Source organism: Nicotiana tomentosiformis, chromosome 6 (genome assembly GCF_000390325.3).
Source record: "Nicotiana tomentosiformis chromosome 6, ASM39032v3, whole genome shotgun sequence".
Lineage (NCBI taxonomy): Eukaryota > Viridiplantae > Streptophyta > Magnoliopsida > Solanales > Solanaceae > Nicotiana > Nicotiana tomentosiformis.
The window spans coordinates 89,745,053-89,817,141 of NC_090817.1; the positions used below are offsets into that span (position 1 = coordinate 89,745,053).

Genomic DNA, 72,089 nt, shown 5'->3' on the forward strand with positions numbered 1-72,089 from the left:
GCCATGAGCATCTAGAATCTGAAAAAAATAAAATTAAAATGCATAGCCTACGAGGGCATCCCCGGAAATAAAATAAACGTAAAAAATATATATAAATAATAGTCTGAAAACGGTCCGCTACCGCTGGGGTGAATCAACGGAGTCTGTAAACTAAATCTAGAATATCTCCTCTAGCCACGTGCCACGTTACCTGCGTTTTCAATACATGCCACACGACGTAGCCGACCCAAATGGGCTAAGTACCACCAAAGGATACCTAGTAAGTCTCATTGGCTACCTCCTTAAAAGGCGGAGCGAGACCTTCTGAAAAATATAAGAAAGAAAAGGGATATATGAAAAATCATATAAATTATATAAAAGTTTACAACCAAGTAATAAGCTGGAAACTGTAACTGTAACTGTAAGATGAAACTAAAACTTAACGTAGAAATTGAGCCCATAACTAATATCTGAAATAGAAACTGAGTTATATATATATATATATATATATATATATATATATATATATATATATATATATATATATATATATTAAGATGTATTTACAAAGTTAATTGTTACGCATAATGACCCTGCGTAAGTGAGCATCTGGGAACACGTAGGGGGGGAGGGGGGCTATCTCCCCAACAAACAGTTGGCACCTGCGAGCGTGGGGTAGGTAACCCTGATATTATAGCACTCACGCTGGGGGAGGTTGGCCACTTCTCCCTAGTGAATGTGAATATCACAAATAAAGGCACATAACAATTAGTAATACACATAAGTATGTATTCATGTCACATATAATGTCGTACTGGATAAGAATAAGTGAACTGAGTATTGGATCACGAGAAGACATGACCTAGTTTTATCTAAAATATGGAGCACAAGAGTTATAATGGAATTTCCTACTAGGAAAGTAAACCTCAACTCACCTCAAGTCTTAGCTTCAATTCGTCCTTTCAAACTTCACGTGAGTTCAACAATTCACGATCTACAAATATTTTGGCTAGGATCATTAGGATATACTCAACAAGTTCAATTTACCACCAATTGAACTAGTTTCTAAATCATGAATTACTCAATATAATCGACACTTAATGTGAAAAAAAATGTATTTCTTAATCAAGCTTGCTGCTACAATATCCTTGATCACTTGGTATATGGAAAGGAAGAAACATACTTTAGTATCAAAAATATTAAATGTCCATACTTAAATAACACTATCCAAAACCTATGACTCTAATAATAATCCAAAATACTATAGCAACGTTCAAATCTGATCCTCACTTTACCCTTAAAGCTTTGTCCATTACTAGATGAAAATAATTTCTCTATTATTTTAATATTTCTAATCATGTTCCCAATCTTAAAAAAACTTGGCAGCAACTCAAATGGGTTTAGAATTTATCAAATTGCTTTCAAATTACTTCTTGTCATCAATTCTAAAGAATTTTATATCCACATCAATCCTAATGTAATCCAAGGCATATTACATGAATAAAATTATATATCTACATACCTGGTTGTTGGTTGAATTGCACAAGAAAATTTTTAAGCTTTCTAGTTCTCTGCTCACACCAATTATGTATCCTCAAACTCCTCAAACAATAATGACCCAAGCAACAAATCAAACAATTGTTCTTCCGCAACTTTTTTTTCTTAATTTGATTCCAGAGCTAAAGAGGTTTTTAAACAACTTTTCATTAAGTCATTCTAAGGTTCTACAAAGTAGGGAAACACTAAGAAGTGGGGCTGACCCACTTATTTTTTCCTTTATCTAAAGTATTTTTTCCCCACGTAAGTCATGCTAAGACTTTGTAAAGTAAGAACACTAAGAAGTTGGGTTGGCCCACTTATTTTCTTCTTTATCTAAAGTATTTTTTTCTTATGTAAGTCATGCTAAGACATTGTAAAGTAAGAACACTAAGAATGGGGTTAGCCACCTTATTTCCTCTTTTAATCAAAAGTTTGGTTATTCTATCCATAAAATCTATTTCCATACTTAAGATTAAATTAGTCCAAAAAAACAAATGACGGGGTATTACGGTTCTACAAAGGGATCATTGTACTCCACCTTCATTCTTTGAGTAGTTTAGTCGTACTAATAATTACCTTAAATTACCTAGTTAGTCACTCCATTCTTACTTTGCATGTGCTCTTCCAAAAATCCACAGGAATTTTGTCAGTCGGATTGCTCTTTCCTTTCTCATCTTGCAAATTGGCCCCTTAACCTCCTTAAACTTCATGCACCTAAGATACCTAAAATTTTGACTGTTCTCGAAGTATTCTAAATCACCCAACACAATTTTCATGTCCCCTTTTGCTTTTATGAATTTATAAAAGTATGTCTACCTTCTTTATTTAATATGTCTCTTTCACTAATACTTTGCCATCCTCATATTTATTGCATCTCACTTGATGTAGGTGGTGAGCCTCTTCTCTCAAAAGAGATCAAGAAGAAATACGATCAACATTAAGACGGGATGTCATAGACTCATAGATGTGCACTTATTAACGTAAGTTCAAGAAAAGAGGTGAAGAAGTCCAGCATTGGTAATCTAACAACAATAAAGGTGATGCCAAGCAATATAGTATTTCTTCTTATCGGTTACTTTTTTTTAGAGTTAATTGAACTAATTTTTAAAGTTAAAATGAATTAGATTAATTTAATATTTTTAAATTAAAATTTGAATAATCGAAAACTATACGAGTAAGTATTATAATTTGCAATTCATATCAATATGGTGAGAAATACATGCTAAAATATTGGTTAAAGTTTATATAATTTAAATCTCGAATACAAGTAATTTGGAACAAATATTGTAGTATAATAGAATTTGACTATTATCAGTTTAAACAAAAATACTACTACTTCGCGTTGTGAAAAATTAAATTTTTTATGCTGTTAAGGATATAAATTATTTTCGCTCAGTTTTTCAAGTTAACTTTTGTTGTTAAAATCCCATTAATAGATTAAGCATTACTCACTTATTACTCAGAATATTCAATTACACCGCATAAGGTGTTTCAGATGGCCAAAAGGTTGACCAACTGTTAGTAATGGTACAGTTTGTTTTGGTAGAAAGGTGAGTAGCGCCAGAAATTGGAACAGTTGAGAGACTTCCATTTTCATTTTCCTTTTCTTTTTATATCCTTTCATTTGGATCATGAACAGTTGGGTTTTATTTAACAATTTTAATTAATAATAACAAAAGATAAAAACCACTTGTTTAAAAATAAAAATAAAAAAGAGAAAGAGAAGCGGAGGGTAAAACTGAAAAGTCAGTGAACTGTGAAAGAGTCTAAAATAAGCTCAAAACTTGACTATAAAACTTCCCCCTTTCCCTCTCTTAGTTACTCACTCAACACACACAATACATATTCTCTTTCCTCCGCACAATGCCGCAATACTTCTCTTTCCCTCTTCTATCTTAACATAGAAAAAAAGATAGAGGAATATTTCTTTGGCTGAAACTAGAAAATAGAAAAGGAGAAAGCAGAGTTCTCTGTTTTGAGCTAAAGAAAGAAGTGGAGAAATGGCAGAGGTTTCTACAAATGCTTTATTACCAGACACATTTCAGGGGACAGCAGCAGATATAGCAGGGCAAATTGGGTTAATGTGGGAATTAATTAAAGCCCCATTGATAGTTCCATTATTGAGAGTTGCTATATACATATGTTTAGCTATGGAACTTATGCTTTTCATTGAAAGGCTTTATATGGGTATAGTTATTATTCTTGTAAAACTGTTCTTGAAAAAACCAGATAAAAGGTACAAATGGGAAGCAATGCGTGAAGATTTGGAGATTGGGAATGCAGGTTTTCCTATGGTACTTGTTCAAATCCCCATGTTCAATGAAAAAGAGGTGGTTATTTCTCCTTCTCTTTCTTTATCATTTGTGAATTTTTGACTTGCAAAAGCAGAGTTCTTTTTTCTAAATTTTTATGATGTTTGAGACAGGTTTACAAGGTTTCTATAGGAGCTGCATGTAACCTATCATGGCCATCTGATAGACTTGTGATTCAAGTTCTTGATGATTCTACTGACCCTCTCATTAAGGTATAAAAAAAAGTTCTTTGGAAATTTGAATTTTAATGCTATTTCATTTTTACTTTGATTAAGAATGTGCCAGCTTAGCTTTTATTAATTATTACACATTTTCACCCACCAAAACCGACATTTTCCCTTCAGCTATTTTATTTCATAAGTAAAATAATGAAGGAGTATTTATTAATGTTGAAGGATTTGGTTGAGAAAGAATGCCTAAGGTGGGCAAGCAAAGGCATTAACATTAGATACCAAATCAGAGAGAGCAGAGGAGGCTACAAAGCTGGAGCTCTTAAAGAAGGATTAAAGCGTGATTACGTCAAAGATTGCGAGTACGTTGTCATTTTTGACGCTGATTTTCGGCCTGAACCGGATTTTCTCCGGCGAGCTATTCCTTTCCTTGTACATAACTCAGAAATTGCACTTGTTCAAGGTCGTTGGCGTTTTGGTAAGCCTCGAATTTTAACTATGATTAAGCTAATCATTTATCAATTACTGTATATATGAAAGTGTCGGTGCTCTTACTCCAGCTGTTATGTTAACTAGTTACTTTTACTGCACGTTAAACTTATGCATTTTAAAAGATTTTATGCACATATTCACTAGATTAAGAAAAAAGGAAGTTTCTACTGATATTGCAATCTTTCGTCACCGTTGTGGAAACCTTTTCTTCTCTTTAGGGAAATAAACTTTAGGATTTTTCTAAAGATTGGTGCATTATTATTGAGTGGGTCCATGAAAAATCCGTCAGTCAAGGGTGGTGGGACCAACCATTCTAGCTTCCCCACCCACCGAGTCAATTCCGACTTGCCACCGTGTACCTTGTGCTTAGACCATAACAATTCCACGTCAGCATCTACACTATTTTTTTCCCGTCCGCAACAAATACATTACGTATATCTCAAAAATAATACAGTACACACCATTAATCACTCTCCAATTCTTCTTGCATAGGCCCTTTTTTCAATAAACTTTTTACTATTATATAAAAGGAAGAAGAGAAATAGGGTAGATGGTTACAAGTGAGGAATTGTAAATATAATGGAAATTCAAATAACAAAAAACTGAGCTACTCTAATTCCCCTTCTTGAATAGGTTCAATGTTGTAGATTGACTTGTGCTGAGCGGTATTTCATATTCTTGTTGAATAAAAAGGGAGCTTATTAGATTTCAAGAGTATAATAGTTTAACCTTAGATTTGTCTATTGTGTGGTTGGTGTTATCATGCTTTTGGTAGTATCTTAGTACAATATTACCCAACAAAAGATCATATTGTAGCCTCAGTACGGTATGATTTATTTATCTAATAAGATTATTTTCATACTTAAAAGATTAGTCTAAATAAAGATTTCCAATTTAATTCTTCTAGGCAAATAAAAATCTGTGATGACTTTGTCAGAGGTTTGTTTATTTGGATATCAGTAACGACAGCAAACAGTGGGTAATGACGTTATTATCCTGTCTGTTTGTTGAGACCAATTCAAAGACCCCGCAGCTACCGGCGAGAAACTGCTATATATCTGGGATAGGTTTGTCATTTTGTCGATTATGAGGTCAATGGAGGGGGTAGATTCGTCATTTAAAGTGTCATTATACGCTATTATGCTTTACATTCAGAATGTGGTGGACTTCTTTTCTTCACTCTCTACAGTTCTCGCCGACACTTACATTCGACAAACATGTAGATATATAAGTAAATTAATGAAACGACATAAATTAAAATCGAAAATGAAAGTGATTTTTCCAGGATGTCTGATGACGTGGATAACTTTCATTTTGAGTCGCGTGATGTCAGAAAAGTCAGGTCCACTTCTTTTCCTCATGATTGATACTAGGGTCTGCCCATTTGCGTTTAAGCTTTATTCACTATTCACTAATTATAATTAAGTGAAGGGTTGATATATTTGAAAAAGAAATTACGTAACTTGTAATTTAACAAAATTCAGCAGAAAACTTAATTTTTTAATAATTAATTACTATGAAACTAACTGAGCTAATCCTTTGTATACTATTATACAGTGAATTCAAATGAATGCTTGTTGACGAGAATGCAAGAGATGTCACTAGATTACCATTTTACAGTGGAGCAAGAAGTGGGTTCATCTACTCATGCATTCTTTGGGTTCAATGGTAAGGGAGATATTAGTACTTAATTAGGTCGATCTGTAATGCAGTTGTTTATGTAACAAAAAATGTAATTATTAATGTTTACAGGAACTGGAGGGGTATGGAGAATAGCAGCGATTAATGAAGCTGGTGGATGGAAAGACAGAACAACTGTGGAGGATATGGATCTTGCAGTTAGAGCTAGCCTCAAAGGCTGGAAGTTTCTTTACCTTGGTGATCTCCAGGTGTTTGATAAATATCCTCATAGAACCATTCTGTTTGCCTAATTTTACTTCCAAGTTTACTAAACGGGATTTTCTTCCAAATGTAGGTGAAAAGTGAACTTCCAAGCACATTCAAAGCATTCCGTTTTCAGCAGCATCGTTGGTCTTGTGGCCCCGCCAATTTATTCAGAAAAATGGTGATGGAGATTGTTAGGAACAAGGTATGCAATGTAGTGATGTAATTCAATCTAGGTGAAAATGAATGCTAAAGAAGTTGAATTGTTCTGTGTTGTGTTATGTTTGCAGAGAGTGAATATTTGGAAGAAGTTTTATGTGATCTACAGCTTCTTCTTCGTCCGAAAGATCATAGCTCATATGGTCACTTTTTTCTTCTTCTGTGTTGTTCTTCCATTAAGTCTTTTAGTTCCTGAAGTTGAAATCCCTGTATGGGCTGCCATCTACATCCCCTGCATCATCACAATTCTCAACTCTGTTGGAACTCCAAGGTCAATTCATCTGCTTTTCTACTGGATTCTCTTTGAGAACGTCATGGCTTTCCACCGAACCAAGGCTACATTTATTGGCTTGCTCGAAGCAAAGAGGGCTAACGAATGGGTTGTCACAGAAAAACTAGGTGATGCTCTCAAAAACAAAGATAAAACCAAACAAACCAAGAAACCTCGAGGATCTCTATTCGGAGATAGGTGAGAAAACTTCCTTCTTGAATGAAGCTTTATTTTCATATTCTTGATAGGATAACACATTAGAATGCACCAGTTTGTTAACCATAGGCTGGCCTAATTTGTACAGGATTCTTCCACAAGAATTGGGATTTGCACTTTTCCTTTTCTTCTGTGGATGCTATGATGTTCTTTATGGGAAAAGCCAGTACTTCCTTTACATTTTCCTCCAAGTTGTTACCTTTACAATTGCTGGATTTGGCTACATTGGTACCATAGTCCCCTCATAATTTAATTGCACAAACAAGAATTTTTCTTGATGTATATAATGCCTCTTCTACAAAGAAAATATAAGTACGAGTCTTGCAACCATTTTCAGAGGCATAACAACTCGAACCTCCAGAGAAATATTTTCTTAGAGATGCAATGCTGATAAAAGGGATGAAAAGCAAAGAGATATTTGTATTAGCACAGAACACAGAAGAAGCAGACAAAGCAGATGCATTAGTTGAATAGATAGATTGTATTTTTCTTCTATTGAAGTGTTTTAGTTGTGTGACATTGTAATTCTTTAGCTTGCAAGTCATTTTCTTTCTTTTTACTTTGTTTCCTTGTTCCCTTGGTGGTTTAATGGTTTTCAAGGAGAGACATAAGCTGAGGATATGGCAAAAAGCTTGTCATTCTAGTTCCAATTCTTTTTCTTTTGATGATCGGTGTATTATAAAGAGTACACCATCAATATACAGGTAATAGAAGCAAGTGATTTTAAATAGCTTCAGTAATTTTCTATTGCCTCTACCTGAAAGTTTTCCTATAGAATTGAATTCTTCTGCAGTTTTATCAAGAACCAAACAGCTCTATTTCATGAGATGAGTAAGCCATGTTGAACTTCCACTTGAGCAAATTGGCAGATTTTTCCCTTAACCTTCAAATGAAGTTTGTGAATCTGCTTCACAAGGGCTTGCAGTTTCAGCTCTTTAGCCAGATACATCCACATTGACAATTATTTGGTAGTTTCACGGTGGCAAAATGGTTAAAAAAATATAGTTATCCATCCATATTATCCATTAAAAACGAGTTAGATAATAAACTTTTTAAAATCGGGTCGAATATGGATAAGAACCATATTATCCATTTAGAAAATGGTTAATCAAATTGATAACCAATGGATAACTAATGTGTTTAACTTTTACATTTGTAAAGTCTTAAATTGGGGGTTCCTCAAGTTTGAGATACTAGAAATTCTACCATAAGTGATCATATTCAAGAAGCCATGGATAATATGGATATCCATATTATCTGTATCCGCCAGATAACCCGTTTTTTATCCGTCTCAAATACGGGCCAGGTCGGATAATTTATCCATTTTTAAAAGGATTTTTACCTTCATATACACTATTTGACCGAGGACATGACCCTTGATAGGAAGGTATGGAGGTCGAGGATTAGGGTAGTAGAGTAGGTAGTCTATGGTGTTCATAACAGTAGTATTGACACGCAGTCTTGCTTTCTGTCGATAGTAGGTTTTTATGACTAACCATTGCTTTCTTTCATTGTTGATCACCTTGCTGTCTTGTTGTTTTTATTCTGCTTTTATATGATTTTTTGGTACTGTCCCTTCTTGTCTATATTTTCATTAATGTGGTGCTTATGCTTTCCTAAGCCGAGGGTCTATTGGAAATAGTCTCTCTATCCTCACAAGGTAGGGGTAAGGTTTGCGTACACAATACCCTCCTCAGACCTCACGGTGTGGGATAATACTGAGTTTATTATTGTTGTTGGTCATATACAATTTACTAATTATATACAAATAAGTTTTAAATAAGTATCCCTTTATATTAGAAATTGAATAAGGAATATCAGTTATTTCCTTATTCCTTTATACTTGCTCTCTCTCTCTCTCTCTCTCTCTCTCCGTCTCACTACTCTCCTTCTTTGTTTTTTCCCCAAATATTTCTTCATTTGATGTTCTTTATTTTTTATGCTTTCTTGTTGTATAGAGTTTTAATGGAAGTAATCAATGGATTTAAATCGTTTTAACTTAGCAATTTCCTTTCAGTGCACAATTGGTGTTCAAATTGAAATTGTCAATCAATAAATTTTGAAGGTGTTTGACTCTCCACCATTGACAACTATTAAAAAGTTTTGAAGCTTTGAAATCGAATTTGGGTTTTCAAAAACTATTATTTGTTTGGAATTGGTGTTGTTGCAAATAATTGAGAATATTGTTTTGAGTTCATATCTCAATTTTGAAGGTGTTTTGGTGAAGATTAGACTTGATTTTGGCTGAATAACATATGATATACAATATACTTACGAAATTGTAGTAAAATTATATTATAAAGTTATAGTAAAATTATAGGTAAATTATATTCTGTTGTAATTATATATATATATTTTTATTTGAATTTTGTATGAAAGTTGAAAAATAGTTGTATAATGTATGAATCATTGTATAAAATTTATATTTAAGTTATCAATACTATCTTTTTACATAAAGTTATTGATATGTATCAAAATTGTATTAAGAGAGTAAGTTTTGATTGGAATTTTAGAGAGAAAGAAGCACACACCACAGACAAAATATATACAAATAAGATACAAAGTATATACAAAGACATATTGTATAAAATTTGTATAAAAATTATATTTAAGTTGTATGATATTGTAGTTGTATATAACTGGGTAGAAATAATGTATGAAAGTTATAGATAAGCTGTAAATAAGTTGTATAATATATAATTAGTTATATGAAATTTATTTTTAATATGTATATTATTGTAGATATTAAAATTTGCATTAAATAATTACGAAATTTATTTTTAATTTGTATGTTGATGTACCATATATTGTTCTTTTCTCAGTTGATTTTATCTTCTCTAAAGTCTGAGGAGATACTAAATTTTGTTCAGCCGCAACATTCGATATAGGTTTTTCGTCGCCTGCTTTTGGAGACATTACCTTCTTACTATGCTTACTATGCCTCGTTTATACTATATTCAGGTGTGACAGTGCCCCCCGATTATTTCTGGTAAAATTATTGACTAAATTGATGGTTCATCTTATTCCCATATAGAAAAGGGTAAAAGAAATTTCTAGAAAAACATTGTCTTCCAACTTCAACTGAACCGTTGCCTAATGGATAGTACTTTCATGGAAATAACAGGGGACCGTTGGGAGCTGGGACCAAATGACGAATCTTCTCATCCAACTAGACCGTTTCCATAATTAAATATAAGTTCGATCTAGAGAGAAGAGGGGAGAGAGAAGAGAAAAAAGGAAAATTGTGTAACTAAATCCCTTGATTGAAGACACTAATAATGGATTGGGACCCTTTAAGGTGGAATGTATATAATTTGTAAGTAATCCTTGTTTAGGGCGGGTAATATACAAAATTAAAACTTTTTTGGTAAATAAGTTTCAAATATTGTATAGAAACGAAAAAATTCCCTTTTTAAATTACCCATTTTCAACCCGATCCACCCGTTTGCCACCCCTAATTTCACTTAATAAGTTTTCGTTTCTTTTTTAAATTTCATATCCAATCAAACACTATCATTAAAAAAATGAGACAGAGGTGACATATTTTCTTTTTGTAGTCTTACCTTTAAGGCCCAAAATAGAACATAATGGCTGCAATTGTAAGTACAGTACTGCAGTTCATATGCAATAACTTTACTGCATGCCGAAGTTTTCTCTATCCTCCTTTTTTAAAAAATAAATAAAAATACTGTAATTATTATATACCTGCCACATGCTATTTATTTTTGACTAATTTGAAAAGAAATTAATCCTAATAGTTGCCTATCTTGAGGCTAGGGTTGTCAAATTTGGCACAAGCCCAAATGAGGCGCAATTGATCAATTTATTAAACTAAGCTCACTTTGGCCCAACTCATCTCAACCCTTTTAAAGTTGGGTTGATTTTTAATCCAAATTGATCCATGCGTAACTTTTTCAAAATATCTTAGAAATAATTTTTTTGTTTTGTTTGATATGTTATATTTGACCATAACAAAGAAAATAAATCTTTTTTAGTAATTATTCAATTCATAAGAAAATAATACATATTAATTAAAGTTTGGTAAGAGTTGGACGGGTTGGGTTATGATCCAAATTTTAGTTTATCTTGACCCAACCATCTCAGTTCAAGTAACTTTTGGACGGGTCATTTGATCCGCCAATTTATTGACTCAATCTATTTTGACCCGCTCAAAATCGGCCCAACCCACCCATTTGACACCTCTGGTCGAGGCGTTTTAAAAAACATATCTAGCTAATATGTACACTTAGACAAGGTACTGTGCCCCTTCGTTATCCAGCAGATTGTGGACATAAATTAAATGATGTGCTTTGCTTCTATTACAAGAATACTGATATTCTTAGCTTTTCCTAATTGCATGCAATAAGGAATAGAGAAGGAAAATTTGTTATTTTAATGTAAGATTGTCCTACCATACATATAGTAATTAAGATGCCAACAGTTGAATCATTTGTTGATTTGAGATTTTGGAAATTTCTATAAGCAAAGTCTATGTCATAGGCTGTGCTGCTTCGGTGAAATTCATTTTTTTAAAAGCTGATGGGGTCACAAAGAAGTTTCATTACCAAAAATCAGCAACCATATATTTGTAGTATACTAATCTAACACTTATAAAAGTCGTTCATAAAGTATGAGTGTCAATCTATAGTTATATAAAGTTAACTTAGGGAATTGCAAGGAAAAATCACTCTTGTATTATATTATTATTACTCATAGTTAAATAGACAAAAACTAAACAACCAAGATCTATTCTACATCATTCTGCCGACAAATTAAAGATGAATTCACCATTCCTAAAAGTCGTTTTGTTTCTTTCCCTTCTTTCTCATCGTTACAAGCAAAAGCCAAAAGATACATATTCCACCCCTTATAATAGAAGATGAACAACTTTTAGCATTCTTTGCTCAAAACGTGATAATGCTGACACATAAAAATTAAAGTACCTCGCATATGTCTCAGAAAAAGGTTAATTATGACATAGTACCAAAAGACAAGCAATTAGTTGAGTGTCTCAGGATTTGGATGAATGGTATATTAATTATTGTTACCATTGTTTAAGGATTTGATTACAATTGGAAAGTAACCATGAAACAGTACAGCATCTTTTGTGTTGTGAAACTGACACTTACAAGATTCATAAGAAAGCTAATTATTAGTGCTGCGGGCATTTTGCACTGTGTAACTTTTTTTAAGTGGACAACCCAGAGACTTAAATTTTTACTCCCTTATCCATAGGCCTATCCAAGTTGAGGGATATGATTAGCGTGAACATATACTATTTCTCTTAATTATGTATAATAATATTATATTTCTTCAATACTATTTAAATATATGTGCGTGAACTCATGCTCAAAGACTATGGTACAATTATTATTGGGTGTACCTCAACGAATAAAATTGACAATTCAAATCTCAATCTGAACGCTTTTGTTTTCGGTACGGAATATAAATATATATGTGAAAAATACTAAAATTTCAAAAATAATATAATTTTGAATCTATAATTTTAAAAGTATAGTGGGTCATGATAAGAGACTAAAGTTAAACCAATCAAATGTAAATTCTAAATCTACCTCTTCACAATAGTTCATCCATCCTCTTGAAATTCTGGATCCGTTTCTACTTTATGCGGCAATCGTGAAAAATGATTATTTGAAGTTCAAAGTTCGTATTAAAAGATAACAGCGTATGAAAAAAAATAACTAAAATACCAAAACCTCCCACTATCGTTAAAAAAAATTGAATCGGTTTTCAGGACTCAATCCTGTTATTTTTTGCATTTCAATCTTATTATGCATTTCCATGCATGGCAACAAACATGAATGAAAACCAAAAAAAGGGGGAAAAGAAAATGAGACGGAATTAAATATGAGAAGGCTAACAGCACACTGGCAAAAATGATTAATTTTACATGCTAAAGAAAGACTATATGCACGCGATTCCCTTAAATAAATTGTCTTCTTCTACACTTCACTCCCTAAAGTTCAATGCATAAAAGAGATGGAAACAAATAATTGTCTCTAGAACTGACTCTTGTTTTGGTATTTTTGGATTTCTTATTTGAACCTTTTCCTTGAATTAAGCAAAAACAAATAAATAATCAATCTAGTTATATTACTTGCTATCACGGAGCCACCCTTGTCTGAGGTATGTCAATTGACATTCTTTTCGCTGAAAAGTTAAGCCGTCTAGCTAGATAGCTATTAGCTTTATATATATATATATATATATATATATTGAATTCTCTTGATTTTGTTTTTTTGCATATTTACTTCTTAATATTTTGACTTTTTTTAGTAAAATTTTTGGCTCTTCCATCTACTGGTTGAGCCATAAATTAAAGTCGAGTAGGCTTGATAAATAGTAATATCTGAATGAAAACCCCTAGTCGACAACAGAACTTTTTGAAGGGTTTTTTTTTTCTAGTAATAAATCTAGGTTGAGTAAAATCTTTGATGACTTCCTTTAGGGTTTAGCTACAAAAGTTAAGTCACATGGAGTTTTCTTCTTCACCTTGCAATATGTTTTTGTAAAGGAAGTAGTAACATGTTTTCTGGAGGTTCTGTCTCTGCCTCACATTGATATGAATGGCAGATTAATCCACAAAAGTCTCCACCTGGAATGGTCCGCCATATACATATATCTAAGGTGGGGCTCAAGACCACAAGAGTATATTAGACAATTAAAGAAAGACTGACTTTCTTTGTTGGTTGAGAGGTCTCCCTCATTTTGCTGTCTTCTTTGTTCTTTGCATTACAAACTAAGTATAGTTGGTACTTATCCTTCATTTAAGATAATGATTGCTCCAACTCTAAGACCGTACGTAATTACTCCCAATGGGGAACTCCATTAATGCCATAAACGGGTCACTCTTTGTTGCTATATTTGCCCACAAAATATTCTCTTTTTAATTATGATTGAACATAATTCTGAAACTTTAACTTCCAATTTTTTGAATGAAGGAAACTATAGACTTTCACATAGTAATGGAATTTATAGAGGTATTGCTAACGACCCGATTTGTAGTTTTGAGAATTAGCGCTCCGTATTATGTGTTATGATGTGCGTGCGTAGACAAATTCGGACTTCGGATGATTCATGATTGATGTGGAAGAATCATTCGTATTTTAGAAACTTAAGTGGTAAGAGTTGACCGGAATTTGACTTCCGTGTAGTCGACTCAGGAATAGAATTTTTATGGTTCGAATAGTTTCGTTTCGTGATTTTGGACTTAGGCGTGCGTCCAGATTTGGATTTGGAGGTCCGTAGGGCAATTTGAAGCATTTCGGCGAAAATTGAAAAGTTGATGTTTTTGGAAGATTGAGAGGTTTGACCGAGAGTTGACTTTGACGATATCGGGGTCGATTTCGATTCCGAGAGTTGGATTAGCTTCGTTATGTCATTGGAACTCGCATGCAAAATTTGACGTCATTTTGGGTTGATTTGGTATGTTTCAGCACGAGTTTTGAAAGTTAGAAGATTTGGAATTTCATAAGTTCGATTCGAGGTGCGGTTCGTAATTTCGACGTTGTGTGGTATGATTTGAGGCCTCGACTAAGTTCGTATCGTGTTTTAGGACGTGTTGGTATATTTGGTTGAGGTCCCAGGGGCCTCGAGTGGATTTCAGATGGATAACAGATCGGATTTTTGGACTTAAGAAATGCTGAAGGGTTCTGGACTGGTGTCCTCGCACTTGCGATGGATTTGGTCGCAGGTGCGCGACCGCATAGGTGAGGCAGTGATTGTAGAAGCAAAAGGGGAAGGACTGGGCAGTGGTCGCAGGTGCGAAGTATTTTTCATACCTGCGTGATCACAGATGCGAAGATGAAGACGCAAGTGCGAGAAAGGATGGGCTTGGCAGTCTTCGCAAATGCGGAAAATTGGTGCGCATCTGCGGTTCTGCAGAAGCAGAATATTGGACGCAGAGGCGAGCTGCAGCGCAGAAGCGATATGGGGGTTGCGCAGAAGCATAAAGATATCCGCAGGTGCGAGAGGGAAGCTGGTTAGTGGGCTTTGCAGGTGCGGTTCTTTTATCGCGAAAGCGATGTCGCAGAAGCGGCTAATTATGTTGCAAGTGCGGTCATACCTGGGCAGAATCATATAAGTCGAGGGTTTGGCCATTTTTAACATATTTTGAGTTGTAGACCTCGATTTTGGGAGATTTTTCGTGGGTTTTTAAAGCAAATCAATGGGGTAAGTGTTCTTCATCCGAAATTTATTATATTCCTTGATTCCGTCTTTATTAATATTTTATAATTAGTGTTTTGATTTGAGAAAAATACTAATAGGGCCAACATTTTAGAACTACTATTTTTATTTTTGCAACTACATACTTTCCTGGAATAAGAGAGCCTGAAGGTGACTTAACTACTTTTTGTTCATTTTTTCTAGTCTGCCAGGCGACCGAGTGCTCCATGGAAATTTTTGAAAAAATCTTTCAAAATATAAAATGATGATTTGAATGACGAATTGAGGTCGGAAATTGATAATTTTGGTATGGTTGAACTCGATATAGAATAGGTGTTCAGTTTTTATAACTTTGGCCGGGTTCCAAGATGCGTGTCCGGGTTAACTTTTTGGAGCGATTTTTCAATTCTTAGCTAAGTTCATTATTTCATTATTTAATTTAGTTTCCTATAGTTATAATTTTAATATGAAATTGTTTTGGCTAGATTCAAGTCGTTCGGAGTTGGAAATCGAGGGAAAAGGCCTACTAATTGATTGATTGAGCGTGGTTTGAAGTAAGTATCTTGCCTAAATCTGTGTGGGAGAAACTACCCCTTAGGAAATTGAGTCTTTGGTGCTAATTGTGTCATGTGAAGTCTGTGTACGCGAGCTGACGAGTACGTGCTCGGGCTTATTTATGGAAAGTTGACCTTTTAGGGCTCTTAAGTTCTTATGCTCATTAGATATGACGTTGTTTTGTTATGTCAAGTTTTTCATTTACTAGTTTCACCTCTACGTGTCTTAATTAGAATTAATTTCTTTCATATTCTACTCTTATTGCTTATTTGACTCTTGTGTGCCTTAACTGAAGTTGTTGCCTCTTCGATTGCCATGCTATCCTTTCCTAATTGCTTATCCTTAATTGAAATTTTTATTATCTCTTGTGTAATTGTCTATCCTTAATTGAGTTTATAATTATCTTTTCTATTGCTTATCCTTATTTGGAATTATTGACTCATGTTATCTTCCCCGATGTCGGATTGTACTTTTGTGGAATCATTTGTTACATATCATTTCTCCCTTGTTGAGTTATTCTTATTGAAACTAGTATTTCCTATTGTGTTTATTCTTTGTGAGCTCGTTCTACCACTTCTTTGTGATCCAAAACTCTTGAGTTGATTTATTTGTCGTATTCTCGTGCTATTATTGTTGTTGTTCCTATTGTACTTAGTTTGTTGAGCCCAAGGCTATGTGTGGTTGTGGTATTGAAATGTTGTGAAATATAGGCACATGTTGTGAAAGTAATTCTATTGTGATGTTGTGTTTTTGGCACGTGATATTGTTGGGAGGTTTTGTTCGGGCGTTTGCATGAGGTTTCTTCTGTGTTGTTGTTACTATTGATATATGCACATGCGGCGTGACAAGACAGGCTATATATATGGGTTTATGCACGTGACGGGACAAGGTGGGAATATTATTATGCGCGTGCGGCTAGACAAGGCAGGTATTTATTTTATTATTGTGCACGTGGTGAGACAAGATGGGCTATGTCAGGGATTGATATGTGATGACTTATGATGGCCTGGGGGCATTGTTGTTGTTGATATTTGTGTAGTAGCGTGCCTAACCTATGTGAGTTTTACTTGGTGCAAATTTGTGGGGATCGTTCCTTATATGTCGTTCATTTTCTCTACTCTTATTCGTTGGCCCGAACTGTGGTAGAACACTTGCACAAGCATACCCGTACTTTATCACCCTATCAATTTAAGAAGATGAATACTGATACTACAATCATTTGTATGTACTCCGTCTACTTGTATTATATGTGAGATTGGTGTTATTGGCATGGGTCGTTAGTGCAAGTGATTAGGGTTCATGAATTTTGGACCTGTGAATTGTGTGAGTTTTTAGGTTTGATACCTCGTGAGGATTATTGAATACACTTGGTGCGAAAGTAGTTATTCTTATCAAGTTGCTACTTATTTTTCCTTTATTATTTTTTACCGGATTTAAAATGTGTCCAACTTACTCTATTGTGTTATTACTTGTGGTGTCCCGCTGCAAATTGTTGCTTCTATTTCCTACTGCAAGCACCGTATTATTGTTGTCATTATGCGTAGTTCTGTAGAGATATCATACTCTGTTATTTCTATACCTATACTTGTTCAGGTTATCTAGTCCAGTAGGTGTCTTGATTGTCACTAATCACTACTCCACTGAGGTTAGTCTTGATACTTACTAGGTACCGTTGTGGTGTACTCATACTATACTTCTGCATATTTTTGTGCATATCCAGGTAATTCAGAGTCATTCGATCGCTAGCTAGCTGTACAGATCTTGCTGTGGAGACTCAAGGTAAACCTGTTGTTGCGTTCACAGGCCTCAGAGTCACATTCTGTTATTGTACTTGCACTGTTTATCTCTAATTCAAAACAGTTGTATTTAGAGGATTTAGTAGCAAACTCGGTAGAGCTTATGACTTGTATTACCGATTTTGGGAATTATAAGTTGTGTAATAAGGTTCTACTTCCTAATTATTAATTATTGGTAAAATTTATCTATTAATTCATTAAGTGTTAGGCTTACCTAATCTTAGAGACTAGGTGTCGTCACGACATTCTACGGAGGGAAATTTGGATCGTGACAAGTTGGTATCAGAGCTCTAGGTTCATAGATGCTACAAGTCATAAGTGAGTTTAGTAGAGTCTTGCGGATCGATACTGAGGCGTCTGTACTTATCTTTGAGAGGCTACATAACTTTTTGGACAATTTCACTTCTTCACATCCTATCATGCGAGTTTATTGATTCTGAAATTTGAGTTTTTACCATTCTATTCTCTCACAGATGGTGAGGACACGAGCTGTAGTTACTGATGATGCCGCCCCCGGGACAGCTGTCACTAGGGGCATAGGTAGAGGTCGTAGATGAGCACGTCCCGCAGCTAGGGCACCTACTAGAGCAACAGTTGAAGAGCCACCAGTAGCTCCGGTTGGGGGATAGGTAGCGGAGGCGCCTACTGTTAACCCTAAACTTAGCACAGGTTCTGAGCATGTATGGCACATTGGCTCAGACAGGGTTGATTCCAGTTGCACAGCTTCACAGATCGAGGGAGGGACACAGACTCCCACCTCCCGTACTCCACATCAGCGAGTCCACATTGCTCAGGTTCCAGGTGTCGTGACGACTCAACCTGTGGTCCCAGTTTAGCCCATGGTTAGTGCCACAGTATCTGAGGAAGAATAACTTGAACTTTCGAGGTTTAAGAAGTATGACCCTCCTACTTTTAGTGGTTTAGCTTTAGAGGGTGCACATGGTTTTCTAGAGGAATGCCACTGCATTCTCCACACTATGGGTATTGTGGAGACGAGTGGGGTTACTTTTACTACGTTCCAGCTTAAAGGAGATGCATATCAGTGGTGGCGAGCGTATGTGTTGGGTAGCCCCGCCGATGCAGCTTCACTTTCATGGTTTCTATTTTCAAAGATATTCGTGGGAGAGTTTGTTCCTCAGACCCTTCGGGATGCATGGCGCGCGGAGTTTGAGCAGCTGCATCAGGGCGCTATGTCTGTGTCAGAGTATGTCATTAGATTCAGTGATTTTTTCAGACATACACCTGCTTTGGTCACTACAGTTTTTACCATTTTATTCTCTTACAGATGGTGAGGACTCGAGCTGTAGTTACTGATGATGCCTCACCCGGGACAGGTGTCACTAGGGGCAGAGGTAGATACCGAAGATGAGCACGTCCCGCAGCTAGGGTACCTAGTATAGCAGCAGTTGAGGAGCCACCAGTAGCTCCGATTGGGGGAGAGGTACCGGAGGCGCCTGCTGTTACCCCCAAACATAGCACAGTTCCTGAGCATGTATGGCACATTTGCTCAGGCGGGGTTGATTCAGATTGCGCAACTTCGCAAATCCGGGGAGGGACACAGACTCCCACCGCTCGTACTCCAGAGCAACGAGTCCACATTGCTCAGGTTCCAGGTGTCATGGCAACTCAAACTGTGATCCCAGTTCAGCCCATGGTTAGCACCGCAACATCTGAGGAAGAACAACTTGAACTTGCAAGGTTTAAGAAGTATGACCCTCATACTTTTAGTGGTTTATCTTTAGAAGGTGCACAGGATTTTCTAGAGGAATGCCACTGCATTCTCCATACTATGGGAATTTTGGAGACGAGTGGGGTCACTTTTACTACGTTCCAGCTTAAGGGAGCTGCATATAAGTGGTGGCGAGCGTTTGAGTTGGGTAGCCCGGCCGATGCAGCTTCACTTTCATGGTTTCAATTTTCAGAGATATTCCTGAGAGAGTTTGTTCCTAAGACCCTTCGGGATGCATGGCTCGCAGAGTTTGAGCAGCTGCATCAGGGTGCTATGTCTGTGTCAGAGTATGCCATTAGATTCAGTGATTTGTCCAGACATGCACCTGCTTTGGTCACTACAGTTAGAGAGTGTGTCCGTAGATTCATTGAGGGGCTCAGACATGATATCCGGTTCAACATGGCTCGAGAGTTGGAGTCATATGTTCCATTTCAGCAGCTGGTGGAGATTGCCCGCAGATTAGAGGGCATGTGGGACCAGGAGAGAAGAGGGCCAAGAGAGAGAGAGGATAGGCGGGGTCAAGAGAGAGATGACAGAGAGGCTAAGAGGTCTCGCAAACCGGAGAGATCTATTGTTCCTTATTTTGGATGCAGGGTATGACATAGAAGAGGTTTTGTGGGTCAGCCAGTTCAGTTTGCACTTCAGGCTTCACATGGTGTTTCAGGTACCCATGGGTCTTAGAGTACCCATATTGCATAGTTTTGAAAGTTGCGTCAGCAGAGAGGTTGCTTTGAGTGTGGAGATACCAGCCACATGGTGAAATATTATCCTAGACTCTAGACAGATATGTCACAACGGGGTATTCAGGCAATGAGTTCGGTTCCGACTGCTAATATCCTTGCATCGTCAGCTTGAGGTACAGGTCAGGCGAGTAGAGGGCGCCCAAGAGTGAGAGGCCTGTCCCGTTGATATGTTTCCTACAGTATGCCCGAGTCTTCTGCACCAGCTGATGACATACATGTAAGATTTCTATTTGTTATAGAGTAGTATCATTCGTATTTTATTTCGGTTCTGCTTATCGGGCTGATTCCTCCTATTTTTCTTCACATGTGACTGAGTTTCGTGAATTAGTACTCTATTTATGTGTTTATACCTGCAGGGAGACTCTATAGTGGTAGCTCGTGTCTACCATTTTGTTTTTATTTATTATTGAGAGTTATGAGATTTTGAGTGACTTTTTGTTCATTATTTTGGTAGTTTTTATGTGATTTATGGGTGATGGGCTACTATTTGTGATTTGGATGCTCTAGTGATATGAGAGTTCAGTATGTGTTGTGAATTTTGTTGGCGGAATTGAATTAGTGGAAGGTTTCGGTTGGTATGATGTGTACGCTACCTGCAATTCAGAGCTGAGGATGGGATCCTCGCGTCTTTATGTGATTTGATACGTTTGAACCGGGCTGCGTGCCATAGTGGAGTTATATCAGGATGAGATCCTTGTGACGTGTTCATATATTTTGATTCTTCCTTATTAAATTGATTCGTAGAATGGTACTGATAGGGAGTTATGCTTGTCGGGCTTGTTTGATAGCTCTCTCGTGTGTTTCTATTTACATATTCAGTCATATTCGCATTGTGCTTATTGTGTTTTAGCTTGCGAAGTGTGTGCCCAAGTGGCGCTAGATGTAATTTGTTGATTCGGGTGAATATTTGTGAGGCCTTCATGTTTATTGCATCGTTGCTAGTTTTGTGAAGATTTGAAACAAGGTTCTAATGGATGTGAGGCTAATTGTCGGTGCTGGATTTGATTATGGGTAGTTGTTGTTGCTAGGGATGTTGTTAAGGGCATATGTGTGATATGTTACGCCGTGTGATTGTTCCCTGTGGGCATATGCATAAGTTGTCGCAGCTGGTTGTGGTTGGTACCGTGTGTTGATGTGGGAATCAGGTCTTTTGGGAATGATGAGAGGATGATAAATTTGGTTCTAAGGTTTATTAGTACTGGAGGAAGGGGAAAATATCAGTTGAGATAGTGTCGTCATGCCTATGTGGATTGGGGTGACGTGGGATCACCCGTGGGTGTATGTAGGATGAATACATTCAGTGATTTGATGACTTTTTGATGATTCTTGGCACGTTCGAGGACGAACGTTTGTTTAAAAGGGGAGAATGTAACGACCCGACTTGTTATTTTGAGAATTAACGCTCTGTATTATGTGTTATGACGTGCGTGCGCAGTTGAATTCGGACTTTAGATGATTTGGGATTAATGTGGAAGAATGACTCGTGTGTTTAGAAGCTTAAGCGGTAAGAGTTGACCGAAATTTGAATCCTGTGTAGACGACTCCAGAATGGAATTTTTATGGTTTCAATAGTTTTGTTTGGTGATTTTGGACTTAGGCATGCGTCCAGATTTGGATTTGGAGGTCTGTAGGGTAATTTGAAGAATTTCGACCAAAAATGGAATGTTGAAGTTTTTGGAAAGTTGAGAGGTTTGATCGAGAGTTGACTTTGGCGATATCAGGGTTGGATTTCGATTCCGAGAGTTGGATTAGCAAGTTAGAAGATTTGGAATGTCATAAGTTCGATTCGAGGTGTGGTTCATAATTTCGACGTTGTTTGGTGTGATTTGAGGCCTCGACTAAGTTCGTATCGTGCTTTAGGACGTGTTGATATATTTGGTTGAGATCTCGGGGGCCTCGGGTAGATTTCAGATGGATAACGTGTTGTATTTTTGGACTTAAGAAATGCTGAGGGGTTCTGGACTGGTGTCCTCGCACCTGTGATGGATTTGGTCGCAGGTGTGCGACCGCATAGGCGAGGCAGTGATTGTAGAAGCATAAAAGGAAGTATTTTCCGCACCTGTGTGATCGCGGATGCGAAGATGAAGACGCAAGTGCGAGAAAGAATGGGCTTGGCAGTCTTCGCAGATGCGGAAAACTAGTGCGCATCTGTTGTTCCATAGAAGGGGAATATTGGACACAGAGGCGAGCTGGAGCGTAGAAGCTATATGGGCATGCGCAGCTGCGGTTGCGTAGAAGCATAAGGATGTCCGCATGTGCGAGAGGGAAGTTGGTCAGTGGTCTTCGCAGGTGCGATTCTTTTATTGCAGAAGCGGCTAATTATGTCGCATGTGCGGTCATACCTGGGCAGAATCATATAAGTCGAGAGTTTGGCCATTTTAACATATTTTGAGTTGTAGACCTCGGTTTTGTGAGATGTTTCATGATTTTTTCAAGCAAATCATTGGGGTAAGTGTTCTTCACACGAAATTTATTATATTCCCTGATTCCATATTTATGAATATTTTATAATTAGTGTTTTGAGTTGAGAAAAATGGGAATTCTTGAATAAATCTTTCAAAATATATAATGATGATTTGAATGATGAACTAAGGCCGGAAATTGATAATTTAGGTAGGGTTGAACTCGATATCGAATGGGTGTTCGGTTTTTGTAACTTTGGTCGGGTTCCAAGATGCGGGCCCAGGTAAACCCTTTGGAGCAATTTTTCAACTCTTAGCTAAGATCATTATTTCATTATTTAATTTAGTTTTCTATAGTAATAATTATAGTATGAAATTGTTTTGGCTAGATTCAAGTCGTTCGGAGGTGGAAATCGAGGGAAAAGGCCTACTAATTGATTGATTGAGCGTGGTTTGAAGTAAGTATCTTGCCTAAATTCGTGTGGGGGAAACTACCCCTTAGGAAATTGAATCTTTGGTGCTAATTGTGTCATGTGAATTATGTGTACGTGAGGTGACGAGTACGTGCTCGGGCTTATTTGTAGAAAGTTGACCTTTTAGGGCTCTTAAGTTCTTATGCTCATTAGATATGAAATTGTTTTGTTATGTCAAGTTCCCCATTTACTAGTTTCACCTCTACGTGTCTTAATTAGAATTAATTGCTTTCATGTTCTACTCTTATTGCCTATTTGACTCTTTTGTGCCTTAACTGAAGTTGTTGCCTCTTCGATTGCCATGCTATCCTTTCCTAATTGCTTATCATTAATTGAAATTATTATTATCTCTTATGTAATTTTCTATCCTTAATTGAGGTTATGATTATCTTTTCTGTTGCTTATCCTTATTTGGAATTATTGACTCATGTTATCTTCCCTGATGTCGGATTGTACTTTTGTGAAATTATTTGTTACATATCATTTTCCCCTTTTTGATCTATTCTTATTGAAACTAGTATTTCCTATTGTGTTTATTCTTTGTGAGCTCGTTCTACCATTTCTTTGTGATCCAAAGATCTTGAGTTGATTTATTTGTCGTATTCTCGTGTTATTGTTGTTGTTGTTATTGCTGTTATACTTAGTTTGTTGAGCTGAGAGCTATGTGTGGTTGTGGTATTGATATTGTTTAGATAAAATATTGTGGAATAGGGGCACGTGTTGTGAAAGTCATTCTATTGTGATGTTGTGTTTTTGGCACGTAATATTGTTGGGAGGTTTTGTTCGGGTGTTTGCACGAGGTTTCTGCCATGTTGTTATTACTATTGATACATGCATATGCAGCATGACAAGGCTGGCTATTTATGTGGGTTTGCGCATATGGTGAGAAAAGGTGGAAATATTATTATGCACGTGTGGAGAGACAAGGCAGGCATTTACTTTATTATTGCGCACGTGACGAGACAAGATGAGCTATGTCAGGGATAGATTTGTGATGACTTGTGATGGTCTGGGGGCATTATTGTTGTTGATATTTGTGTAGTGGTGTGCCTAACCTGTGTAAGTTTTACTTCATTTTCTCTACTCTAATTCATTGGTCCGAACTGTGGTAGAACACTTGCACAAGCATTTACGTACTTTATCACCCTATCGATTTAAGAAGATAAACCCTGATGCTACCAATCATTTGTACGTACTCCGTCTACTTGTCTTATATGTGAGATTGGTTCTATTGGCATATGAGTCGTCCGTGCAGTTATCAGTTGTAATGAGGGCACGAGATGCCAAATGATTAGGGTTCATGAATTTGGGACCCGTGAATTATGTGAGTTTTGAGGTTTGGTACCTCATGGGGATTATTGAATAAACCTGGTGTGAAGCAGTTATTCTTATCAAGTTGCTACTTGTTTTTCCTTTATTTGTATTTTATCGGATTTAAACTGTGTCTGACTTACTCTACTGTGTTATTACTTGTGGTGTCCCGCTGCAAATTGTTGCTTCTATTTCCTATTGCAAGCACCGTATTATTGTTGTCATTATGCGTAGTTTTGTAGAGATATCATACTCTGTTAGTTCTATACCTATACTTGTTCAGGTTATCTAGTCCAGTAGGTGTCTTGACTGTCTCCCGTCACTACTCCACTAGGTTAGTCTTGTTACTTACTGGGTACCGTTGTGGTGTACTCATACTACACTTCTGCATATTTTTGTGCAGATCCAGGTAATTCGAAGTCAGTCGATTGCTAGCTAGCTGTACAGATCTTGATGTGAAGACTCAAGGTAAACCTGTTGTTGCGTTCATAGGCCTCTGAGTCACCTTCTGTTATTGTACTTGCACTGTTTATCTCTAATTCGAAACAATTGTATTTAGAGGATTTAGTAGCAAACTCGGTAGAGCTTATGACTTGTATTACCGATTTTGGAAATTATAAGTTGTGTAATAAGGTTCTACTTCCTAATTATTAATTATTGGTAAAATTCATCTATTAATTTATTAAGTGTTAGGCTTACCTAATCTTAGAGACTAGGTGTCGTCACGACATTCTACTGAGGGAAATTCTGATCGTGACAAGTTAGTATCAGAGCTCTGGGTTCATAGATGCTACGAGTCATTAGCGAGTTTAGTAGAGTCTTGCGGATTGGTACAGAGATGTCTGTACTTTTCTAGAGGCTACGGAACTATTAGGACAGTTTCACTTCTTCACTTCCTATCCTGCGAGTTTATTGATCCCGGAGTTTGAGTTTTTACTATTTTATTCTCTCACAGATGGTGAGGACACGAGCTGCAGTTACTGATGATGCCCCCCGGGGGGTAGGTGTCACTAGGGGCAGAGGCAGAGGCCGAAAAGGAGCACTTGTCGTAGCCAGGGAACCTACCAGACCAGCAGTTGAGGAGTCGCCAGTAGCTCCGGTTGGGAGAAAGGTACCGGAGGGACCTACAGTTACTCCCAAACTCCAGGAGCCTTTAGCACAATTTTTGAGCATGTATGGTACATTGTCTCAGGCGGGGTTGATTCCGGTTGCACCAGCTACTTTGCAGATCGGGGGAGGGACTCAGACTCCCACCGCCCATACTCCATAGCAGCGAGTCCACATTGGTCATGTTCCAGGTGTCATGACGACTCAGTCTATGGTCCCAGTTCAGCCCATGGTTAGGCCTGCATCATGTGAGGTAAATGGCTTGGACTTGCAATGTTAAAGAAGTATGACCCTCCTACTTTTAGTGGTTTGGCTTCAGAGGGTTCATAAGGTTTTGTAGAGGAGTGCCACCACATTCTCTGCACGATGGGTATTGTGGAGACGAGTGGGGTTATTTTTATTACGTTCCAGCTTAAGGGAGCGAGAGAGGCCTATAAGTGGCTTAGTCATGATATCAGCAAGTTGGTCAGCACTAGCAACATTATGAAGTGAAATAAAACCAGAAATGAGATTATCCCGCACATAATGACAATCTATCTCGATGTGTTTGGTGCGTTCATGGAATACCAAATTCTTAGCAATGTGAAGAGCAGCCTGGTTATCACAAAAAGTAGGAACATGACCAGAGATGGGTCAACCAAAATCACCAAGCAGTGTGATTAACCATGAAACCTTAGCAACCATTTAACGAAGGGCTCTATATTCATCCTCAGTAGAATAAAGAGAGACGATTTGTTGTTTCTTACTCTTCCAAGAAACTAGGCAACCCCCAAATGTGATAAAATAGCCAGAAACACTTTTCCTGGACTGAGCACTGGTTGCCCAGTCTGAATCAGAGTAAGCGTTGATGGAAAAATGATCACCAGGAGAAAGAAGAATCCCTAAATCAGGTGCAGCAGACAGGAACCTTAGAACATGGATAACAGCAAGCATGTGAGGAACTTGGGGAGCCTGGAGAAACTAGCTAAGGTGTTGCATTCAGAAGGCAATGTCAGGTTGCGTGTGTTGGAGAAAATTAAGCTTACTGATAAGTGGTGATTTTACCACTTATTCTAGTCTATTTTCTTTAGTTTTTGTGTCCTTTAATTATAAAATGAGGTGATTTATAGTATGCATTACTAGAATTTCAGGTAATTGAAGTCTCGAAGAGAATTGAAATTAAATAAAGTGGAATCGTGCAAAAAGAATAAAAGAAGGGAAAAACCTTCGAGTGAAATCGCTTATGCGAAGACCAATCTCGCATCTACGAGAACTGGTCCGCAGATGCGGCACAAGGCATACAAGGCAGAACTCGCACCTACGAGTGGAGAACCGCTTTTGCGGTTATGCTTCTGCGTGTAAATATTCGCATTTGCGTCTGCACTTCTATGCTTGAAGGTCACTTATGCGGACACGATTTTGCATGCTTTGGACCGCTTCTGCGGAACATCAATTTTCCACCATCATCGCTTCTGTGAGTAGGCATCCGCACCTGCAAAGATTCTTCCGCAGGTGCGGTCAACGGGCTTCAGACCTGGACACTTATGTCATTTCACATTTTCTTCATTCCAAACCCACAAATACACGACCTAGCTGATGGAAAACAAATCTTTTAACTTATTTTCAGTTTCTTGACTAGAGAACACAAGTATTGGAGCTAGGGTTCATGCACACACACTTGGGACTTGAAGATTTGAAACTTTTGGTTGAGAATTTCTTACTCATTTATGTTTATTTCTTCATTTCTTTGCTTTGTATTGTATATCTAGGTGTGTAGTATTTTTTCCAACAGTTGAATCTTGTTTATGGGAATATTCGTATTTAAAGTGGATTAAATATCTTGTTGTGCTTATATATTGAATGATTTTTATTTATTATGAAGTGAGTTATTTTTTCTTTAATTATTCTTGTTCTTTAATATTTCCAAAGGGATTAGATAACCCTAGGACTCGCCCATTTACTTCGAATTAATTTTGGAAAAGATAATTTAGGGTTGGGAAAGATTAATTAACAAGAACTTGAGGCGTTAACCCTCATTTTATAGATTCTACCTAGGGATAAGATTGAACTACTTGTAGCCATATTCGGGTGTGCTTAATCTCTTAATTGTTTTAGGAATAATTCAATTAGGAAGTATTTCTAGTCTTCGGAAGAAGCTAATATAGAATTATTACCCGAGGCTAGTTAACATAAACTCGCTCATATTTGTAAAATCATGAAATACATTGGATCGTTACTTGAGTGTAATTCCCCATGTATCCGTGCTTGTAGCCATTGATCATTTTACTTGCTTTCTAGGTTAGTTTACATTTTCACAATTAGTTATTAAATATTTTATCAAAACTTTTCTAAGAGTTTGGCTTAGCATAATAAGTGATAATTCTCTTACACGCCTAATCGCCTACATGTTGTTCTCTATGAGATTCGACCCCGACTCATAGTTGGGTAAATTATATTGCATGCGACCGTGTTCACTTACTTTTTAGTAGTGGATTTGGACGTCATCACTTACCAACTATCATTCTATAAGTGCTAGGATCAGATAAAGGCTCACCCATATCAGCTAATAACTTGACAGAACCATCTAGAGGAGTGACCACTGGAGTAAAATTCTGGCAGTGAAACAATGAAAGAATATCAGAGGTGAACTTGTGTTGACTCATGAGAAAATTTGCAGGACACTTAGTAACTTCTAGTCCCAAAATATAGTGGATGGACCTAGGTCTTTGATCTTGAACTGATTATCAAGGAAAGCTTTGACATTATCCAGTTCAGAGATATCATCACCGGCTAGGAGAATGTCATCAACATATACTGCCAGGACTATGAGTGAATTAACATAATACTTGAGGAACAAAGAATAGTAATTTTTACTTGTAATGTAGCCTCTACTGAGCAAGGGCTCATACAACTTAGAAAACCATTCTTTGGAGGCTTGCTTAAGGCCATATAAAGACTTTCTGAGCATGCAAACCAATGGAGAAGAAGAAGATAGCTGCAATCCAGGTGGGATTTTCATATAGACCTCCTCATAGAGATCATCATGTAAGAAATCATTGTTGACATCAAGTTGATAAACAGTCCAATGCCTCTTGGCATCAATAATGAGAAGGCACTTGATGGTGGTGAACTTGACCATAGGAGAAAATGTTTCAGGGTAATCAATGACTTCTTTCTGAGTGTCACCCTTTATCACTAGTCTAGCCTTATACCTTTCAATGGACCCATCATACCTCTGTTTGATCTTGTATACCCACTTGAAAGGCATAGGCTTCTTGTGAGGAGGAAGATGAATAATATCCCAAGTGTAGTTTGCATCTAAGGCTTGAAATTCAATTAGCATGGCCTCCTTACAAGAAGGGTGGGATGCAACATGTTGGTAAAACTAGGGCTCATGCATGTGCAGTTCAGCTGAGGTGACTTTAGAAGCAAGGTATACAAAAGGCACTGTGCAGTTCAGCTGAGGTGACAATAGATGGGCAGATATAGTCTTTTAAGTGAGGTGTAGGATTACTAATTCTAGATGAATGTTTGATAAGAAGAGAAGCAGAAGGAATAGGATGTGCAGTAGGTGGAGAGGGAAGAGAGGAATTAATAGCAGAAGAAGGAACAAGATAAGGAGTAGGCACAAAGGAAGGAGAAGGAGCAGGGGGGGGGGGGAAGTCTACAAAAGGAGTAGGAGAAGGTGGAAAGATTTGTGAGGAATGAGAAGAATAAGGTAACACATGTTCATGGAAGACTACATATCTAGAGTAAAGGACAACACGATTGGAGAGAGTGAGTAACTTGTAGCCTTTCTTCCCACAAGGATAGCTAAGAAAAATGCAAGGAATGGCTCTTGATTGCCCGGATTTGGCTGAAGTAGAATAACAAAGGCACCCAAAGGATCTAAGATGGTCATAGTGAGGGGGATGACCATTGTCAAGACCCAAAATCCACTATAGGTCATGATGGCGCCTAACACCGCCGTCAGGCAAGCCAACAGTGATTGATCAATTTGATTACTCATTCTAGTAATTTAAAATCATAATTTTTACTAATTAAATAGCATAAAATAGAATTTTCACGAACTACAATAATGGACAACCCGTAGGAACCCCCAAAACCCGGTATCACAAATGCATGAGTATTTTTCTAAGGAGTACAATAATAATACAACATATGTCCCGAATGTACTAAGACAGAATAAAATAAATAGTGCAATGGAGACTCGGTGGTCTGCGATGCGTAGCCTAGAGTGCAGCTCACGTGAAGTCTCCTCAACAGGTGCGCCTACGCACCAAGGTGATCATCAATGAACCTGTCAAATCCTGCACATTTAGTGCAAAAGTGCAGCATGAGTACATAAATCAACGTGTACCCAGTAAGTATCTAGCCTAACCCCGGAGAAATAGTGACGAGGGGCCGATATCAACACTTACTAAAGGTCCAATTAAAGCAATATAATAAAACTTAAGCAGATATGAGGCATGCGACAATGATGGGGTAAAGCTGTAAGTTACATAATCTTCCAATTACTTCTTTTAAAGAATTTTTTCTAAATCTTGTATTCTACATTAACATCTCAGAAAATATCATTAATAAGGAATACCATATATATGTCAGGCAACAGTAGAGAGATTAGATTGTGAATACTCGGACTACTAGCGATATAACGCACGATTCTGCCGAGGGTCGTGTGACACGAACCATAGATGCATCTATATACTGCCGAGGCGTTCAGCCCGCTCCATAAGAAAAAGGAAGGAAGTTACCGAATTACGAGATACGTGTTTACGATACAGTACATGAACACATAACAAATATAATCTTTACGATTCTCAAATAAATCGCCCACAACTCAAAGTGTTAGGGCTCGGCCTATTATACATACATATATATATATATATATATATATATATATATATATATATATATATATATATCTCAAATTGAGTTATAACTTTAATTAATTAAGCCAGCAAAAAGAGTTCAAATAACTAAAATATTACAGGATGAGATCCTAAGTCTACCCGTACATAAACATGCTTTAGCTACATACAGACTCTCGTCATCTCGTGCGTACGTAGCACCCATAACTAGTTTCACATAATAATAATTATCACACATGAGGGTAGTTTTCCCCTCACAAGGTTAAACAGGAGACTTACATCGCTCCAAAGTTCCATAACCGACTCCAAAGCCTCTCTAACACCTCGAACCAAAGCCCGTCGACCCAAACTATTCAAACTACGTGCAACCTAATCAAAATGTATTCTAATACCCATAATTAATCAATTTAAACAATTCCCAACTCCGCTAGAAAAGTGGATAAAGACAACTCTCGAGCCCACGTGCCCGAATTCCGAAACTATTCGAAGATAAACCTTACCCATAACACCGCTAACTCAAATATATAATTTATCCCTAATTCCATGCCCAATTTCGTGATCAAAATCCAAAAATACCAATATTCTAGGTTTTTTACCAAAAATCTCAATTTCAACAAATTCTCATTCTTAAATCCGTATATAACCTATGTATTTAACTCACAATGTGAAGAAAACACTTACCCCATAATAGTTGATGAAAATGGCACTCCAAAAGTGCTCCAAAATCGGCTCTGATGGACGAAATGATGTGAAATTGAGCCAAACCTTCGTTTTAAAGAAACACACTGCCCAACCCGACCTTCGCACATGCGGTCCAATAGCCGCTTCACCCCTGTGGAAAATCCATCCCAGGTGTGGCTCTAACTCAATCCAGCAGCCTCATCTTTTGCGGCCCAAATAGCCCTTTTGCGCTTCCGCTTCTGCGGACAGCAAACACTTCTACGCTCACGCACTTGCGTGCCAAAGTCCACTCTTGTGGCCCCATGCCTTCTTGGCCAATTCCGCTTCTACGGTCTCCCCTACGCACCTGCGGCTTTGCGGGTATAGACAATTCCTCGCACCTGCGCTCCTGCCCAGCTCACCCAGAATCACTTCTAGACCCCCTTGGCCTCTTCTGCGGCTCCGCACCTGCAGCCAAAACCTCGCAGGTGCGGCTATACCAGATGCCAGTTGCTTCAGCATTTCTCCCAAGTCCAAACTCGATCCGTTTTCAATCTGATTCGCTCCCGAGGCCCTCAGGACCCCGTCCAAACATACCAACACATCTCAAAGTAAATACAAACTTAGTCGAAGCCTTAAACCACGTCAAACAACATCAAAATCATGAACTTACTGCTCGAATCAAATTTATAAATTTCCAAATTTCCAAATTCTATATCTTATGCCGAAACATATCAAATCAATCCGGAATGACTTCAAATTTGACACACAAGTCATAAATGACATAACGAAACTATTCCAAGGCTCGAAATACCAAACGGACATCAATAACATTAAAATCCACTTCAAGTCAAACTTAAGAATTTCTTAAACTTTTAAAATACCAACCTAATACGCACCGAAATGCTCACGGGTGATCCGATACTCCACCCGAACATACTCCCAAGTTTGAAATCATCATATGAACCTATTGGAACCTTCAAACCCCGATTCCGGGGTCGTTTACTCAAAAATCAAATCTTAGCCAATTTTTCTAACTTAAACCTTGCGAAATTAGAATTTTCTTTCCTAATCAATTTCGAACTTCCCGAAATTTGATTCTGACCACACGTACAAGTCATAATACCTAAACTGAATCTACTCTAGTCCTCAAACCTTTGAACGTCGCGCTAGATCTCAAAACGACTGGTCGGGTCGTTACATTCTCCCTCACTTAAACATACGTACATCCTCGAACGTGCTAGGGACTGCTCTGGAGTTGTCCAAAATCACGGTTTAACATATCGTGCACCTACCCGTGCCACCACAATCCAGCTGGACACATTAGCTCGAGTTAGACTAAAGATCCTCCTTTTTATTTTGTTAATAAGCCTTAGAACCAGATTCTAACCTCTGAATTCCTCTACAAGACCTGATTCTAACGTACGAACACTGTACCAATCACTACACACTTTACCAAAACATGATCATGCACCTATGCCAAAATCAAACCATGCACCACATAATTCGATTGCCCATAATAACATCCCCCGACCACGATAGCTGTAATTTCATGAATCTGATGCCCATAACGCACCCCATGACATATGTAAGTCCTATTTCAACTCTCGTAATACTGCCACGACAAAAGAGACGTGAAGAAACTCATACCTACCTGCCGAATCAATAGTTCATGGAGTCTCTCCTCCTGACAAGAACCGTTACCTCATTCTGAACTGAATAACGATATTTCCTCTTTAATGTACCTTATATAATTTCGATTGCATTAATTTAAGGTCCAATAATCTCATCTCACCCAGAACAAGTTGCTCAGGCAATAAGCCACCTCAAACACTGACTCAGATCCCATATGACGCCATCAATTCGCCGACAAGCTACAACTCGAATATGACGCATAAGGTGGAACGAACTCTGGAAAATAATTACCCAGTACGCGTAACGAATAAAACGGTCGAACAGATGTTATGAACCCTTCTCAGAGGACGAGAAACAAAATATGCAGGAATAGATATAGGGAACCATACTCAACGTAACACTATTGTGGTATGCAACCCGATCCAAACATGATACCGTTGCGGCATGCAACCCGATCCAAATAGCGTACCCGTGGCGGCGTACCATCCGATCCACTCATAACCATAAATAAGGACATACCCATCAAGCCAAAATGCTTCTACCTACGGAGTACCGAATATCATCCACAAGCACGCCAAGTGCAAAAATACAACTCTAGAAGACGGATAGTGCCATACGCCACAAATCCCAAGAAATACTAAGGTGCGATAAATGACTCGCATCTCGAGAACCATCCTGCTCATATGACACCACAAGCTACACGGGACCTCAACACATGTGTGAATAATCAATCTGTCTCAATCCGGCACAACCCCTACAGTTTACAACCAAAGGAATAGAGCGCCTTCCAGTCATAAACTGTCACATTAACGATAACACCAAAAATCTCCGTACTTAGTTTCGATATTTAACAATCAAGTGACTAGCATGTCACACTCATACAATTTCCCCATGGGGTACGCTCCCACAACCTTCTGTCCAGGTAGCGAAGTTCGTACATCTATACCACCAACCGTAGTAATTCTGTAAAGCAGATCAAGAATCCGCAAATCAATACACAATGCTCCTTCTATAGAACACCATTCCCAGGCGACACTAGGATAATGTCAACTTACTCTGAACATCTAATTCTTCCCAGCTCATCCGAGCTTGTGACATTCTTGTCAACACCGAACTGCAACCTTGGTCCTCAACTTTCAAATTCCCATGCCGCTCACTGCACCTATCATGCCGCTATGCGAGAATACACGAATTAACCATAACCCCTGAACTACCAGTAGAATAACACTTCATTGGATAGAAACCTTCCACTTAGCTCATTTTCGAAGGGCCTATGCAACACGCAATTGAATTCCCAAACCGCAGAAAATACAACCTCAAGTCGTGATCTAAACCGTCATAACTCTTTCGGAATCCATTTACAAAACAAAGCCATTGGAATTAAATACTTCCCAAATAAATCAGGTCATGGTGGTTGTCAAGCTCGCACGTATAACCACAAACCACATGTATAACTTCACACACCGAAGGAACTGATCATTACCACAACCATGCCGATTTAACATTACTAACCGGCCCAACTTCTTTCAATGTACTCTTGACATGACTTAGAAATAATAATAGCTCCATTCACAACATAACTAACTCAATCTGCACTCATCCCGAGTGACCCTAATCGTGAGACCACATCGTCTCAATGCCCATGAATTATCTCATACCCTTTTCAAGCGCACAATAACATCTCCAACTGGTACACCCATTTTGCAAGACCTTCTGCCAATCCAAAGCTATTTCGTACTTTACTCCAATACTGCACCGCATGCCCAACGATGACATAGAACATTCCAAGTTCCGTTCGCAATCCAATGCGAAGACTCGGTCCTTAACCACACAACGGACCTAAAATCCTTAGGCATTGCACTTTAATTCTTGAACCCACTACGGTCGTTGCTGAGAGCCACCCACTTTGACCCGATATCGAACATAACCAAACTCCCATGCTTTGTTAGCGTATGAACACCCTCTCGAAGAAGCAACCGGCTGAAGTTTTTTCCTTGTACATCACATCCACAAAGCATAAACTCTGAGTCTTCCCAAAACCTATACATGAATCGATACTGCGGAATATAGCACACATTTATCAATTTCCTTGCTAGACTTACCCTTGATGTTTTCCCTTTATTAGTCATAAATAATCTACCATTGCACCGATAACTAGAAGATGCACAAGCCGGCAACCACGCGATCCAATCGTAGGCGGTGGAGCTCCCCCACTTAGCTTTTAGCTACCATCACATAATGTAGAGTCCACAATGAATCCTCCTTCTCATTTACCATGATCACGCGCAGTTAACCTACCAAATTTCTCGAAGTCCTTTGCTAAGATTTTCATGAACATTCTGAATCATCAGTCATAGTCACACACTCGACCTCTTATTGGGTAGCAAAGTAGTATTCTTCGCAGAAGCTTCATCAACATCATGCAACCGCTAACCTACTCATTGAGATAACCCATATGTGGAATTCCTAACCGATATCTTCCAACGACGCTGCACTGGGTACAACTACCATGAAATCAGTAAATCCTCCTGAGCTCATACTCGCCCACCAATTGTATAAGTCTGCACCTTCCCTATTGACATCAACTGAAAGTTCAACAATATCTTCTGAACACAAGTTATATTGCATCTGAAACGATAATCAAATCTTCACACCCATCTTCATTTCAAGCAACTCCTTTCTGCCATATTCAATCTTTCTTCGTACAGTGACCACCATTCAAAATAAAATCTATAGGCCAAATCGCCTTCCATCACTATTCCCAAACCGTTCTACACTTTCTCAAGGCACGCGGCTATCCTACCACAGAATCCATATGCTAATCTGCCACTCTTACTTCGGTTAAACCATCTCCTTTAAGCAACTTCTCAGTCTCTTCTTTTCATACTTGACCTGCTAGTAATTCAACCACTGCGAAACACTTCCGCCATATCCCGCCTCATACTTTGCTGCCCAAATGTTGTATCAAATCAAAATCCATATCTGTAGCACTTGAACCAATAAATTGTTACCGACTCTAAGCCTCTTCAAAGATCATCTCTCTCAAGCCATCAACATTAGAAATACCAATTTGATTCTGAATCGCCGCACACCGCTATCTCTGACAACCGCCCACATGCATTATTTCACAACACCCTGCCCCGAAGGAAAAATCAAAGAAGACTATAACATCGGCGAACCGTAATGCGTTCAAACAAGGACGATGACACCGCATCACAATGAGAATTCCACCATGCTCGAAAATACCAAGTCTCGTTACTCCATCAACCAAAACTTGAACATCCATAGTTGGATTGCCTTTCTTTCATTGGAATTAAATGTTGAACCCCTAAATCATGCACTGAGAAATTCTCTCTTCAAATCATTCACTGCCTCAACACATAAATGAGCACCCCACCATTACATCACTACTGCGTGATAACGACGCATGACCATCATAGCAATCCATGTATAGCCTCAAACCATCGAAAATACAGCTACTGAGCTGAAATGACAGAACATCCTTCTGCAAGACGACGATAATAGCATGCCCGAACACGCAGGGAAAATATCCTGCACTACATCTGTAGTGTACCATTACAACTCCTGGATGTCCAACAAGTGCTTTATCTCACATAAGATTGAGTAGGAAGGAAATAAAGGCACAAGCCTCAATGGAATCAAACTGCACGATGAGGAAATCACGGGAAGTGCTCCTAACAACCCTGTAGTCTCTTGAAGATAAGTACAGACGTCTCTGTACCAGTCCGCAAGACTCTACTAAACTTGCTCATGACTCGTGTAACCTAAGTGAACCTAACGCTCTGATACCAATCTGTCACGACCCAAAATCCACTATAGGTCATGATGGCGCCTAACACCGCCGTTAGGCAAGCCAACAGTTATTGAACAATTTGATTACTCATTGTAGTACTTTAAAATCATAATTTTTACTAATTAAATAGCATGAAATACAATTTTCACGAATTACAATAATGGACAACCTGTAGGAACCCCCAAAATCTGGTGTTACAAGTGCATGAGCATTTTTCTAAGGAGTACAATAATAATACAACATTTTTCCTGAATGTAATAAGACAGAATAAAATAAATAGTACAATGGAGACTCGGTGGTCTGCGTTGCGTAACTTGGAGTGCAGCTCACATGAAGTCTCCTCAACAGGTGCGCCTACGCGCCAAGGTGATCATCAATGAACCTGTCAGATCCTACACATTTAGTGCAGAAGTGCAACATGAGTACGTAAATCAATTTGTACCCAGTAAGTATCTAGCCTAACCCCGGAGAAGTAGTGATGAGGGGTCGACATCGACACTTACTAAAGTTCCAATTAAAGTAATATAATAAAACATAAGCAAATATGAGGCATGCGACAATAATGGGGTTAATCTGTAAGTTACATAATCTTCCAATTACTTCTTTTGAAGCAAAAATTTCCAAATCTTGTATTCTACATTAACAACTCAAAAAATATCAAGTGTCATTATCAAATTAATAAGAAATACCATATATATTCCGGGAATCAGTAAAGATATTAGTTCGTGAATACTCAGACTACTAGAGATATAACGCACGATTCTGCCAAGGTCATTTGGCCCGATCCGGAATAATATGTACATTGCCGAGGGTCGTGCGACATAAACCATAGATGGCTCTATATACTGCCGAGGTGTTCGGCCCACTCCACAAGAAAAAGGAAGGAAGTTACCGAATTACGAGACACATATTTACGATACAGTACATGAGCACATAGCAAATATAATCTTTACGTTTCTCAAATAACTCGCCCACAACTCAAAGTGTTAGGGCTCGGACTATTATACATATATTTATTTCTAAATCAAATTGAGTTATAACTTTAATTAATTAAGCCAACAGAATGAGTTCAAATAATTCAAATATTATAGGATGAGATCCTAAGTCTACCCGAACATAAACATATTTTAGCTACGTACGAACTCTCTTCACCTCGTACGTATGTAACACCCATAACTAGTTTCACATAGCAATAATTATCACCTAGGAGGGTAGTTTCCCCCTCACAAGGTTAGACAGGAGACTTACCTCGCTCCGAAGTTCCATAACCGGCTCCAAAGACTCTCTAACACCTCGAACCAAAGCCCGTCTATCCAAACTATTCAAACGGTGTGCAACCTAATCAAAATGTTTTCTAATTCCCATAATTAATCAATCTAAACAATTCCCAACTCCGCTAGAAAAGTCGATAAAGACAACCCTCGGGCCCACGTGCCCGAATTCTGAAATTTTTCGATGATAAACCTTACCCATAATACCACTAACTCAAATATATAATTAATCCCTAATTTCATGCCCAATTTTGTGGTCAAAATCCAAAAATATTAATTTTCTAGGTTTTCTACCAAAAATCCCAATTTCTACAAATTTCCATGCTTAAATCCGTATATAACCCATGTATTTAAATAACAATGTGAAGAAAACACTTACCCCATAATAGTTGATGAAGATGGCACTCCAAAAGTGCTCCAAAATCGGCTCTCATGGACGAAATGATGTGAAATTGAGCTAATCCCTCGTTTTAAAGAAAACACACTGCCCAGCCCGACCTTCGCACTTGCAGTCCAATAGCCGCTCCTGCAGCTCCTCACCTGTAGAAAATCCATCGTAGGTGAGGCTCTAACTCAACCCAACAGCCTCCGCTTTTGTGGCCCAAATAACACTTCTACGCTACCGCTTCTGCTCACAACAAGCGCTTCTGCGCTCACACACTTGCATGCCAAAGTCTGCTCCTGCTGCCCCATGCCTTCTTGGCCAATTCATTTTCTACGATATCCCCTCCGCACCTGCGGCTTCGCAGGTGCAGACATTTCCTCGCACCTGCGCTCCTTCCCAACTCGCCTAGAACCGCTTCTACGACTCCACACCTGCGGCCAAAACCTCGCTGGTGCGGTTACACCAGATGCCAGTTGCTTCAGCATTTCTCCAAAGTCCAAACTCGATCAGTTTTCAAACTGATTCGCACCCAAGGCCCCCAAGACCCCGTCCAAACATACCAACACATCCCAAAGTACCATACAAACTTAGTCGAAGCCTTAAACCACGTCAAACAACACCAAAATCATGAACTGACTGCTCGAATCAAACTTATAAATTTCCAAAATTTCAAATTCTATATCTTATGCCGAAACGTATCAAATCAATCCGGAATGACTTTAAATTTCACACACGAGTCATAAATAACATAACGAATCTATTCCAATGCTCGGAATACCATACGGACATCGATAACATTAAATTCCACTTCAAGTCAAACTTAAGAATTTCTTAAACTTTTAAAATGCCAACCTTCCATAATACGCACCGAAATGCTCCCGGGTGATACGATACATACTTCCAAGTCTGAAATCATCATATGAACCTATTGGAACCTTCAAATCTCAATTCTGAGGTCATTTACTCAAAAGTCAAATCTTAGCAAATTCTTCTAACTTAAAGCTTCCGAAATTAGAATTTTCTTTTCAAATCAATTCTGAACTTCCAGAAATTTGATTTCGTCCATACGTACAAGTCATAATACCTGAAGTGAAGCTACTCAAGGCCTCATATCGCCGAACGATATGCTAGAGCTCAAAACGACTAGTCGAGTCGTTACAACCATGTCGTTTTTCATAAGGGGAGATGTTATTTAACATGGTGGAAAGGAATCTATTTATGAGGCATGTGATTGTGAGGACACATTCTCCCCAATAAAAAAAAGCAAAGCTCTGTATGTTTCTAACAAGTATTTATGTTTTCTTTCCATAACACCATTCTGTTGTGGAGTGTGAGGAATGGTTGTTTGATGTAGAATACCTTGAGTTGGAAAGAAAGATTTGGATTCAGAACTGGTGCCCAATTCAAAGACATTGTTAGACCTAGAACTTTGGACTAAGGTATAGAAATGAATAACAAACAGGGCATTGCTTTTGCAAGAATGGAGATGTGTCCAAGTTACTCTAGTATAGTCATCTACTAGAGTTAAGAAATACTTGAAAAGGACCAATTGAAAAGGAGTTGAAGAATGGATGGTGGTGTCAGAAAAATATAGTCTTTGTTGTCTAGCCATGGGACACACATGGAATATAAAGGATTGTTTGGAAGAAACTTTATTAGATATGAAAGAACAATTTTCATTCTATGAAAGGGCATGTGCTCCATTCTTTGATGCCAAAAATAATCTGTTTTATTTAAATCAATGTATGAATTACAAGAGAGATTGAGGGGAAGAGGAGTGTTAACATAAGTTGAACTAGTACAAGTAGAAGCAACAAAACTAGAAACATTATATTGTGAAGGTTTTTAAGGAGAAGACAGAACATCATCAGCAAGATGGAGAAAATACAGCCCATTATCAGTTATACTATTTTTCAGTGGCCTCTTCAAAGAAGGGCCCAGTAAAAAATAATTAGAAATGGTAAGAACTGCATAACATTTAAACTGTAAAAGCAGATGATAAATGAAAATTAGGTTAAATTGGAAAAAGAAGAACATTGTATAAAATGATGTCAAGAGCTATTGGAAACAACCTTTACCTTATAGCCATTTGGTAAAGTTATCAGGTAAGGTTTAGGTAATGGTGTTCAATTGTGAAGTAGGTATTTGTGAGGGGTTATGTGATTGGTGGCCCCCGAATCTAAGATCCAAGTGTCTACAGTGATTTGAGAGGAAGCACGAGCATGAAAATCCACAGATTTAACTACAGAATAAACCAACAAAATAGACATAAGCAGTATTTTCTCCAGAAGACACATTATTATTGAACCCAGGGTAGATATGAGATTGTTGTAGGAGACTCATGAGAAGTTGATATTGCTCATGAGTAAATCCATACGCTGAAATATCAAGAGATAAAGGAGTCTGTGTTGTAGTTGATGATGTACAGAAGAAACATCAACATGAATACATGAGGTTGATCTCTTATTCTAATTGAACTTGAAATCAGAAGGAAATCCATGAAGCTTATAGTACTTCTTAATGGTGTTTCCATGTTTCTTATAATATTTGCAAGATATTGACTAATTATGCCTCTTTGTCTCAAATTGAATCCTTTGATTGAAAGGACTTTGACCAGTAAAGGGAACAGAGGAAGCATAGAAGGAGACATATTCAGCAGAAAAATCAGGAGAAAATGATTTCTCTCTGTTTTTCATCATGTTTTAAAATGAAATATGCTTTGCTAATAGTTTGCAGAGGACTGATCATGTGAATGTTGCTCTTGACTGTGGAGTAGGAATCATTTAGACCAACAAGGAACTAGAATAACTTGAGTTCTTCTAAGAATTTAGGAAGAGCTCCACAAGAGCACACATGTCTGACATGGGTTGTATTCACTTCATCCCAAAGACTGCGAAATCTGGTGAAGTATGAAGCTATGTCTGATATTCATTGGGAGATAGAACCAATTTTCCTCTGATGCTAAATGAATTTGGACCCATTGAATTGTCCAAATATCTCATTTATGTCTAACCATATTTCTCTAGCAGTGTCATACCTTAAAACACTGGTAGAAATCTCCCTAGACAGTGAATTGGTGATCCAAGCAATCACCGTGTCGTTACACCTTTCCCAGTAGGGATAATAAGGAGAATCCTTAGTAGGTCTATCGTGTCGACCATTAATTAGACCTAATTTGTTCTTGGAAGAAATAGACACTAACATGCTCTTCCTCCAGGCCACAAATCTCGTACCATCAAAAGGAGGAGATACTAGATGGGTATTGGGACTGTCTGAGGGGTGGATATATAAGGGGTGCGAAGGATCTAGGGTGAAATACGAAAATCCCTATGAAGAATTAGTTTCCTCAATAGCCATCTACAAATCTCATATTTTATCTTATACTGACAAATATTGAAAGCTAGGAAGAATATTGAAAGATGTAGAAGCAAAACTTAAAAGGAAGATACCAATTTTGCTCGAGCAGCTCAAAACTATGCAAAAACCTTCACCACATATCCGAATAACCACTACGAGAAACCTTGAGCGATAGAATATATCGTGAAAACTCGCCGGAGATCTCACCTTCTTCAGAAACTAGGGTTTCTTAGAACATGTCGAAAAACACGAAATCTGACATTGAGGGTAGGATCGCATGAACGAGGAGAACGATTAGAGTTTGTTAACCCACTCTCATACCATGTTAGAAGCACATAACGAGCTCATGCAATAGGATTTCAATGGTGGAAAACCCTGATTTTGCGATAAAGAGAAAAAAGGGGAAAAGGGAGAAGGCATCGAACAAATATCTGAAAAATGTAAATGAACCTTCTACCCTTTATCTTCAGATAGTACAAGTATTTATAGTTGCAATATATTATGGCTACAATTATAACTACTAAAGTGGCTTAAAATACAGTGACTACTTGCTATATGTGTTGACTTGTGTCTGAGCCGCTAGTGGAAGGTTGGGCCTTATCTGAAAGTGTGTGGACCTGAGGCCCAATATGCTCAACAGTTACTAATGCTGATTTCAGACCACTTAGCAAGATGTTCCTGATTTGAGTTGGATCTTTCTTTTAACAATTTTAATCTTGTAACAATTTAGTGGATCATATGGGCCAGTACAATTTTTCTTAAGTATGTTACAACTCTGAGCCTTAATCCAATTTTGTTCATTGAGTGGGCTACATTTTTATTAGTAGTCTTAGGCCTTTGGACATTGTTAAGTCCATGGTTTAGGTTACATGGAACACCAAGAAACCAAAGTAATCTGGGGGTAGTTTTTACTCTTCTCCTTTAGCATGGCAATATAGAAGGGAATATACTTCTATACCCTATCAGGCAAGATTTGACTCAAAAAGAGACGAGGAAAGAAAATAAGAATTTAACCAAATTTGAGATTTAAAAGTTACAAAAAATGTTCTCATTTCATGCGTCCAAATTGCGAAAGAAGTTTCAGAATATGTACCTCTGAGCATGAATGAATCCGAAAAAGTACTCTTTTTGGATTTCTTTTCAACATTGAGAAGAACAGTTTACAAATTAAATTACACCAAATATACTATATTTGATTAAACTAAAATATGTTTCAATAACAGCGTTTGTAGTCCAACGGTTAGGATAATTGCCTTCCAAGCAATAGACCCGGGTTCGACTCCCGGCAGACGCAACTTTTTATTTGTATGTACTTCTTCCTGTAGAACAAATACAACGAAACTTGAGGATACTTTCAATTTATCTTTTTAAACATTGCTTTGTTGCCAATTCTTATTTTTCAGTTTTTTTTTGTTTTTGTTCTATAAATAAGAAGGAAATACAGAAAAGTATAAAACCTGAAAGCACTCCTGCTCTTCCGGGTATCAGTCTTCTAAGTGCATGTAACTTGCTAAGTTTAGGTTGTACCAGCCTAGAGTAATTTTCTGTAGTCTCCAAAAAGAGGACTAGAAAAGTAACAAAAGAAAATTAAAATTAGAATTAGAATCAGAATCTAAAAAGAGTAATTCAAAATAATTTCCATAAAAAATTCTCCCTATAAAATAGAGGAGGAGAAAAGTTATTGTGTTTGGAGAAAGAATTCAAAAGAAAAAATATGCTGGCTGTGGGGTTCGAACCCACGCGCACTTATGTGCAGAAGATCTTAAGTCTTCCCCCTTAACCTCTCGGGCAAACCAGCAACTCTGTTAAACCGAGATTTCTATGATATATTTATTAATGCCTTAGAGGTGACTCAATGAAACATTCCAATTGTGATGGGCGGGGAATTCATATCACCTACCAAACTGTTTATATTTATGAACTACTTGATTGACTGATCAGAAGTTTATATTGAATACTGTTTAAGGATTCGACCCAATTCTAGCTTTCTGCCTATGAAGTTTTCGAGGAACAATCAAGTAGAAAAATAATCCCTTTTTATTGGCATTATAATAGGAGTAAACGTGATTCGGGATGTTTTATGATATGCGTACTTTGTATTTATCGGTTTTCAGAGACAGATCTAGGATTTGAACCTTATGGATTTCCAGCATTTGAGAAAAAGTGATACTTTAAGCAAGTGTGAAATTTTTGTAATGTTGGCCGGTCAGTTTTTAAAAGAAAAAGAGAAACAAAAGGTGCCTATGGGTGTTTGGTGAAAAAAAACAAAAGTGATGTTAAGAAGTGTTCAAAGGGATTCCAACCCCCACCAAATATTCAAGAGTATAGCTTAAGTTTGTTCCTTCGTTTGCCACTGGACCAACATCTGATTTTGCTAATAGGTTCTAAAATAAAAATACTTATACATTTAATAAATTTATCAATACAGATACAAGGCTCAGGTAAAAGTTACTGGATTCCTGAAAACCACACCCGATACTATGGATCCGCTCTTGTTGGCCATTGGAATCGCAAGATCGAAGTTGCATGCTATCTACCAATACAAATATAGGCCTGGACTACTAGTATTTTACGTAAAACCTGTGCGTTAATGCATGTGGGCATTGCTTATATTCAGTTTATAAGAGAGGGAACTAGCCGCAATTGCACTAAAAAATTTACTTGAAGCATTCTATGCTGCAACGGATTGGAAAAACAAAAAAAGGAGAAATTTTCTATGCTGGTAATTTTTCCATATTATAATTATTGGATAAAGATATGGAATATATTATGATTAAACCTCTCTATAACAACATCCTTATATAACAACACTTCACTATAAAAGCCAAGCTTTTTCGGAAATAAATTTTACATGTCTATCTTGTACATTATATTTACCACTCCCCCTCAAGCAAAGCACGGTGTGGAAGAGCACTGAGCTTGTCACGCAGAAACAACACCCTCGGAGATGGAAGAGACTTTGTTAATAAATCAGCAAGCTGGGTTTGAGCACGGACATGTTGAACTTGAATTACTCTGGAAGCAACCTTTTTCCGTACAAAATGAATATCAATTTCAATATGTTTTGTCACGACCCCAAATTCCCTCCGTAGGATGTCGTGATGATACCTAGTTTCTAAGACTAGGTAAGCTTATCAATACGTAATAATAATAAATGTCTGGAATAATTAAACTACAATTCAAACAATTTCAACTCTCAAAACCCGATAGAAATAAATCACAACCTTCTAAGAATTTTTTCTCAATGTCTCTATATAACAGAGTCTAAAGAAAATAAGGAAGCAACATAACAAGAATAGAAGGGGACTCCGAAGTCTGCGGGCACTGGCAGATATGCCTCGAAGTCTCCTCGTACAGCTAGTTTACTGATGTCTGGTTTGATAAGATGTACCTGGATCTGCACAAAAAGATGTGCAGAAGTGTAGTATGAGTACATCACAACGGTACCCAATAAGTGCCAAGCCTAATCTCGGTAGAGTAGTGACGAGATCAGGTCAGACCCTACTGGAGAATAAATAATGACATGGTAAAAATGTTTAAACAATATAATAAGATAAAATGACAATGGAAATGAATCAAGTAGTATGTCACATTTAATTACACCAAATAATGGCAAATAAATACCTCGTGCAAACAAAACTGGATTTCTTTTCAAATTTAAGAAAGATCACAACAAAAATCAAAGGCAACTACGGCCATAAATCAATATCAACAAGGGCACTCCAGAAGTACCGCCTCGTAGTCCCAAATTATAAATAAATTCACAATATCTCATTTTCTTATCTCACCGAAGGAGCCTTCACAATATATTTTAAAGAAAACATTTTTCCCGAAATAGCATTTCGCGTTTTAGCCATCCTTATCACACCGCATGACTTCTAGTAGTTCCACCTACTAGCCACGCGTATCAAGCCACCCTTATCTCACCGCATGCGTTTCAATACCCAGACTTTATATCACCGCATGCGTATCAATATTATAATATATCACAATTTGTACCCCAAGTACTCAAATAATTTAACTTGCCAAAATAATTCAACAACAATATTTTTCCATAATAAAGAGCTCACGGCTCATGCCAAAATAAATCATCAATAATATTTTTCTATAATAAAGAGCTCACGACTCATACCAAAATAAATCATCAATAATATTTTTCCATAATAAAGAGCTCACGGCTTCATCACAATGAGTACGAAAATCTTACAAAAATATTCACGAGTAAATAATTCAGAAAAAATTATATTTTAAAATCTTTAATACGTTGCTTCAATATCAAGTTTAAAAATGTCAAATACTTCATATTAATAATATTTAATTTAAATAAAATCAACCTTCAAATAATACAAAGAATAAAAGAAATCAATTTTCAACTAAACAGGTCAAACAAATTTGAAGTATACATCTCAAATCAATGATGAAGAATATAACAAGATAAAATAATTTAATAAATGCGCAACAATGATCTACACAATTTTAAAATATAATCTATCACATTTAGCTCATGTACACACTTGTCACCTCATGTACACAACTTTCAACATATTTCAATAATCACATCAATACCAATCATATTGAAAATTTTCCCCACACAAGGTTAGACAAGTCACTTACATCGACTTGCTTCAATTTAACCAAGTATTATGCTTTTTTCTCGATTTTCCTACTTCGATCGACTCGTATCTAGTCATAATTAATTCGATACAGTCAACAAAAATTATAGTAATCAATTTCGTAAGAAAATTTTATATTTTTCAATAAAATCCGAAATTAGCTCAAACATTGCCCGTGGGGCCCACATCTCGAAATATGATGAAACTTATAAAATTCGACAACCCATTCAATTACGAGTCCACCCATATTACTTTTACCAAATTCCGATAACAATTCGACCTCCAAATCTTAAATTTTTGTTTTTGGAAGATTTTGCAAAAATCTTGATTATTCTTCTATAAATTCACGGATTCATAATGTAAATGAGTATAGAATCATGAAATATAATCAATATAGGATAAGGAACACTTACCCCAATGTTTTTTCGTAAAAATCGCCCAAAAATCGCCTGACTATTTTTGGCCCTTAAGTTTCTGCTCATCCGTCACTAAAAGTCCACCAAAACTTGCTTGTACCAACCTTCCTTCAATCGACCATAACTTAATTTAACTATGTCCAAATGATAAATGATTTTACTTTCTAGAAACTAGAATCAAACGACTACAATTTTCATGTTTTGAAAATTTTCTGATTCCTTATGAATTGCGAGATATAAGCTTCTAAAATGGGCATTAGAAAGTTCTAGCGAAACTGCTCTACCAGCCTTAATTTAATTCATCATAACTTTCTGTACAAATGTCTAAATAATGAATGGTTTGACTTTCTGGAAACTAGAATCAAACAACTACAACTTTTATGTTTTGAAAGTTTTCGGTTTCTTATGAATTGCGAGATATAAGCTTCCAAAGTTGGCTTCACGCACCAGAAATTCTGCAACAGAAATTTCCAACAACCATCTTTGTCTGAAATCCATTCCGTTTACCTTCCGAAATCCACCCGAGACCTTCGCGACCTTAACCAATTATACCAACATGTCCCAAAAAATAATACAAACTTAGTCGAGGCTTCAAACCACATCAAACAACATCAAAACGACGAATCGCACCTCAAATCAAAATCTACTTTGAACTTTCAAATTCTATATCTTGTGCCGAAATACATCAAATCAAATCGGAATGACTTCAAATTTTGTACACAAGTCATAAATGATATAACAGACCTATTACAATTTCCAAAATCAGATTCCGACATTGATCAAAAAGTTCACCCCCGGTCAAACTTCCCAAAAATTCAACTTTTGGCATTTCAAGCCTAATTCCACTACGGACTTCCAAATAAAATTTTGATCATGCTCCAAAGTCCAAAATCACCATACGGAGCTGTTGGAATCATCAAAATTCTATTCCGGGGTCGTTTGCACATAATTTGACATATGATCATTATTTGAACTTAAACTTTTAATTTTTTTATCAAAATTCCATATCTCGGGCTAGGGGCCTCGGAATTTGATTTCGAGCATACGCCCAAGTCTCAAATTATGATACGGATCTACCGGAACTGTCAAAATACTGATCCGAGTCCGTTTGCTCAAAATGTTGACCAAAGTAAACTCAGTTAAGTTTTAAAGCTCTAATTCATATTTTAATCTATTTTTCACACAAAAACTTTCCGAAAAATTTTATGGACTGCGCAAGAAAGTCGAGGAATGATAAATAGTACTTTTCGAGGTCTTAGAACACAAAATTAATAATTAAATTTAAAGATGATATTTTGGGTCATCACATTCTCCACCTCTAAAACAAACGTTCGTCCTCGAACGGAGTTAGAAAAAGTACCTAAGCTGGTGAATAAGTGTGGATAACGGCTGCACATATCATGCTTGGTCTGCCAAGTAGCCTCCTCGACCGGATGACTCCTCCACTGAACCTTCACGGAAGCAATGTTCTTTGACCTCAGCTTTCGAACCTGCCTATCTAAAATAGCCACTGGTTCCTCAACATAAGATAGATCCTTGTCCAACTGAATTGAACTGAAGTCTACCATATGAGACGGATCGCCGTGATATTTTCGAAGTATAGAAACATGGAATACCGGATGAACCGCCGAAAGACTAGTTGGTAGTGCAAGTCTATAAGCCACCTCTCCAACACTCTCAAGAATATCAAAATGCCCAATATACCTAGGGCTCAACTTACCCTTCTTCTCGGACCTCATCACACCCTTCATAGGCGAAACCCGGAGCAATACCCGCTCAGCAACGATGAATGCAACATCACGAATCTTTCGATCCGCATAACTCTTCTGTCTAGATTGGGCTGTACGTAGTCGATCCTGAATCAACTTAACATTTTTCAAGGCATCGTGAACCAAGTCTGTACCCAATAGTCTAGCCTCAATATCAAAAAGTCAACCCCCGGTCAAACTTTCCAAAAATTTAACTTTTGGCATTTCAAGCCTAATTCCACTACGAACTTTCAAATAAAATTCTGATCATGCTCCTAAGTCCAAAATCATCATACGGAGCTGTTGGAATCATCAAAATTTTATTTCGGGGTCGTTTGCACCTAATTTGACATTCGATCACTATTTGAACTTAAACTTTTAATTTTTTAATCAAAATTCCATATCTCGGGCTAGGGGCCTCAGAATTTGATTCAAAATATACGCCCAAGTCCCAAGTCACGATACGGACCAACCGGAACTGTCAAAATACTTATCTGAGTCCGTTTGCTCAAAATATTGACCAAAGTCAACTCAGTTGAGTTTTAAAGCTCTAATTCATATTTTAATCCATTTTTCACATAAAAACTTTTCGGAAAATTTTATGGACTGTGCACGCAAGCCGAGAAATGATAAATAGTGCTTTTCGAGGTTTTAGAATACAAAATTAATTATTAAATTTAAAGATGATATTTTGGGTCATCACATGTTTAGTACAAGCATGTTGGGTAGGGTTATGAGCCAAGTGAATGCTACTAATATTATCACAAAAAATAGTGTAAGGAGAAGAAAAGGGCATATGTAAATCTCATAAGAGAGATTGCACCCAAATAATCTTAGCAGTAGCATGAGCAACTGATTTGTATTCTGCCGCAGCACTGGAGCGAGAGACAACACTCCGCTCCTTAGAAAACCAACAAGAAACAAGCAAAAGGCTGAGGTAGATCGTCGAGTGGTAGGGTACTAGCCTAATCTGCATCATTATAACATGTCAAACTATCAATAGAACTATCAGTAATGAACAAAACATGAGTCAAAGAGCCATTCAAGTATTGCCGGATACGTTTCAAACCGAGGGTGAATGCATAAACTGAGACACTTGATTAATATCATGAGTAAATGTAAGATATTGAAGACCACCAACAAGGCTCCTAAAGAGAGTAGCATCTGGGAATGGAGTTGAGTCACTAGAATTATGTATAGATTTTGGGGAAATAGGTGATGTAACAGGCTTGGAAGAAAGAAGGTTTGCATAGCTGAGGAGATCTTTAATATGTTTGGACTGACAAAGAAAGTAACCACCATTTCGAGAAGCTACAGAGATGACAAGAAAGAAATTGATCAAACCTAAATCATTCATGGAGAATTCTGATTTTAAGAATGCGATCAAAGAACTAATTACGATAGAAGAAGAAGCACTAAGAATAATATCGTCCACATAAAGGAGAAGAATAGCAATGTCAGTATTATTTTTGTAGATAAATAGAGAACAATCTGGCATACTATTTTAAAATCATGACGAAGAAGAAAGAAGTAAACCGTTGAAACCGTGCCCTCGAGGCTTGTTTTAAATCATAAAAAGCTTTGTTCAACCAACAAACATGATGTGAAAATTATGAATGAAAAAAGCTTGTAGGTTGTTTCATGTATACCAGTTAATTATCACAAGGAATCGCAGTAGTCGTGGGATGTTGGAGCGGATTATGTACAGAAATATTTGAGGATATTATTTGTGAATTTGGACGTAAAGATCGTGGAAAAGATGGGGTGAAAGAATAGATGAGATAGAAGTGAATTTTTGAATTAGAGTTGGCAGAGAAGTTGGAGAATTAAGCTATGTAGATGAAATATTATTTGAAAATAGAATAATAGAAGACATAGAAAGTGTAGTTAGAGTTGAAATAGGAGGTAAGGAAGAATTACATGGAGAATAGTTGGTTTGGAACTGAAATAAGATTGGTGCAAAACATATAGTATTCTGTCGTGAAGAGGTTTCATATTGAATTAGTTTTGAAGTGGAAAGATATGGACTAAGATAGAACCTTTTGGGATAAGTGAGGAGTTAGAAACTGTAGATTGTATTGGATAAGACATTTGAGATTAATAAGAGATATGTCGTAGAGGTGTAGTCAGATAAGGGAGCTTAATAAGTGATGAAATATATTGCCTATTATCTTGCAAAATGTTGGGAGAGCGTTGTCCATCAACATGACTTTGAATATTTGAAGGAAGCAAATCACAATTATTATTTTGAAAAGGAGAGTGAGACGATGGAGATAAAGTGGAGCAGGGAAGTTGTGTCATATTTTGAATCTTTCCAGAATAAGATAATTGAGAAGGAATAGAAAAAGAACTACAAACCGAAGACTTGAACAAAGAATTATTATTTGAATTAGATATTTGGAAGAAACAAGATGAGGATAAGAAAATGAACATCAAAATGATGTCTTGTGATACAAACTTTGTCACCTAATGGGCCTAAACATCAGAAACCCTTGTAGTTAGATGGATAATCAAGAAAAACACATTGCATGAAACGGGAGCTTAATTTATTATACAATAGTCACAAAGATTAGGATAACAAGAATAACTAAAGACATGCAAATAATCATAAGTAGGAGACCTACCAATAATAATTCAAATGGTGTTTTGTGATGATTACAAGTAGTAGGAAGAATATTTAGGAGATACATTGTAGTGTGCAATGCTTCTACCCAAAAATTAGAGGGAAGAGCGACTTGGAATAGAAGAGAGCGAATCATATTCAAGATTGTGCGATGCATTCGCTCAGCCTTTCCGTTTTGTTGGTGAACATAAGGGGAAGAGATTGGAAGAGAAATTTCATTATCATTGAGAAGAACAAAGTAATTTAAGTTTTACATATTCAACAACTCTATCACATTATAACTTTTTTTATTTTAGTAGAAAATTGAGTTGAAATGAAGGCATAAAAATTCTTAAACATAGTGAAAGCTTCAGACTTATGTGGCAGTTTAAATACCCAAAACATTTTAGTAAAATTATCATGAAAAAGAATATAATAGCAAAAGCCTATAAGGGATAGGATGAGGGAAGTCCATATATCACTATGTATTAACTCAAATAGAGAAGAAGTAAATGAATTTGATTTATTGAATGACAATTTTTGGTGCTTGCCAAGCTGACAATCATCACATAATGGATCAAAACGCTGAAAAAATTTACAAGATAGCTTATTATTCCAAACTAAATAATCTATAACTATGGAGTTTGGATGGCCTAAAAGACGATGCAAAAGAGAGGATGAAGCATGAACTACGGCAAAGGTTGCAGAAGCAACATCAACACCACTAGAAGGAGGAGAGATAGAGAGAGATAGAGAGAGAGAGTACATGGTCTATGTCTATTGCACCTGAGAAGAATTTTCCTGGTCTTGATATCCTTGATAGAAAACTCAAAAGAATTAAATTCAATTGTACAACTATTATCAGAAACAAATTTTATTGTAGAAGTACCTCGAGGTCGAGTGCTCAAGTGTTGGGGGTTGAAATCATAGGCTTTATAGTACCCTTGGTTATAGAAACCTCTTCAATGACCACCATTAGAATTTTGTCCACTATTGGAATACCTATCACGACTTCGACCATTAGAATATGATGATTGTTGTAGTAGAATCCATGGAAGAAGGTGTAACGCTGACTAGTTGAAACTCATGAAGAAAGAGAAGCGAGTGAGTTTCTAAGAAAGTAAGGAGAGGAACACGAGTAGATATGGAGATACTTACAGACATGTAGTCAGCAGAAAGGCTAGAGAGAATTTGATGAACAAGGTCGGTCGAGAGATTGGATTGCCAATAGAGGTTAAGACATCTGCTATGGACTTTAGACTATGAACGTAATCATTGATGGAGAAATCTCCCTTTTTGAGATTATGAAACTGAACTTTCAGTTGAAGAGTACGAGAGCTAACTTGATCACAGACAAACATTCAATTTGGATTTGGCTTAATAATTGCTTGTAGAATTTCTGGAGAAATTGTTACCCGAATCCATGATAGAACAATGAAATCAGGTTGAACCCACTGTTGAAATGTAGGATTGATCATGGAAACACCATTATCAACAAGAATAGTGGGTTCGGGATAGGGATAGCTACTATCAGTAACATCATAAACTCAGCGGCGGACCCAGGATTTTGTGCAAGCGGGTTCAATCTTAAAAGTACATAATTTTAGTCGTAAAATAGTAGTTGTCAAGTGGGTTCAAATAAAATATTTATACAAAATTTACGCAGCTTTAATCATAATTTATACATATACACAGTATTATTTTTTGATGAAATGAGTTCAGTTGAACCCGCTTACCACCACGTGCGTCCGTCATTGCATAAAATCCATGACCTTTGAGGACAAGCAAGAAGAGTTCTCTCCATAACACATACTCCCTTTGTTTAAAAAAGTTTGACACATTTATTATTTGGGAGTCTATGAGGTTGTTATTTGACCAAGTTTTCTTAAATATTTTATACATATTTTTAATTATGAATTATTTATAAAACTTTTTATGTAGTTTTCAAATATATAAATAAACTTAAATAATCTATGTCTGAATTCACAGTCAAATAAATACTTTGACCTTCGTAATCCGAACTATGCCAATCTTTTTGAAACAGATGAAATAGTTTGTAAAATCAAGAACCGTAAGAACATAATTTTTGATACTTGAGAGAGAAATAACAGAAGGCGAACAAGGGACTTGAGATTAAGGGGCAGCCATTGAAGAGGGACACAAGGAGACAAAAACGGCTGAAGAAGATGTGATGAGGAAGGAAGCGCTGGTAAGAAACTTAAGCAGCTGATACTATGAAAGAGTTATATTCCTTGATGAATATTCTGAGAAGTATAATAAAATATACATAGAGTACATCTACATGTAAAATATAGGATAACTCTAAGTATAACGACAATTATAAATAATTCAAATTACATATCTATCCTATACATTATGTTTATCAATGTATATGTTTAGCTACGGAACCGACGCTTTTCATAGAAAGGCTTTATACCGGGTATAGTTATTATTCTTTGTTAAACTGTTCTTTCTATTATATAAATGAATATGTAAAACAGCTTTTTTGGATTAATTTTTGGTTATTTGAGAGGAATATTTCATGAAAATGAAAACTGGAAAAACTATCAAGTGTACAGAATCAAACACAACAAGTTAAATTACTTGTCTTTAAGACAAACTACCAATAGCTGCGTTTGTAGTCCAACGGTTAGGATAATTGCCTTCCAAGCAATAGACCCGGGTTCGACTCCCGGCAGACGCAATTTATTTTGTAAATGCTATATTCATTTTGGCCCTTGTAGACTCTTTTGACCCAAGACGAGTCTTGAGAAGGACTTCCAATTTAGCATAATGGTTTAACTAGTAAAATAACCCGTGCTCCGCCTGCCGTTAAAGATAAGACAAAGCAAATAAATAAAAAGAATATTGTTCTAATGGGTACTTGTTTTGCATTTCTTTTTCTATTGTAGTTTTCTACTTGAATTCTTTTAATATAGAGTTACAATGTTGCAATATACCTAAATTAATTCGTCTTTGAAATGATTAAAAATTAAAATGAAGATAGTATATTCAAATCTATCATTAGTGGGGTTGGAGCTACAAGCTTTTAAGATCTTTCTTCTTCTTTTTCTTTTCAAGGTGATTTTGCTAGGAAGAGACTTTATATAAAAGAAATTAAAACTTTCCTTAGACAGTAAAATAGTTTGTGATATCTTAGAGAATGAGAATAAAAGTTAAGCGATAATAACTATCAACATCCAAATGTTACTGCACATGCCCACAATATTTTACCAGTTTATTGGATGTGTATTTGGAATAACAAATTGAAGTGGAAACAAAACTTATTAATCTTTCATAATTATAGCCTTCTAAAACGCTAAAAAAAAGTATTAATGTAAAAAAGTATCATTAAATTCTATAATTGCATACGAATATTTACAAAATTACAATAATTTGCCGCAATAAATTATTTGTAAAAATAAAAAGATATGAAGGTTTATGCATTTCTTTCTTTCTCTTCACGCTAATAAATGTTGCACAATATATTTTAATTCGAGCACTTAATAAAAATTATAGTTTAATGCCGCTACAAATATATAAAACTAGCAGAGTACAAAACTACAATAATGATTATGTTGAAGGTCATCTTACAACATAATTCGCAGAGATCCCCGTGAGTTAATTTCCTTTTTCGACCTCTTATTACACATATAGTTTCTCTATTAAATAAATAGAAGTTATTGGAAGTGAATTGCCCGTTAGAAGACTGCCAACTATTTAAAGTTTTCAAAAAAATATAAAAGAAACATGAGAAATATTGAACTACCTTCTCGTTAATTATCCGATTTAATTGGAATAAGAAAATAAACCAAATAATAAGAATGTGAAAAATAAACGAATTAAAGAGAATAAACGGTTAGGAATTTGAAAAAAAAAAACGAACGTTATAAAATAATTACACATAATATATTATATATCAACATAAAATGTACTAATAATACTAAATAATTATAGGAGAAAGGAAAAAGAAAGATAAAATGATGCACAAGATAATATAAAGAACATGCAGAGCGGTCACATTTTTGGGACGTAGGGGAAATAAATAAAGACTAACAGATAGAAAATATAGTCAGATATATGCAAAGATCACAAATAAAACTATAAAAAAAAAAACGAAAAAGCAATAGCGCATTTTAATTGATATCAAATTACCCTCTTATGGTCTATACGGTATAGTAAAGCAAGCTTATTCCTTGCATGATATGCTAGATCCCACATGAGAATTAACCTCAAAAATTGATCTCAAATATAGTATTTGATTGGAAAAATAGACTGTATATGGCGTTATAAGGCAGAAGACAAACCCGAGTATGCATTAGTGATGCCAGCTATGGGACGCTATTTAGTCCAATAAACCCTCTCTCTAGAAAATATGCAAAGTGTCAATACTGTGCAAGTAAGAATTTAAATAACAGTAGAATGAAATGAATAAATACCAAACTAATATTAAGTGATTATCAAATAACTAATATACTATTCAAATATAATAAGAAGAAGTTACAGTTGAAAGCACCTCTAGAAAGAATAGAGGGGCAAGTTTGGTTCCAGGCGGAGATTTTTAGTGCATTGGCTACTGAAGAAGCCCACATTCTTAGAGCCATATCTATTTCTTTGTTTTATATATTGCATAAATTGATCACTGAATTAATGACAGAGACTTTTAGGCTTCTAAACTGAAAAGAAATGGGAGAGAAAGAAGAGTAACGGAGAGAGGTAGAATTAAGAGAATGTAATTAAGAAGTGAATTTTGGATTTTCTAATGTAGCACATAAATAGGAAAAATGTCAAAAATTTGAAAAAAAAGATAAGTTTTATTATTGGCCAAAGAGACATGCCACATCACTTTTTTAAAGTCCTTTTTATATATATAGATTTGGACAAATTGGGGATAACTTGTTAGGACCGTTTCCAGTTGCAGTACTAAATAAACAACTTGCTTGTCCTATAATCTTATTGCATATGTAGTGACTGAGTACTCTAAACGAACTAAGAATAGTATGCAAATATCAAGTTGGAATAAGAAAAGAAATACTATTAGTACTTAATTGGGGAATCGACTCAACACCTAGTTGGGGGCTTTTATTTTTTTGTTTTTTGTTTTGATTTGGTTTTAATAAATGGTCAATATTTTTTAAGGAGCTACTAGTATATTCATCTAATTAGATATGAGAACAAACAATCAATGAAAAGCTATATGCATAAGTAAAAGTGAGGTCATTGTCGAAAGTAAAATAAATTGAAATCTGAAAATTGAATATAATTAAAAAATCATATCCTTTTCTCTACTCTTTGGCTTATGTTTTCAACTTATCCATAACAACTCCTAGATAATATTTAGTTGTGTTTCGGTGAGCCAACAAGTTTGCACATAATCGGGGAAAGAGACTGGAGGCTCCATTTGCGTGTACATTCATACTCTGATAAAACAAAATTGCAATGATGACTTTTATTGAGCGCGAATACACGACTGGAAACACAAGTAAGAGAACATGCTTACGATGAGTTTAACCTTTAATTATACGGGTAAATATTTTTTAACACTAACACATAATATATATATATAAAAGTAAGTGTTAGTGTTATTACTAGTAGTAAAAATACAACCTCCTAGGTTTTGGAGTTCGTCCACACAGAACTTCAATAGTGATAAATGAGATCAACCTAGAAAACTAGGGGGTACTACTCCTTCCATCTTAATTAATGTGATACATATTTAACGGGATATGAGTTTGGAAAAAAAATTACCAAAGCTGTGAAGTAGTAAAATAATCACAGCAAGAAATCCATGAATTTAGGCCAAGGCAAGGCTATACTGATATCAGTATCAGCTTGTTTTGTACATCTTGAAGACGACACCGTTAAGTCACCTCCCATCGAAGTTTCAGGGCCTAACTTTTTGGGGCACAGAAAGAAGTTTCTCGACCCTAACGCCGTTACCTCCTCCGCCCTGTCCAAACCTGGATCCACCAATCAATTATAACAAAACATAATTAATCAATTCGCTATCCAATGAAATGGTATTCATAACTAATTTAATTTGAAAAAATAATTTAAATTACCTAATTTAATTATATGTCAATTTAAAAAAATATATATATATATATATATATATTTTTATATTTTAAAAAATAATTTAATTTTAAAATTTTATTTTATTTACTCTATTCTTAATGAATTTTTTTTTATATCAATACAAATGAGCCCACAAAGCTCTGGCGTTTAAGCTTTTAGGACCTTTTTTTTTTTTTTTAATAAATTTTTGTTAAGTTAAATTAAATCATCATAGTTGAAAAGGAAGGTGGTAATTTAGACGGCTCGACTTAACGGTAGATATTCAAGAAAGCACAATCGAACGGCTCTTACTTTCTAAGCTAAACTGCGAGAAGTGAAGATCGTAATCGGAGGAATCCGCGGAGCAAAGTGCCGGACGTCTTCCTTCCTTCGAGTATTGCCGTATAACGGCGTCGATAAGATCATGAACGGTTGATTCCGGTGATATCAGCACATGAACGGGACCTAAACTCCTCTGAATCGTCACATTTAACAGTAACTTCGTCAACTTCAACCTAACCTGCACCTCCGCTGAGTTACCGGCAGAAAGTCCTCTGCCGGAGAACAAGTTCGGAACAGTCCTAGGCCTTCGCGACATCTCTGAAGTGCTCCCTGAAATATCTCCGTGCAACGACATGGATTTCTCCGGCAGCTTCCCCTTCCGGTTCTTCTCCTCGATAACTCTCCGGTGACTTCTCGGAGTCGGAGACGGCATCACAGTATAAGAGTATCTCTCTATTTGTATGTATATGTGTATAGGTTTACAGGTGATTTATCTTTGTTACCTGAAGCGGCGGCGGCGGAAAATATGTGACGCCGGAAGCTGAGTGGAGGAATGGAGAGGTGGCTCTCAGTTTGCCGGCGAGCGGCGTTGACTATAACAAGAGCGGTAGAATCGTAAGTAAGAAAGAAACAAGAGCAAAATTTACAGCTCATCAATCAGCGGGAAGAAGGACTGAAGGAATAGGCCTATTTAATTGGGGAAATGAATATTAGGAGCTTTAACATTATATTTGAGTACCTATAACCGAGTAATGTCGGTCGCCCTAGGCAAAAAAGTCTTCTATTGACAGCGAGAGGGTAACTACCGGTTACCTGTTGATGTAACGGTAAACGGTAAGGCCACGATGATTTATTAGTACGCGGAGAAGTTGGGGGTGGAGTAAAGTTTGTTCGTTGCGGTCAGGGAGTCACACGTGCGAGATACTTCAGTGGTTCTACATATTATGCGGCTGTTAGTATTGAAATAGATGTCCTGGGGCCTTTCACAGTTCACACATTTGGTGACCCGATTTGCAGTATTAATAAGCAAAGAAAGCGAACTTTCTCCTTAATTTTCACAGAATATAGGTAATTAAGGATAATTTAATGAAACACATCAAACATATATATATTGGATTTATCGTTCATAATTATAATTGAATTTTATAATAAATTCAGCTATAGTAATAAAATAGAAAATCAATTGTTTTGAACTGAAACAAAAAAAGCAACAAGTTCTCGTAGCTCTCTATTGGTTAGAACACTCGCTTAGTAAGTAGAGGTCATGAGTTTGAATCTCAACAATAGTATCTTATTTTATATATTTCTATATTTTGTCTTGGTTGTATTCGTTGCGCGAACGAATACAATCGATACAAGTTCTATCCTTTATATACACCTTGTATTTCACGTTGGTTGTATTTGTCGTGCTAACGAATATAGTTGATACATATTGTATTTGTTGCGTGAACGGTTATAATTGTATGAAACAAATACAGTTGGTACGTATTGTATTTGTTGTGCGAACGAATACAGTTGACACACGATGTATTCGTTGCGCGTTTGAATACAAGCGATACAAGCTGATAATAATTGATCAGTAGCTACAAATGGTAATTAGGCAAATTTTAGTAGTTATGTATGATAATTAGGATCTAAATTGTAGTGCTTTGTGAAAATTCTATCCGATTTATGTGTTATACTTACCTTTATAATTTATATTTCTTATTTTCTTATTTATAAATAATTTAACTTTAAACTTCCTAGTTTATCCTTAGTGAAATAATTTACAACCAATACAAATATCTATAGTTTGTTTTACAACACAAATTTCAAAAAAAAATCTTTTTTTCTTAATCTCTAGCCGAGTCAAATATCGCCTCCTAAGTTGGGACGGAGGAATTAGTGGTCGAGATGGAATTTTGAGTTTCAAATGATATTTTCCTTTTAATATTTTTGTTATTGTATTTAAGTAATTCTAGTACGTAATCATAGTGTAAAAAAGGTTAAGAAAATTGAAAATCCGAATCTCCAATCTTTTATTTATTACTTAAGTATCATAACAATCAGCCGAATGAAAAGAGAGAAAAAGACATAGATTAAGTACTGGTTACTTCAAGAATTATGTATCAATAAAAGATTTAAAAGATAAGTTTTAAGAGCATAACATAAATGATTTAAATCCCGCTTAAAGTATGGGTTGATAAGATATTTCCGAATCTTAGAAAGTAATTTTATACTATATATGAAATTCTAGAGCATATGGGAAGATTGATTGATTAGCCGAAAGATAAAACAAATAATTTAGTTAACATTACTATGTTTCACGTGATAGTTTAAATAATTATTGGTCAGGTACTCAAGTTCATAGCTAGGAGCCAGAAATTAGAATACGAAATAAAGGATCACAAGGACGGTGATACAAGCTGTTTAATCAAGAGAACAACAATGTAAACACTAGAAATTAAGAGTATTATTTAATTTATATACTGTTCATTTTCACTATAAGTACTTTTTCCATTTTCTTTTTACAGGAATTTGGGTTTCTTCTTTCTCATTTTATGGATTAGTTCAACCATTCCAGACCTTAAAAAACTAAAAGCAAGTCGCATGCTTCATTTAAGAATATAAATTACTTTAGCTAACTTAAGTGTTCATCAAGAAGCTCCATACTTGTCAAAACCGAAAAAAATGAGAAAATAATATTTTATTGGAGAAGTTAAATATTATCCTCGTGAAGTTTGCTTTTGTACTCAAATGGTTAGACAACTTTTGCCCCAAAACTTTGCTTTAAAAATCAAACTTCCCCTTATTCTCCCCTTATTTCTCAATTGACTTTTTAAAATGCTTATTTTAACCTCTATATTATCAATATTTATCTCTTTAGGCTTTTTTAATTTTACTTTTTACCTTTATAGTATAATAATATTTTTTTTCTTTTTTTTTAATATCTATACTATGAACTTACCTATGTAATGGCTTACTTTTATTTTTAAAATGAAAAATAAAAAAAATGATAACCAAACATATAATTCATTGATGTTGAATAATAAAAAGGATGAGCAAAATAAAAATTAAAATAAAATAATTTGCTTTTATTATGTATTCATAGCAATCAAATTTCAAAAATCTGTTTACATAAAAAATGATGAGAACCTTATAAACATATCCTCAATGCAAGTAATATAAAATTTTATAATTATTAAAAGTAAAAGCAGATTTTATAACAAATTCCTAAAAATTAAATATATTTAGCACTGATAAATTTTAACTTAAATATATACTTAATGCGCATCATATTATGAAGGAATACCGAATAATCTCTTGGGAGCTGGTATGTCCTTTCAGTTCTGGTATGGGGAAGGTCGATCAAACATGACAAATAATATAAAGGATATTCTATTTTTGAGTAAATTTATATTATAATTTATAATAAGGTATAATATCATTTAAATTATAGAAAAAATAATAAAAATAACATGCAAAATAAAAAAGAGTATTACGCATAGAGGAGGAAATTGAAAAATGACAAGGACAAAATAGATATTGTGTAGGATAAAGAGGGGGAGGGGGTGAATGCTAATTGTTCAATATTAAGGGGAAAATTTAATTTTTAAATCAAAGTTAAAGGGTATAAATGATTTTCACCTCGGTACAAATACTCAATGGTAACCTAATATTCTTTCCTCAAAGAAATTATTCGAAGGTAGGGAAAATTTGAAAACGTGTTTTATCTTGCGGGAAGATGTGGAATAAAAAAAATGAAACATAACATAGGGGAACTGCCCCTTTTCCTTTCTTTATATCGCTTTTTTATATTTGTATAGTTTACCTTTCCTTTCCTTTCCATGTTCTTTTTCCAAAAAGTAAATTGCTTATTTGCTAGGGAATAAAGGGAAGGAGGAGAAAGGAAAGTTATAAAAGTTATTGTTAGTTTCTTGTGGCTTTGCCTTGAGGAAAACTTTTTTGTCTCACTTTCTATGCTATCATTTCTCTCTATTTCTATGTTTTCCTTCTTCCCTTTCCATTCATCCAAACACCCTTGGGCCAGTGCAAAATAAACTTGGGTTCTTAACCACAATTTGAAGAATTAACTTAAATAGCCACCTTCCAAGCGCTTTAATGTAAAATAGCTGGCAGATAATATATGTATAATTATTGTATAACTTATATATATTGGCTAGAAAAAGTAAAAAAGTGAATTCAATCAGCTATTTGTGTAAAGATCCTGGCCGTTATGAGGTGTGGCAAATCAAATAGAATAATTGCAGTCCAAACTTAAAATGATAAGGTTATGAAGGAGAAAAATTTAGCCAAGCTTAGCTCCATCTTCGAATTACCAAATAATAATGCATTTTTTGCAAAGAAATATTGACTAGTAGTAGTAAGAATAAAAGCTATGACAAACACGTATAATATATTGTTGAGCAATGATTGTGAGATTAGAGTATTCTTCTCTTTATTACTATGTAGAATTGTGTGAACCAACTTATACAAATAATTAAATTCTTAGAGATATACTAACATTTTAACTAGAGTAATATTTATTATAGGTCTGCAACAGGGAGTACATAAAATGTGTTGTATAATTTCATGCGAATTTCTTTGTCACTTGAAAATGTGTGATGTCAAAATATTCTGTCTCCATTCTTAACCAACTGTATGTATGTATTAGCACTTAGCAGTATAAGTTTTGGGCAAAGTGGGGACCCTTGCAGGTCTCAGTTCTGATCTCTGAAATAACTCTTCTTTCGCAATGGAGTGAACCACACAACGGTATAAGAAATTCACATGACATATAGTATAGAATTATAGATAGAGGTCTTCCTTTTGTTTCATTTAATTTGCACGTCAAAACTTTTGACTTAAATTTTGACAATGTTTTTTTATTACTCTAAAATCAAAAAGTATAATTTGTTATATATTTCTAAATATTTAAATTTTATATCAAGAAACAATAAAATCTTAAGAAGTTAAAAGTTAGTCAAAATAAGCATCAAATATGTCAATAAAATTGGGATATAATCAATAATAATATTTTAACAAAAAGGAAAAAAGAAAGTTGTCTTGACAAACATTTGGCTCACGCATTTACCGTTGCTTAAGGATGAATATCTTTTTTATATATATTTTCAATGTTGATCCAACGGTCCAAATAGATTGTTTCAATGAGAGATGATAAAACTGGAAAACAAGTAAATAGAATATGATAATCAACCATATTTCCCGTCAATGTCTACATGTCCAAGTTTCCCATCCGTTCTCACGATATTGACTTTCAATTAATTTAGGACTCACATTTTCTCTTATAATTTATGTTGGTGTTCATTTTTTCCTTCGAGAAAGAGTTAGGGATGTTTTATATATCTAAACCTAGTTAAGAGTGTTAGATTGGTAGTTCAAGTTACTTGGAAAGAAGAATGAGAACATTATTATATTAGTCTTCTTTGATGAGAAAGGGTGGAGCAAAAAAAGGTAAAAAAACAAACCTTTAGACTACAACTAGAGCAAGTTGCTGGCCTCATCCAAGATATTCAAACTACTAATCTGAGCTGTAGGAGTAGGATAATAGAGTTGTTTAGCTATTAACTTATGGAACTTGTATGGTACTATTGTACCGTTATTTAGTCCATATGCATACTCTTTTAAGTCTTATTAAAATTCCACTGGTAAGAACCCAAAGGCACTGCATTATGAACCTCAAACTGAGACTATATATTTATGCCTTAAATTAATAGTACAATACGTTTGACTTGTATCTCCTTCTTTGCCTTGTCGAATACTAAAATAAAACCTTTTCAACTAGTAACACTATGAATTAAGATCAATTGCATATTTAACAAAACAAAAACAGCAATAGCTCTCAATACCAAGTAAATTGAGATCAGCTATAATTCCTCATTCTTCATTCAGCCCCATGTTAGGTTAACGTGTGCTTAAGTGAGTATATCCCAACATATTCTATAGTGAGGATTCATTAAAGTTATATTTTGCTGTCTGAGAATACCCTACTACTCCTTTTCTTGTTCATTTGAGCTTGGAATCGATAATGTGAGCAAAATCACACGTCCAAATTTCTCCACCAAAGTACAAAAGGGACCAAAATTCAGGAAATACCATTTAGATGAACTGATAAGTACAGTAAAACTTGAAACAAGTGTTTCCCAAAGTTGTATACTAGCTAGTTCAACTAAGGCAAGATTCTCCTTTTCTCCTCTTTTATGACTACTACGGCTACTGGTCCATATAATAGCTAATGCTTAATAAGTAATGAATTTAAAACACTGTACTATAACAAAAAATGCAAAAGAAAAGGTAAAGAACTTAACCGGAAAATCACACTTAACCTAAAGATGAAATAAAGTTAAAACAGTGATCTATCTTACTTTGACCGCCGTCTATTAGAGAAAATGGTTGCTCGGATTCTTGAGAATGGCGTCAACGGCTCGAGAATGGAGTCCTTGTATTTGTTAGGCAAAACCTGAATCCTTCCACTTTTTGATCGAACCACTGGATCTGTACACTCGTTTCTTCGTTTAAGTTGCTTTTTAGCAGCTACATCGTTTTCTTCATCCTCTGTTTTCTCTCTGCTGTTTTCAGAATTTTCAAATTTAAAGCTTTTACTCTCCGTCTTGGTCTTGCATTCGCGTTTGGAATTGGAATTTTCGTTTTTAAAGTCTCCAAATATCAATGTTGCTGCTTCAATCAGCAAACCCATGAATCCTTGTTCCTCTTTTAGTTCCCCAATTTCGTCTTGTTCTTTGCTCGTTTCAGAAACCCCATTACTCACAAGCTGAAAATTTTGTATAGTTTCCTCTTTGATCATAGCTTCGATTCCACAAATCTCACTTTTGCACGATTTCTCGCATTCACCGTCAACCGTCAAAACGCCGCCGCACTCCGCCGCAAACGGACACTTTTCATCGGCGAAATTGCCGCCAGCGGTGGTGGTTGTAGTACTCTGTCCAGAAACCAAACCGCCGTCAACCGGAGACGCAGAATCAGATTCCTCCATTTCCGGGGGAACATTAAACCCAATATTCAAGTCTATAGAAAATCCGTTACATCCCCTTTTCGCATCATATTCTAATCGATTGAGTTTGTCGGAGGGCAACGAGGGTAGAACTGTGGAGGTATACTGTGGTGGGACAGTGGAGATTGTCCTGAGAATCTTTAGCAGACAATTCTGTGCTTTTGAACATCCACGTTGCGTTTCGCTACAGAAAGGTGAAGAGGAATGATTTTGTAGCTTATCAGAATGACTTCTCAAGAATTGATACGAACCCATTTTCTTTCTTCTTCCACCGATCCAAATCAGAAGTTAAAGACGTACCTTTCGACCTCTGTAACGAGAGAGAGAGAGAGAGAGAAGTGTGAGAGTTATAGAAACAAGAAACTGGGGACCCGATTCTTGTGCCTTTTCTTCGTACTACGTATTAATATATTGGCAAAAACAATTTGCTAGAAAAATAATTCTTTTTGCCATAACTAGCAAATTGTTGTACTCCCTCTGTTCTAGTTTATGTGAACCTATTTTCTTTTTGGTCTGTTAAAAAAAATGAATTATTTCTAAATTTGGAAACAATTTTGATTAAACTTACAATTCTACCCTTAATGACAAGCTATTATAACTATACAAATACTATGGGGCCCTTTTTGACTTGTTTAAGACCACAAATTTCAAAAGTTTTCATTTTTCATAAACTTCGTGTCCAGTCAAACATGTTCACATAAATTAAAACGGAAGGAATAATATTTTATGAAAGACAATTTTATATTTTAAAATTAGATAATTAATATTAAATACGGTTAATTTGGTGGTCGTCAATCGCGTTGGGCGGCTCTTTCGAAGAAAGAGAATATGCTATTTTAGCTACTACGTAGCTAAGTACTAGTCATCCGTTGGTAAATTTCCGATGTCTAAATTAATCATTTATTTGGATAGAATTTTGACATTATCTATTTTGTTAACTGGCTATACTAAAATCAAATTGAACTTTAAATTTGAAGTTATCATTTTAAATTAAATAAAAATACATATACTATTGATGTAAAAACTCGTACTTTTTCATAGCACTAACTTACACTCAAATTAATGGGGTTATTTTAAAAGTAAAGTGATGTGGCTTTCACTTTGCCAACACGTCGGCAAAGTGATCGGTGGGATAGATACAAAGTTGTATAACAAAGACTTGTCATTTGCGAATTGCACCTCAGGAGGCAAATAACTTGTCGTTTTCAGTTGAGAGATTGTTCAATCTGTGTGTGGCCCGTTTTATCACAATCAGTGTTAAGGTATTATTGTACTCTTCAACTCGACGTCCTTTTATTTTTTATTTTTTAACTTCAATTACTACAACGTTTTTCATTTTCGAGTAGTACAAGATGATACTATATATATAACTGCCTGAATACTTCAGTAAATTAGATTATCAACTTACAAAACCATAAATGGAACGACAGCAAGGAGTTTGAGTTACTCAATTGTCTGTGTTTTCCCTTTTTGTTATTTTACCCTAACATCTTGTGACAAAAGGGATAGCCCTACACTTTTGAAATATATATACAAAGTACTGGTCAAACTTATTGTATGAATTTGAGCTTTATCCACATATAAGGCTGGCAAGTGATCCGGGACTGCGGGTTAAACGGGTCAGAACCGGACCGGTTCTTTAGCGGGCCCAACGGCTATTTTTTAAAATAAAAAAAATAGCCGTTGACTATTTATGAAATAGCCATTTAACCTCTTAACTTTGTTTTAATCCCAAACTTTTTATAATTACATTTTTTTTTTATTTTTAACTATAAATACCCCATCATTATTTCATTTTTTCTTATAAAATCATCAATCTATCACAATCTCTCTCTAATTTACTTCTATAATTGCTACTATTGTTTACTTTATTGTTACAATTTGTGAAACAATTGTGAAGTTGGTGAATTGAAATCTTCAACGATAATCAATTTCCAACAAGTTGTTCGTCAATTCGGTAAACTCGTTCCAACTCTTAAGTTTTAATATTATAATTTTGTTTGTTTTATTTACTTTGCTTGATTAATTAAGATGGCTTATTCCTTAAAAAATATGTTTAGTAAAAATAAGGAAAAATCGAAGAGTGGTGAATCTAGTGGCCAATATGTTTCTCCTCCACTTCCCCTGGCTCCCCGACCCAAACATGTTACATGTCCTACACCTCCTATTCTTGATAGCGATAATAGTTTATTATAATTTACCGAGAGTCAATTTTGCCATAATATTGCACCCAGTGAACAATTAAACCATGAATATATGAATGCTCTTTATAGTAATCCAACTATTTATGAAAATGATGATGAAGAAATAGATTTTGATGAAACGCAATCGGATGATGATACACCCACTAGTCTTGCTCCTGAAGTTAACCCAACTAATAATAATCTAGATGATCCCCCGTCTGACCCTCTTATTAGTGCCCCCTACTTTTTCTAGACAACCTCCTAAACGGGTAGAAACATCTCTTGTTTGGCAATTTTTTACTCAACTAAGAGAAAAAAAATGGGGCTAAGTGTAGAACTTGTGGCAAAGAGTTAGTTTTTCAATATGTTGGAAGTCGGGAGGGGGGACGGAAAGTTTGACTAGACACATATTGTTACACCCTCAAGATAAAGCTAGATATTTTCGTATGAGAGCTTTGGCTGAGGGGACAAGTGCACCTAGTCAGGTTGACCTTAGTACCGGGTCAAATCAATTTCAACCGGAAATTAACACTATTACCGGTGGTATTTTATATTATGATCCAAAAAAAGATCGGGAAGAATTGGCAAAAATGGTCACTGTTATGTGCTTATCCTATAGTTTTTCTTCTAACCCCCACTTTGTGCATTATATTAGAAAAATTTATAATCCTACTTATAAAGGTTTTCCTCGCACAACCGTAAAGAGTGATATTTATAAATATAAACATGAATATGAACAATATTTGCGCAATTTATTTACTCATATAAATTGTCGTCTTGCTATTACAACTGATATTGGTAGAAGTGGTAATGACTGTGATTACCTTATTGTTACCAGTCATTGGATTGATGAGCATTGGACAATGCAAAAGTGCATTATTGCTTATAGAATAATTAATTCACGTCACATAGGGCAGTTTATTTCTAGCATGATTGCGGATATTTGTAGATATTTTTGCATTAGTGATAAAATAATGTCAGTTTCAATGGATAAGACTACTAGTAACACAAATGCTATAGCCTTGCTTACTACTATACTAAGTCCTGTATTTAGTAATATTTTTCATGTTAGATGTATTTGTCATATTTACCATTTAATTGTGGGTGATGGTATGCGAATTTTAAATGTTGAAATTGAAAAGGTTAAAATGGCTCTTAATTGGCTTTTTTATTCAAACCGTAGAAGTAGACTTAGAGAATATTTTAAAAGATGCGATGAATTTGGCCTAAGAGAAAGAAAGGTTCCTAAACCTTGTCCAACTAGATGGAATTACATGTATGAAAGTTTGGTTGTTGCATATGAATATAGAAACCCCATAAACTCAACATTTAATGCACATGTAAGTGATGATGATGAGCACCTTACAAATGGGGATTGGGCTAATGTTAAAATACTTGTAGATTTTTTAGAAAAATTTCATATTGCTACAAATGAATTTTCTGGGTAATATTATCCTACTATTTCTAACTGTTTAGTTTATATTGCAGAACTTGCAAATTTGTTTGCTCATTTTTCAGAGGGTGGGGAAATTTATAAACTTGCTATTGATTCTATGAGAAAAAAGTTTTAAAAATATTTTTCCCTATTCCCCCTATTTATGGTGTTTCTGCTTTGTTAAATCCTTGTATGAAATTAGGAGGTCCTCATTTTTGGTATGAAACTGTTTATAATGGTTTAGCACTTAAAGATAGGAATTGTCTCAACTTCCGGAAACAATAGCCTCAATTAGAATAAATGCTCAAACTATTTTTAATACTTATCAAGTTGCATTAAATCATGCTAGACCAAATGTTCCAACTCATTTTAAGATGTATATATAGTATATAAATCGAATATAGCTTATATATCTTTATTACTATTTTTTTCTCTAACTTCTATAAAAAAAAAAAATTAAATACAAAGTTTCTGTTGGGCCCGTTTAGGCCCGGGACCGGCCCACTTAATCCGGGACCGTTAGTTCGTGGTCCCGGTCCCGAGCCGGTTCCAGTAATAAGCCCGCGAAGCCCGGAACCGTTTAGGACCGGACCGCATAGGACCGACCCACTTAGAACCGGACCCGCAAAACCCACTTAGGACCGGACCCGGCCCACTTGCCACCCTTATCCACATAGCATTCTGGTTCACTTTCATGAAGAAACTTCATAAATATATGTTGGTCCTAATTTTTTTTTTTCCCAAAAAAGAAAAGTGTTAGAGCAGCTTGTGATATGCTTGTCAAAATAAATTCCACTCTTTTAACTAAGAACAAAAGGGATAGCCCTACACTTTTGAAATATATATACAAAGTACTGGTCAAACTTATTGTATGAATTTGAGCTTTATCCACATAGCATTCTGGTTCACTTTCATGAAGAAACTTCATAAATATATGTTGGTCCTAATTTTATTTTTTTTCCAAAAAAGAAAAGTGTTAGAGCAGCTTGTGATATGCTTGTCAAAATAAATTCCACTCTTTTAACTAAGAAGGTGATATTACAACCTTGAAACAGTTCATGGTATTTCCAAGATGATATGATAGTGATTGTTTCTATACTTATACACCTAATGCTTTCGCTTACACTTGTTACGTGTTAGATTAATATGGGTCTGATAGAATTTGAGGGTCCACCAAACTATATAGAGAACCAGGTTCTCTATTAGTTTCTATAGATTACGCACACACAACAACAACAATCCGGTATAATCCCACTAGTAGGGTCTGGGGAGGGTAGTGTGTACGCTGACCTTACCCCTAGATGGGGTAGAGATGTTGTTTCCGATAGACACTCTGCTCCCTCCTTCCAAGAACTCCCCACCTTGCTCTTGGGGTGACTCGAACTCACAACCTATTGGTTGGAAGTGGAGGGTGCTTACCACTAGATTACGCACACACAGCAGTAAGTAAATGACACTGAGAGTTTTTACGTGAAAAATTCCCAACTGACAAGATTAAAAACCACGACCTACCCTTGTAGGATTTCAACTTCACTACTGATCAAACTTTTAGATTACAACATATTGTAACCTAGGAATTAACTTCTTAATCCCTCACTAACTTGTAACAATCCTATTACCTCTATTACAAAGACTTTACAACTCGACTAACTCTAGCCAAGACACAAACGCAAGGGTTTATGATTTACAAAGAATTTTCTACACAATGCTTTTAAGTAAGCTAAGTAGGAATTACAAGTAAGAACTTTGACAAAGGTACAACTCAACTAAGGACATATAATAACTTGATATGGGGAACTGGTCTCTAGCAGTGTTGTTCTTTGTTCTTGATACACTTGAGAATCATTTTCTCGATGATCAATCACTGTGGGAGTGCTTGAATGAATTCTCTAAGTGTTCAAGTGATGTTTTATCTTTGGTTTAATGTTAATATAACATTGATGACATCACTTGAATGATATAAGCAACTTGGGTACAAGACCCTTCCCAATGGAGTTGACTGTTGCACTGTGATGTAATGTTGTGTGTGCGGGCAACCACTTTCCAGCTGTTGGAGGGTTGACTGGTACGATCACCAGGGGAACCGGTGTCCATTTGTTCCCCTTATTGATTCTTTACCTTCTGAAAGACTGACGAACCTCTCAAGCTTAATTTTGGTTATTTCCACATGCTTGAGAATGTGTATCAGGTTCCTTATCTGGTTCTTGACATTAAGTTTGTTAGATCATAAAACATAAAACAGGGTACTTATAACCTATCAATTTCCCCATTTTTGATGATGACAAACTTATAATTGAAATGCCTACGAAGAACCATAATGAACCAGAAATGGCAATGCTTAACCTTAAATTCCCCTTGAATCTGTGTTCCCCCTCAATCAATGCACATCATTTATTCAATTATGCATATTCTTCCCCTTTTTGGCATCATAAAAATAAGAAACTAAGTAAAAGCAAAAAGAAGTCCAGTGTGGTTAACTCATGCCACATGTGTGCACACAAACATAATAGAAGACAGAGACAGAAGAGCAATGTATACACAACAAAAAGGGAAAATATTTCTTTAAACAGTTTGGATTTTATGACAGGAGCAGTTTCAATGTTGCCAGCAACCATCCACAATTCAAAAAAAAAAAACAGGTACCAACCATAAAACATCATCAGAAAAGTCATAAAAAACGGACACTTAAAACTTGACACTGGAGGGGACACTGTTTAGGGAGGACTGGAGGAAGAGGGCTTAGAGGAGAGGGCAAGGGTTTTGAGGACTAGTGTTACACCCTATATTTTCCTACGTAAAACTGCGTCGTGAGCAAACTAATGTAGGACCCAAAAATGAGATCATCTTTGAAAATATATAAAGCAAGTTAATCATGTTACCTCAGAAGTTACAAATATTGAAGATGATGAACAACAAGTACAAAGAGGGTTGGAAGGTTCATAAGCTAAAGGAATTGAAGAAAATAATATTTCGTCGAAGGCCGACAAGTTGGGAATATTATACCATGTACTTTTGGAGTGAGACTAGGGTCTCTAACATGATAAAGAGGTTATGCTATGAGTTATATTATTCGTATTATAGTCTTGTGTTATGTTTTGAAGTCAAGCGAGTTGTGGAACAAAAGCCGATGAAAGTCATCACAAGTTACGTTCATAAGTTTTACTGAAACTTTGGGTCAAATGTAACTGTGATTTTCTCCCAATATACTTAATGTTATGGGTTGTTCCATGCATCAAATTCAAGATCTATGAGTCTATTTCCCAACGCATTAAACCTTTTGTCAATATGATATCGGAGTAGAGAGATATGGGAGTTTTTGCGAGACTGCGCAGACTGTCACCTACTTGCTTAAACGAGAATCTAAAACTGGGCCAGTTCGGGTCGTCCAAAACCGGGCCAGCTCGGGTCGTTCAAAGAGGCCTTTTAAAGGCCTATCCCCTTCATATATTAGGATCATAATAGGGCAAAATAACCAGACTTAATCTCTGAAAAAATCCTCCCAAAAATTTTCCACAAACCCCAATTGATTTTCTCTCCCTTTCAAGATCTAATTGGAGGTAAAGCCTAGAGTTTGAAGAACCAAGATAGGAGCTGAGTTATCCAACAAATAAGGTAAGCTTAATGCTCTCTTTCTTTTCACTTATTTACTGCTGTAGATGCATAGTAAGTTGTTCTATAATTGTAAGAACTCACGGGACTGTGATCGGAAGCCGTGAGTTTGAGTTATTCATTTGTAGCGGACTGTTTTATGGATTGTTTTGTGGACTGTTTGGTGTTGCTGTTGGGCTGCATGATTTATTATTTTTTTGTGGAGTTTTGGAGGAGGAAAGGTGTGGATAAACATCACATAAATTCAGGATGTTGGGCTGGTCGTTCGTCATAACATTTTCGGGTTGTTGACACTACTACGGTGGTCGCTGTGTGTATGAAGAGATTGGCGTGTGTTAGGTTGTTTTGTAATATTATGTGGTGTACATAAGGTTGGAAAATAATGTATATATGTTGTTATTGTTGTTTTTGGTGTTGTTGGTTTTATCTTGAAGTTGGAGGAAGTAAGAATTATTGGGGAGATGTTTTCCGTTTTAATACAAAATAAGAATGTCGTTCGTTGTGCGATAGTTGTACCTTTCGTAACCTAATGATAGTATTATTATTGTTGTTGTAGATTAAGGTGAGAAGAGGCGAGTTCAACTTAGTGATTGGAAAGATTGTGATAAGGTATGTTAAGGCTAAGCCATTCATTCATTTTGGCATGATCCCGTAACTACATATGTTTGATAACGAGACATAAAGAGAAGTTCGTATTTATAAATTTATTAACATTATCCTAGTATCAGAAGTTATAGTATTCTCCCTTATCGGGACTTTATATTCAGTTAAGTATTAT

At 36.1% G+C, this 72,089-nt stretch overlaps 2 protein-coding genes, 1 long non-coding RNA gene and 3 other non-coding genes across 6 annotated transcripts; 5 read left to right on the forward strand and 1 right to left on the reverse strand.

Annotated features, from left to right (window-relative positions):
* The first annotated feature begins 3,329 nt into the window (after positions 1-3,329).
* LOC104119268 (glucomannan 4-beta-mannosyltransferase 2-like) lies at positions 3,330-7,812 on the forward strand. Its single transcript, XM_009630716.2, has 8 exons — positions 3,330-3,848; positions 3,944-4,042; positions 4,226-4,478; positions 6,050-6,160; positions 6,245-6,381; positions 6,468-6,581; positions 6,667-7,064; positions 7,171-7,812. The coding sequence occupies exons 1-8, from the start codon at positions 3,519-3,521 to the stop codon at positions 7,328-7,330; spliced, it is 1,602 nt and encodes a 533-aa protein (XP_009629011.1). The 5' UTR covers positions 3,330-3,518; the 3' UTR covers positions 7,331-7,812.
* An 11,426-nt stretch (positions 7,813-19,238) lies between these two features.
* LOC138894383 (uncharacterized) lies at positions 19,239-19,949 on the forward strand. The gene has a single exon (XM_070179080.1). It carries the CDS (start codon positions 19,239-19,241, stop codon positions 19,947-19,949), a length of 711 nt encoding a protein of 236 aa, XP_070035181.1.
* Positions 19,950-42,579: 22,630 nt separating this feature from the next.
* TRNAG-UCC (transfer RNA glycine (anticodon UCC)) lies at positions 42,580-42,651 on the forward strand. The gene has a single exon. It is a non-coding gene; the product is annotated as a tRNA-Gly (tRNA).
* Positions 42,652-43,072: 421 nt separating this feature from the next.
* On the reverse strand, positions 43,073-43,155 carry TRNAL-UAA (transfer RNA leucine (anticodon UAA)). The gene has a single exon. It is a non-coding gene; the product is annotated as a tRNA-Leu (tRNA).
* A 10,213-nt stretch (positions 43,156-53,368) lies between these two features.
* Positions 53,369-53,440, forward strand: TRNAG-UCC (transfer RNA glycine (anticodon UCC)). The gene has a single exon. It is a non-coding gene; the product is annotated as a tRNA-Gly (tRNA).
* A 3,211-nt stretch (positions 53,441-56,651) lies between these two features.
* On the forward strand, positions 56,652-57,453 carry LOC117273906 (uncharacterized). The gene is made up of 2 exons (XR_004503928.2): positions 56,652-56,756; positions 57,038-57,453. It is a non-coding gene; the product is annotated as an uncharacterized lncRNA (long non-coding RNA).
* The last annotated feature ends 14,636 nt before the right edge of the window (positions 57,454-72,089 follow it).

Excerpts from the sequence above, each read along its gene's own strand:
- LOC104119268 (XM_009630716.2), top strand. The coding sequence starts at position 3,519 with ATGGCAGAGGTTTCTACAAATGCTTTATTACCAGACACATTTCAGGGG. Across the intron at positions 3,849-3,943 it reads CCATGTTCAATGAAAAAGAG|GTTTACAAGGTTTCTATAGG; the intron begins GTGGTTATTTCT and ends TGTTTGAGACAG. Across the intron at positions 7,065-7,170 it reads GGATCTCTATTCGGAGATAG|GATTCTTCCACAAGAATTGG; the intron begins GTGAGAAAACTT and ends TAATTTGTACAG.
- LOC138894383 (XM_070179080.1), top strand. The coding sequence starts at position 19,239 with ATGGCAACTCAAACTGTGATCCCAGTTCAGCCCATGGTTAGCACCGCA.